Raw genomic sequence first — 72,089 nt, 5'->3', positions numbered from 1 at the left:
ATAAAAGGAAGCAACAATTACTTTTCCTTAATATCTCTTAATATCAATGGACTCAATTCCCCAATAAAAAGACATAGACTAACAGACTGGCTACACAAACAGGACCCAACATTCTGCTGCTTACAGGAAACCCATCTCAGGGAAAAAGACAGACACTACCTCAGAGTGAAAGGCTGGAAAACAATTTTCCAAGCAAATGGACTGAAGAAACAAGCTGGAGTAGCCATTTTAATATCGGATAAAATCGACTTCCAACCCAAAGTTATCAAAAAAGACAGGGAGGGACACTTCATACTCATCAAAGGTAAAATCCTCCAAGAGGAACTCTCAATTCTGAATATCTACGCACCAAATGCAAGGGCAGCCACATTCATTAGAGACACTTTAGTAAAACTCAAACATACATTGCACCTCACACAATAATAGTGGGAGACTTCAACACACCACTTTCTTCAAAGGACAGATCGTGGAAACAGAAACTAAACAGGGACACAGTGAAACTAACAGAAGTTATGAAACAAATGGACCTGACAGATATCTACAGAACATTTTATCCTAAAACAAAAGGATATACCTTCTTCTCAGCACCTCACGGGACCTTCTCCAAAATTGATCATATAATTGGTCACAAAACAGGCCTCAATAGATACAAAAATATTGAAATTGTCCCATGTATCCTATCAGACCACCATGGCCTAAGACTGATCTTCAATAACAACATAAATAATGGAAAGCCAACATTCACGTGGAAACTGAACAACACTCTTCTCAATGATACCTTGGTCAAGGAAGGAAAAAAGAAAGAAATTAAAGACTTTTTAGAGTTTAATGAAAATGAAGCCACAACGTACCCAAACCTTTGGGACACAATGAAAGCATTTCTAAGAGGGAAACTCATAGCTCTGAGTGCCTCCAAGAAGAAACGGGGGACAGCACATACTAGCAGCTTGACAACACATCTAAAAGCCCTAGAAAAAAAGGAAGCAAATTCACCCAAGAGGAGTAGACGGCAGGAAATAATCAAACTCAGGGGTGAAATCAACCAAGTGGAAACAAGAAGAAATATTCAAAGAATTAACCAAACGAGGAGTTGGTTCTTTGAGAAAATCAACAAGATAGATAAACCCTTAGCTAGACTCACTAAAGGGCACAGGGACAAAATCCTAATTAACAAAATCAGAAATGAAAAGGGAGACATAACAACAGATCCTGAAGAAATCCAAAACACCATCAGATCCTTCTACAAAAGGCTATACTCAACAAAACTGGAAAACCTGGACGAAATGGACAAATTTCTGGACAGATACCAGGTACCAAAGTTGAATCAGGATCAAGTTGATCATCTAAACAGTCCCATATCACCTAAAGAAATAGAAGCAGTTATTAATAGTCTCCCAACCAAAAAAAGCCCAGGACCAGATGGGTTTAGTGCAGAGTTCTATCAGACCTTCAAAGAAGATCTAATTCCAGTTCTGCACAAACTATTTCACAAAATAGAAGTAGAAGGTACTCTACCCAACTCATTTTATGAAGCCACTATTACTCTAATACCTAAACCACAGAAAGACCCAACAAAGAGAGAACTTCAGACCAATTTCTCTTATGAATATCGATGCAAAAATCCTCAATAAAATTCTCGCTAACCAAATCCAAGAACACATTAAAGCAATCATCCATCCTGACCAAGTAGGTTTTATTCCAGGGATGCAGGGATGGTTTAATATACGAAAATCCATCAATGTAATCCATTATATAAACAAACTCAAAGACAAAAACCACATGATCATCTCGTTAGATGCAGAAAACGCATTTGACAAGATCCAACACCCATTCATGATAAAAGTTTTGGAAAGATCAGGAATTCAAGGCCCATACCTAAACATGATAAAAGCAATCTACAGCAAACCAGTAGCCAACATCAAAGTAAATGGAGAGAAGCTGGAAGCAATCCCACTAAAATCAGGGACTAGACAAGGCTGCCCACTTTCTCCCTACCTGCCCACTTTCTCCCTACCTTTTCAACATAGTACTTGAAGTATTAGCCAGAGCAATTCGACAACAAAAGGAGATCAAGGGGATACAAATTGGAAAAGAGGAAGTCAAAATATCACTTTTTGCAGATGATATGATAGTATATATAAGTGACCCTAAAAATTCTACCAGAGAACACCTAAACCTGATAAACAGCTTCGGTGAAGTAGCTGGATATAAAATTAACTCAAACAAGTCAATGGCCTTTCTCTACACAAAGAATAAACAGGCTGAGAAAGAAATTAGGGAAACAACACCCTTCTCAATAGTCACAAATAATATAAAATATCTTGGCGTGACTCTAACTAAGGAAGTGAAAGATCTGTATGATAAAAACTTCAAATCTCTGAAGAAAGAAATTAAGGAAGATCTCAGAAGATGGAAAGATCTCCCATGCTCATGGATTGGCAGGATCAACATTGTAAAAATGGCTATCTTGCCAAAAGCAATCTACAGATTCAATGCAATCCCCATCAAAATTCCAACTCAATTCTCAAACGAATTGGAAGGAGCAATTTGCAAATTTGTCTGGAATAACAAAAAACCTAGGATAGCAAAAAGTCTTCTCAAGGATAAAAGAACTTCTGGCGGAATCACCATGCCAGACCTAACGCTTTACTGCAGAGCAATTGTGATAAAAACTGCATGGTACTGGTATAGAGACAGACAAGTAGACCAATGGAATAGAATTGAAGACCCAGAAATGAACCCACACACCTATGGTCACTTGATCTTCGACAAGGGAGCTAAAACCATCCAGTGGAAGAAAGACAGCTTTTTCAACAATTAGTGCTGGCACAACTGGTTGATATCGTGTAGAAGAATGCGAATCGATCCATACTTATCTCCTTGTACTAAGGTCAAATCTAAGTGGATTAAGGAACTTCACATAAAACCAGAGACACTGAAACTTATAGAGGAGAAAGTGGGGAAAAGCCTTGAAGATATGGGCACAGGGGAAAAATTCCTGAACAGAACAGCAATGGCTTGTGCTGTAAGATCAAGAATTGACACATGGGACCTAATGAAACTCCAAAGTTTCTGCAAGGCAAAAGACACCGTCAATAAGACAAAAAGACCACCAACAGATTGGGAAAGGATCTTTACCTATCCTAAATCAGATAGGGGACTAATATCCAACATATATAAAGAACTCAAGAAGGTGGACTTCAGAAAATCAAATAACCCCATTAAAAAATGGGGCTCAGAACTGAACAAAGAATTCTCACCTGAGGAATACCGAATGGCAGAGAAGCACCTGAAAAAATGTTCAACATCCTTAATCATCAGGGAAATGCAAATCAAAACAACCCTGAGATTCCACCTCACACCAGTCAGAATGGCTAAGATCAAAAATTTAGGTGAAAGCAGATGTTGGCGTGGATGTGGAGAAAGAGGAACACTCCTCCATTGTTGGTGGGAGTGCAGGCTTGTACAACCACTCTGGAAATCAGTCTGGCGGTTCCTCAGAAAATTGGACATAGTACTACCGGAGGATCCAGCAATACCTCTCCTGGGCATATATCCAGAAGAAGCCCCAACTGGTAAGAAGGACACATGCTCCACTATGTTCATAGCAGCCTTATTTATAATAGCCAGAAACTGGAAAGAACCCAGATGCCCCTCAACAGAGGAATGGATACAGAAAATGTGGTACATCTACACAATGGAGTACTACTCAGCTATTAAAAAGAATGAATTTATGAAATTCCTAGCCAAATGGATGGACCTGGAGGGCATCATCCTGAGTGAGGTAACACATTCACAAAGAAACTCACACAATATGTACTCACTGATAAGTGGATACTAGCCCCAAACCTAGGATACCCAAGATATAAGATATAATTTGCTAAACACATAAAACTCAAGAAGAATGAAGACTGAAGTGTGGACACTCTGCCCCTCCTTAGATTTGGGAACAAAACACCCATGGAAGGAGTTACAGAGACAAAGTTTGGAGCTGAGATGAAAGGATGGACCATGTAGAGACTGCCATATCCAGGGATCCACCCCATAATCAGCATCCAAACGCTGACACCATTGCATACACTAGCAAGATTTTATCGAAAGGACCCAGATGTAGCTGTCTCTTGTGAGACTATGCCGGGGCCTAGCAAACACAGAAGTGGATGCTCACAGTCAGCTAATGGATGGATCATAGGGCTCCCAATGGAGGAGCTAGAGAAAGTAGCCAAGGAGCTAAAGGGATCTGCAACCCTATAGGTGGAACAACATTATGAACTAACCAGTACCCCGGAGCTCTTGACTCTAGCTGCATATATATCAAAAGATGGCCTAGTCGGCCATCACTGGAAAGAGAGGCCCATTGGACTTGCAAACTTTATATGCCCCAGTACAGGGGAACACCAGGGCCAAAAAGGGGGAGTGGGTGGGTAGGGGAGTGGGGGTGGGTGGATATGGGGGACTTTTGGTATAGCATTGGAAATGTAAATGAGCTAAATACCTAATAAAAAATGGGAAAAAAAGACTTATGAATTTTATAAGTCAATTATGTATCACAATAGTTCTCTGAAATTATTGATAATTTCTATAATTTTTCTAGTCAAATTTTGGGAACATTGGGTAAAAGGTAATATGATCTTCAATTGAAAATAATTTTACTTATTATTTTTCTATTTGTATCCCTTCTCTTGCCTTATTGCTCCAGCTAATGCTTCAATCACATTATGGATAAGCAGTAGGGATAGTGAGCATTCCTTTCCCATTTTGATTTTAATGGTGCTTATTAATGTTTTTTATTAATTTAGGAAGATATTGGCCATAGTTTTGACATACATAACCTTTATTATGTTGGAATATATTTCCTACAGTCCTACTTGTTCTTTGGCTTTTATTAAAAAGACATGTTGAGGCCATCATGGGCGCGAACTCAGTGGGCCCTAGCACACCCAGGATCTTGGAATCACTGGTGAGTGGAACGCAACATCTGTTCCAAAAAACCCAGAGGGTCTTGTGCCAGCAGGAACAAGGACAAAGGAAACCTGCTCAACCAGCTGCTGGGGTTTGTTCCCATTGGCGCCAGCCCCATCTGATCTTGGACGCATACTCAGCAGGCCATAGCACACCCAGTATCTTGGGATTACTAACACCAGTCTGCTCAGGAGAGCACATAAGCAGCAGAAGCAACAGAGCTTCTTGGACAGGGTCCCTTCGGGCCTTCATCCTCAGCCAGGAGGCAGAGCTGAGACCCAGACCCCTGGGTACCTTCCCCATCAGAGGAGAGTTGGCCTACGGGGAGTACTCTGACCTCAGAATTCAGGAGGTGAATCTGGGCTGCAGAATTCTGTGCACCTTTCCTGCAAGAGGAAAGCTTGCCTGCAGAGAGTGCTCTGACCACTGGGATTCAGGAAAGTTAGTCTCTCAGGAGTGCTGACAGAGGCTAAAGAATCACAGGAGGAACAAGCTCCAGACAGAGATAGCTACAACATCTAACACAAGAGATTACCAGTTGGTGAAAGAAAAACCTAAGAATCTTAATAACAGGAGCCAAGACCACTCAGCATCATCAGAACCCAGTACACCCACCACAGTGTGTTTTGGATATCCCAACACACCTGAAAAGCAAGACTCTCATTTAAAATCATATCTCATGATGGTGGTAGAAAATTTTAAGAATGGCATTAATAACTCACTTAAAGAAATATAGGAGAACACTGCTAAACAGGTAAAAACCCTTAAAGAGGAAGGACAAAAACCCCTCAAGGAATTACAGGAGAACACTGCTAAACAGGTAGAAGCCCTTAAAGAGGAAACACAAAAATCCCTCAAGGAATTACAGGAGAACATGGCTAAACAGGTAGAAGTCCTTAAAGAACTACAGGCAAACACTGCTAAACAGGTAGAAGTCCTTAAAGAAGAAACACAAAAATCCCTTAAAGAATTACAGGAAAACACAACCAAAGAGGGGATGGAATTGAACAAAGCCATCCAAGATATAAAAATGGAAGTAGAAGCAATGAAGAAAACCCAAAGGGAAACAACTCTGGAGATAGAAACCCTAGGAAAGAAATCAGGAAGCATAGATGTGAACATCAGCAACAGAATACAAGAGATGGAAGAGAGAATCTCAGGTGCAGAAGATTCCATACGGAAGATGGACACAACAATCAAAGAAAATGCAAAATGCAAAAAGATCTTAACTCAAAACATCCAGGAAATCCAGGACAAAATGAGAAGACCACACCTATGGATAAGAGGAGTAGATGAGAATGAAGATTTTCAACTTAAAGGGCCAGCAAATATCTTCAACAAAATTATAGAAGAAAACTTCCCAAACCTAAAGAATGACATGCCCATGAACATACAAGAAGCCTACAGAACTCCAAATAGACTGAACCAGAAAATAAATTCCTCCCAACACATAATAATTAGAACAACAAATGCACTAAATAAAGAGAGAATATTAAAAGCAGTAAGGGAAAAAGGACAAGTAACATATAATTGCAGGCCTATTAGAATTACTCCAGACTTCTTACAAGAGACTATGAAGGCTAGAAGATCCTGGACAGATGTTACACAGACACCAAGAGAACACAAATGCCAGCCAAGGCTAATATAACCAGCAAAACTCTCAATTACCATACATAGAGAAACAAAGGATTCCATGACAAAACCAAATTCACACAATACCTTTTCGTGAATCCAGTCCTTCAAAGGATAATAAAGGGAAAACACCAAAACAATGATGGAAATTATGCCCTAGAAAAAGCAAGAAAATAACCCTTCAACAAAACTAAAAGAAGACAGCCACAAAAACAGAATGCCAACTCTAACAACAAAAATGACAGGAAGCAACAATTACTTTTCCTTAATATCTCTTAATATCAATGGATTCAATTCCCCAATAAAAAGACATAGACTAACAGACTGGCTACATAAACAGGACCAACATTTTGCTGCTTACAGGAAACCCACCTCATGGAAAAAGACAGACACTACCTCAGAGTGAAAGGCTGGAAAACAATTTTCCAAGCAAATGGTCCAAAGAAACAAGCTGGAGTATCCATTTTAATATCTAAAAAAAATCAACTTCCAACCCAAAGTTATCAAAAAAGTCAAGGAGGGGCACTTCATATGCATTAAAGGTAAAATCTTCCAAGATGAACTCTCAATTTTGAATATCTATGCTCCAAATGCAAGGGCATCCACATTCATTAAACAATAGTATAGTAAAGCTCAAAACACATATTGCACCTCATACAATAATATTGGGAGACTTCAACACCCAACTGTCATCAATGGACAGATCCTGGAAACAGAATCTAAACAGAGACACATTGAACCTAGCAGAAGTTAGGAAACAAAAGGATTTAACAGATATCTACAGAATATTTTATCTTAAAACAAAAGTATATACCTTCTTCTCAGCACCTCATGGTACCTTCTCCAAAACTGACCATATAATTGGTCACAAAACAGGCCTCAACAGATGTAAAACTATTGAGATTATCCCATGCATCCTATCAGATCACCAGGGACTAAGGCTGATCTTCAATAAAAATAATAATAAATATTAGAAAGTCAACATTCACGTGGAAGCTGAACAACACTCTACTCAATGATATCTTGATCAGGGAAGAAATAAAGAAAGAAATTAAAGACTTTTTAGAGTTTAATGAAAATGAAGCCACAACATACCCAAACTTATGTGACACAATGAAAGCATTCGTAAGAGGAAAACTCATAGCCCTGAGTGCCTCCAAAAAGAAACTAGAGAGAATCATACACTAACAGCTTGACAACACACCTAAAAGTTCTAGAACAAAAGGAAGCAAATTCACCCAAGAGGAGTAGACAGCAAGAAATAATCACACTCAGGGTTGAAATCAACCAAGTGGAAACAAAAAGAACTGTTCAGAGAATCAACCAAACCAGGAGCTGGTTCTTTGAGAATATCAACAAGATAGATAAACCCTTAGCCAGACTAACTAACGGTCACAGGGACAGTATCCTAATGAACAAAATCAGAAATGAAAAGTACCCAAGGAGCTAAGAGGTTCGGCAACTCTATAGGAGGATCAACAATATGAAGTAACCACTACCCCCACAGAACTGAGTCTCTAGGTGTATATGTAGCAGAGGATGGCCTAGTCGGCAATCAACAGGAGGAGAGGCCCTTGGGAAGATTATATGCTCCAGTATAGGGGGTGGTTAACATGTAGAGATTCCACCTCAGACCAGTCAGAATGGCTAAGATCAAAAACTCAGGTGACAGCAGATGCTGGCATGGATGTGGAGAAAGAGGAACACTCTTCCATTGCTGGTGGGATTGCAAGCTTGTACAAACACTTTGGAAATCAGTTTAGCGGTTCATCAGTTAATTGCACATAGTACTACCGGAGGATTCAGCAATACCTTTCCTGTGCATTGGAGAAAACAGAAAACTCTGAGATGGAAGCTCTGCTGCTGGCTCTTGTGTTTGCTTGGATTTGTTCTAGAAGTGGGTCGAATGGACAGCTCAATGAAACCCAGGTATCATGAAATAATAAGTATAATATATAAAAAATTCTTATTTCATTATTCATTTATCTCAAATGCTGAGCAACACCTCAATATCATTTACTAAATATTTATGTACTAGAGAAATCACTCATTCAGGGAGCAAGTCAGGGGAAATGCAACACTCTAAATAGAATATGATTTAATATTTAGTTTCATATGACTTAATATTTAATATTTTTATTTTAGACATTTTACATTTAGACTTTCACACACACATATATATGTATGTATGCATATATATATATGTATATGTATATAAACAGCATGCAAACTGCAATTACAAACATTAAAATATACCAGATAAAATGTTAGCCTTATTATATGCCCATTGTAGTATTATGATTTCAAAATAAAATAGGATATAATTACATGTCTTCATATTAATCACTCATGTAAAAATAATATTAAATGTCAGCATCTCGTCACCTGTGTCTATTTATCCCTCTGTTTTCCTCAAAGAGATTTATATAAATGTCAGATTCTGTAAACCGTTGGTTCACACTCATGTCTGCATTGAAAACAAATATTATTTACTGTCAATTTTATATTTTCTCATTTCTATTTAGAGCAGATTTTAGGTGATAAAACCCAGAGACCAAATGAAATATTTTGTTTTCTGTGATATTTGTTAACTCAGTCTTAAATATGTCAAAAGTCTTTCACCGTTATGCTTTAAATGTAGATTTGGACAATTGTGTCACCTTTTGTTTGTACACTTCAGGGAACAGAAAATTTACTCTGTATTTAGGAATTGTATTATTGATTGTATGTCACACTATACAATAAATGGAATATGTTCAATTGCATTTAGTAATTTTTATTTTTTTTCCTGCAATACATTTTGATTGTATTCATTCCTCTCAACTCTCAGATCTTCCCCCACCTCCCTACCTACACAAATTCATGTTCTTTCTCTAACAAAAATATGGAATATAAGTTTTTTTTGTTTTTTATTTTTTTTTTTTTTTGAGACAGGGTTTCTCTGTGTAGCCCTAGCTGTCCTGGAACTCAATCTATAGACCAGACTGGCCTCGAACTCAGAAATTCACCTGCCTCTGCCTGCCAAGTGCTGGGATTAAAGGCATGTGCCACCACTGCCCAGCTAGAATATAAGTTTTTTTTTAAAGATTTTTTTATTTATTATATGTAAGTACACTGTAGCTGTCTTCAGACACTCCAGAAGAGGGAGCCAGATCTTGTTACAGATGGTTGTGAGCCACCATGTGGTTGCTGGGATTTGAACTCCGGACCTTCGGAAGAGCAGTCGGGTGCTCTTACCCACTGAGCCATCTCACCAGCCCTAGAATATAAGTTTTAAGGAGCAGAATTGTATACTTCTCATTAAAAATCAAAAATTTCCCCTCTCAAGCTAAAGTATTTGTTGGAGATGAAAGAAAACATCCATTTATTTTCCTAATGGCATCTTCATTCTCAGATCTCAGGTGATTGGTACACCATTGCCATAGCAGCCACAGATCTTGATGTGATCACCGATGATGGATTGTTGAAACTGTTTTTCCGTCATCTTGAGTGTACTGAACAATGCAAAGAAATCATCCTGACATTCTATGGTGAGTAAGCTAACCTTGCTGCAATCTAAAGGTTCAGACATTTTGATATGATAGGAGGTATTGACACATTTCCCAGACTGACAGTTTCATGACACTGTCACTTACCACAATATATACATAATTCCAAAATAGAAAATAATGCTGAGGTATTGTTCCACATTTCAAATAAAATACATTTAATATGAATATTTATGAATGGTAATATAAACAATATTAATATTACTAAAATATTTAATATTTATAATGTATGTTTCCTATACATTTAAATTATTTAAAACAGCATGCATATTATAATGACAAATGATATTCGGTATACTGGATAGAATGTATGTCATATTGTATATATGATTACAATATAAATTATGACTTACATTTATATATGATTACAATATAAAATGAGTTGTATACTACATGTATATTAAAATGAACATGTTATGTGTGTACTTACAATATTGTATTTTATATAATATCATATTTCACATTAATATCAAATTTTGTGGCTCTATACTACAGAAAATATCAGGCTAGAAAAAATTGCTCAGTGAATAAAGTACTTTTAAATTTATTTATAACATTGTGTTATTTTATGATAACATACACATGTCACTATGTAAAAATTATTATATTTATATGTCATATATCATACTTTATATTTTAATTATACCTATATATTATTGTTTGTTGTTAAAGATTTGTGTTTTATGGTATTCCTGTTTGTGTGAAAGTGTGGATCTCTGCATCTATATGTGTTTCTTGTGCTTTTTCTTTGTCTCTTGTGTTTTTTTTTTTTCTGTTTCTTTGCTTTGCCCTCATCTGGTTTGCTTTTATTTATTTATTTCTTGTCTTTAGTATGCATTCTCATTTTCTAATGAAAGAAAGTGTGAGAATTTGGATGGGTGGAAAGGTTGGGAGGATATGGAGATATAGGAAGGGAAACCATAATCAGAACATAGTATATGGAAATATTCTTTTAATTAATAAAACGATGGGTTTTAGTTATATCAAGTGTCTGGAAATTAGTTTTAAATAGTTTTTCATAGTTTTAATTGTTAATTCCAGTCATAGAAGTGGGAAGTATTTCAGATGGAAAAATAGCATTTGTATCACTAAGCAGCTTGTGACCAAGACCATTTCAGATCTTGTGGGTAAGACTGTCAATCACCCATAGCTGGAATGGTTGACAATTAATGGCTCCTGGGGGAGGAATAATTATATTACTTTAAGAATATAGTCACTTGTGGGTTTACATTCATGCACATATGTTCAATGATAACTGGACATAATTGGTTACTTCTTTAAAATGAAAGGAGGAAAGGGAGAGAGAATCTGGGATTTGGAAGGACTGGACTAGATGAAGGTGGATCCAAGTATGCTCTTGCATGTATGGAATTCTCATATGTACAGCAGTGACTGGAAGTATATAAACTTCAATAGCAATAAATTCAGGACATATAGAGAAATAGGAAAGCAGAAACAGGGGGCTATATAAGATCACATTTTATTTTATGTGTGTATGGGATTCTACAAAGAAAAGTTAAAGTGAAATATAAAAGTACTTAAAATAAATTCATAGATCAGCATACAATTAGGACTAGGGTAAATAAAGATCCCATATCCCCTAAAGAAATAGAAGCAGTTATTAATAGTCTCCCAGCCAAAAAAAGCCCAGGACCAGATGGGTTTAGTGCAGAGTTCTATCAGACCTTCAAAGAAGATCTAATTCCAGTTCTGCACAAACTATTTCACAAGATAGAAGTAGAAGGTACTCTACCCAACTCATTTTATGAAGCCACTATTACTCTGATACCTAAACCACAGAAAGATCCAACAAAGATAGAGAACTTCAGACCAATTTCTCTTATGAATATCGATGCAAAAATCCTTAATAAAATTCTCGCTAACCGAATCCAAGAACACATTAAAGAAATCATCCATCCTGACCAAGTAGGTTTTATTCCAGGGATGCAGGGATGGTTTAATATACGAAAATCCATCAATGTAATCCATTATATAAACAAACTCAAAGACAAAAACCACATGATCATCTCGTTAGATGCAGAAAAAGCATTTGACAAGATCCAACACCCATTCATGATAAAAGTTTTGGAAAGATCAGGAATTCAAGGCCCATACCTAAACATAATAAAAGCAATCTACAGCAAACCAGTAGCCAACATCAAAGTAAATGGAGAGAAGCTGGAAGCAATCCCACTAAAATCAGGGACTAGACAAGGTTGCCCACTTTCTCCCTACCTTTTCAACATAGTACTTGAAGTATTAGCCAGAGCAATTCGACAACAAAAGGAGATCAAGGGGATACAAATTGGAAAAGAGGAAGTCAAAATAACACTTTTTGCAGATGATATGATAGTATATATAAGTGACCCTAAAAATTCCACCAGAGAACTCCTAAACCTGATAAACAGCTTCGGTGAAGTAGCTGGATATAAAATTAACTCAAACAAGTCAATGGCCTTTCTCTACACAAAGAATAAACAGGCTGAGAAAGAAATTAGGGAAACAACACCCTTCTCAATAGTCACAAATAATATAAAATATCTCGGCGTGACTCTAACTAAGGAAGTAAAAGATCTGTATGATAAAAACTTCAAGTCTCTGAAGAAAGAAATTAAAGAAGATCTCAGAAGATGGAAAGATCTCCCATGCTCATGGATTGGCAGGATCAACATTGTAAAAATGGCTATCTTGCCAAAAGCAATCTACAGATTCAATGCAATCCCCATCAAAATTCCAACTCAATTCTTCAACGAATTAGAAGGAGCAATTTGCAAATTCATCTGGAATAACAAAAAACCTAGGATAGCAAAAACTCTTCTCAAGGATAAAAGAACCTCTGGTGGAATCACCATGCCTGACCTAAAGCTTTACTACAGGGCAATTGTGATAAAAACTGCATGGTACTGGTATAGAGACAGACAAGTAGACCAATGGAATAGAATTGAAGACCCAGAAATGAACCCACACACCTATGGTCACTTGATCTTCGACAAGGGAGCTAAAACCATCCAGTGGAAGAAAGACAGCATTTTCAACAATTGGTGCTGGCACAACTGGTTGTTATCATGTAGAAGAATGCGAATCGATCCATACTTATCTCCTTGTACTAAGGTCAAATCTAAGTGGATCAAGGAACTTCACATAAAACCAGAGACACTGAAACTTATAGAGGAGAAAGTGGGGAAAAGCCTTGAAGATATGGGTACAGGGGAAAAATTCCTGAACAGAACAGCAATGGCTTGCTCTGTAAGATCGAGAATTGACAAATGGGACCTAATGAAACTCCAAAGTTTCTGCAAGGCAAAAGACACCGTCAATAAGACAAAAAGACCACCAACAGATTGGGAAAGGATCTTTACCTATCCTAAATCAGATAGGGGACTAATATCCAACATATATAAAGAACTCAAGAAGGTGGACTTCAGAAAATCAAATAACCCCATTAAAAAATGGGGCTCAGAACTGAACAAAGAATTCTCACCTGAGGAATACCGAATGGCAGAGAAGCACCTGAAAAAATGCTCAACATCCTTAATCATCAGGGAAATGCAAATCAAAACAACCCTGAGATTCCACCTCACACCAGTCAGAATGGCTAAGATCAAAAATTCAGGTGACAGCAGATGCTGGCGTGGATGTGGAGAAAGAGGAACACTCCTCCATTGTTGGTGGGATTGCAGGCTTGTACAACCACTATGGAAATCAGTCTGGCGGTTCCTCAGAAAACTGGATATAGTACTACCGGAGGATCCAGCAATACCTCTCCTGGGCATATATCCAGAAGATGCCCCAACTGGTAAGAAGGACACATGCTCCACTATGTTCATAGCAGCCTTATTTATAATAGCCAGAAGCTGGAAGGAACCCAGATGCCCCTCAACAGAGGAATGGATACAGAAAATGTGGTACATCTACACAATGGAGTACTACTCAGCTATTAAAAATAATGAATTTATGAAATTCCTAGCCAAATGGATGGACCTGGAGGGCATCATCCTGAGTGAGGTAACACATTCACAAAGGAACTCACACAATATGTACTCACTGATAAGTGGATATTAGCCCAAAACCTAAGATACCCAAGATATAAGATACAATTTCCTAAACACATGAAACTCAAGAAAAATGAAGACTGAAGTGTGAACACTATGCCCCTCCTTAGAAGTGGGAACAAAACACCCTTGGAAGGAGTTACAGAGACAAAGTTTGGAGCTGAGATGAAAGGATGGACCATGTAGACACTAGCATATCCGGGGATCCATCCCATAATCAGCTTCCAAATGCTGACACCATTGCATACACTAGCAAGATTATGCTGAAAGGACCCTGATATAGCTGTCTCTTGTCAGAGTATGCCTGGGCCTAGCAAACATAGAAGTGGATGCTCACAGTCGGCTATTGGATGGATCACATGGCCCCCAATGAAGGAGCTAGAGAAAGTACCAAAGAAGCTAAAGGGATCTGCAACCCTATATGTGGAACAACATTATGAACTAACCAGTACCCCGGAGCTCTTGACTCTAGCTGCATATGCATCAAAAGATGGCCTAGTCGGCCATCACTGGAAAGAGAGGCCCATTGGACACGCAAACTTTATATGCCCCAGTACAGGGGAACGCCAGGGCCATAAAAGGGGAGTGGGTGGGTAGGGGAGAGGGGGTGGGTGGCTATGGGGGACTTTTGGTATAGCATTGCAAATGTAAATGAGCGAAATATCTAATAAAAAATGGAAAAAAAAAAAGAAAGATAAGATTGCACTAAAGATCATTGTGACTTCAATGAATGTTGGCCACCATGTGCAAAATGGGTTTAGATGATTTTAACTAACCTAACTGGAAGTATAAATCAAAAAAGTTAATGCTGAAAAAATTTACTCATAATAAACGTTATTTGAGGTTTAGCAGCAGGGAAGTTAGCATGGATTCTGTGTGAAGAGAAAAGAATGATATTGTTTATTTTCTGTACAATAACTTGTTCTCAGTTAATAATAAATTAGAGATTATACATCAAGAAGAATTCTAGAAACATGTCATTGAATAATACATGTGAAAATGAATCTGTTTCCCATTTTATAAATATAATTAGAATCTATATGAAGGCTTTAATATCCCATTCCTTGCTTCTTTCAAAGTGTTCATTATTTAAGATGGCACTATTGAAATCTGAGTAGAAAAAAATGGCATAAAATATATCATTACAACCCAGTAACAACAAAGACACATATGAATTATAGATTTCATATATAACTGATTTTGTATTCCTCAGATCTATATCTGATATGTAAATACAATTATCTGCTTGTACATTTACTGTGCAGGTCTATATGCCCATCCCCACCTAGAATCACTGATGTCTATATAAATTTTTGCTGAATAAATATAAGTTGAATTAACAGAAGTCAAATTATGCATTAGACAATGGTAGATTCAGTGGGGTATAGTAGCACATGCCTTTAATCTCAGCACACATGAGGCAGAGGCTGGTGTCTCTGTGTTTGAAGCCGGCTTGGTCTACAGAGTTCCAGGATAGCCAGGTCTGTTAAACAGATAAACCATGTCATAGAAAAAAAGAAAGAATGAAAGAGCAAAGGAAGGAAGGAGAGAAGGAAGGAAGGAAGGAAGGAAGGAAGGAAGGAAGGAAGGAAGGAAGGAAGGAAGGAAGGAAGGAAGGAGAAGAAGGAAGGAAGGAAGGAAGGAAGGAAGGAAGGAAGGAAGGAAGGAAGGAAGGAAGGAAGGAGAAAAACAAACAAATAATGATGAATTCAGTGACCTAGAAACAGAAGTGTTTATAGAAGATAGTTAGATAGATAGATAGATAGATAGATAGATAGATAGATAGATAGATAGATAGATAGATATAGATGCTTTAAAAAAAAGACTACACATATCAAAGTAATCTGCAGCTACTACCAGGTAAAGTATATTGATATCGTTGCTTGAACCATTGCACATAAACAATCCTCAGTGACAAAGTCAACTGTTGTGGTTTCTATGGCACAGTGAGTCAGTGTCCAGTGATCTGAGAAGGAAGATGTTCGTTATGCCCATCATTACACTATTCAGGTCACACAGGACCATGATAAGGGATATACATATCTGTCTCTTTTTGTTTTAGGGTAGATGAAGAATGTGAAAAGTTTGAAGCTAACGCACAGACCTACCAATCAGATGGGTTTACTTTTACCTGTGAGTATATGTGATCTTTCTGGAATATTTAAATTCCTTGTTACTGGTATCATCCCATAGCCTGAGCCTGGAAGAATTTCTTCTTGCAGCTTTCCACCAGGCCTTACACCTCTCACTGGGTCTGTGAAGAAGTCAGGATCTCATCACACATGTTACATTAAATTGCCAAAATAAATGAACAAAACTCTCAGGTCTTATTGTGAGATGTTCACATATAAAACAACTGAGAATATATTTTATGTAGAGTAATTTAAGTCTCACTTACATAATAATTATTGCGACTATTCAATAAATAGTCAAGTTGGTCAATAAAAAATAAATATGTAGGGCAAGAGTGATGGTCAGCAGTTAAGGGAGGTTGCTGCTCTTCCAAAATTTCCCTATTCTGGTCACAGTAGTCACATTTGATGGTGCACAACATTCTGTAACTCTGGTTTTTGGAGATCCAATGTTTTCTACTGGACTCGAAGAACACCCTGGTCACATGCAAAAGAAAAACAAAAACAAGACAAAAAACACCACAAGTGCACCTTTACACATAGATGAAAATAAAATCAATTTTTAAAAAAGATAAAATATTCAAGTGTTTGGAAAGACATTTGATAAAAAGAGTTTGGCAAGTACATTATAATTAGCAGACATCAGAAGTTAATAATGGCAGTGATTAAAATGACAGATTGAAATATTCATACCAAAGTGTACTTAATTTAAAATTCAATCCCAATGAGAAGAAAACTGTATAGGTTTTTGTTTGTAATAATTGGCAATAATTTGCAGTAATCAGTTTTCTAAAATGGAATGACCAAGTGCTTAAGTAACTTACTTTGTAGAAAAGTGTACAATATATTATTCTCATCTCAGTTTGAAAAATATCTATTTTTAACTTAAATGCAACTGAGGGGATTATTAATGAATCAGTGACACTGAAGAAGGAAGGGGACGCATTTCTGGGGTCCTTGAATTGAGCCTGCTAAAATGAAATGGAATAGTGTTAAAATGTTTGAATTCTGACATCTACCTTTTTACACTACAGATCCAGGTGAGTGTTACTTTAGGATTTCATATATATCAAGTGCAAGTATGATACTTATTAGTTACTGTTTGAAGGATGGTTTGCATTGGAAATCCGCACTCATTTTGCTTGGTAAGTATCATGACTCCTTCTTATTATGATGACGATTATTATTATTACTCTTTCTTATGCCTGCATATGGGTCTGCATACCACATGTGTGCTTGGTGTACACAGACACCAGAAGAGAGCATCAGATACCCTGCAACTGGAATGACAAATGGTTGTGAGCCACCACGTGAGTGATGGGAATTGAGCCCAGTTTCCCTGAAGAGCAGCCAGTGCTCTTAACCTCAGGACCATTTTTCCAGCCCCACCTAGATCTTTTTCTATAATACAGAACATGGCTACATTATGTCTGCTTTTGATTTAAAAGAAAAATTTATGCATAGGTTGTTTATATAAAATGTATTTATTCATAGATGTGTCTACATAGGAGATTCAATATTCCCCTTGACTGAATCAAGGATGCAAAAACATTTTATCAAAAATAAAGATTTATGTCCACCAGGGACTTCCATCAGAAAGATTTCCTTAAATTGGACACATACAACGTGGTGATACAAGACATTCCATGGTGCCCTTATTGAAGTATCAGAGTTCACTCATTGGTAGATGGCTTAGGGAACCTCATAATCCAAAAATAAAAATTTTAGTTTAGATGCTTTAAAGGAAAATCATGTTAGGTATAAGAAATATGAAGGGGGAGGATTTTTTTATTGTCTTGTTTCTGGAAAGTTGACATTATTTACTCCCCCCTCATTCCATCAGGGGTCTGGAGTAGGCAGGAATGGATATGATGATAATAATATAGGTTGAGTAGGAAGAAAAAGTCATTATTTTGGAAACCTTCTGAAATCTTAAATGCAACTAACTTGAATTCCAAAGTGGTTATGTTTAGAGAATACTACTACCCAGGGAGCTATTAGAGGAGGACAGGGAATGTGCTCAAGTCACAGGAGCATATCCTATGTGCTTAGAATGTATTCAATTGTGAACTCAATAGGTTTACAACTGTGAATGATGTTTTTGTGAACTCAATAGGTTTACAACTGTGAATGATGAAATGATGTTCCATGTTTTTAGTCCTTGTCAAGTCACCATGAAAGACAGAGGTGGGAGTGAGGAGAGGATTGGACACACAGTAAGATAACATGGAGGATACATTCTACTCTGAAGAACATTCCACATGATTCTCTTCATTTTTTCCACACAATGAAGGGAAAGGAAATGGTGTGAGTGAAATTTACAGATGAGTGTACTAGGAGGATACTTCCAAAGGAGAATGTAAGATATGTGCTTGAGAAAGGTAATAAGGCAATGACCATAGAGGATACCCTAGATGTCCCCTGAGACTTTATATGAAATAAAAAATTTAAAACCATATTATATTTGATTCAAATTTACTACTCAACAATTTTTGAAGTTATAATCCTTAAAACAATGTTGTTTCCCACCCTGTTTTGCAGATATTTGTCCTAAATAAGGACATGCATACCTTGGGTGAGTAGAAACATAATGACAGATCCCATTCTTACTAAAAATCAATGCTTTTTTATTTTTATCGCTTCTTGGCCTTTTGGCTGAGATCAAGTGTATTTTTTATTTGTTACTTTTATGAAAAAAAAAATCGATGGGTGGATGTGATGTGGGTGCAGTGCTGTTGGAAAACAGAAGATGGCACCAGATCCCACAGACTCACATGGAGCTGAGACATAAGTCTTGTGCAAGATCAGAGATGACTCTTTTTTTTTTCTTTCCATTTTTTATTAGGTATTTAGCTCATTTACATTTCCAATGCTATACCAAAAGTCCCCCATACCCACCCACCCCCACTCCCCTACCCGCCCACTCCCCCTTTTTGGCCCTGGCGTTCCCCTGTTCTGGGGCATATAAAGTTTGTGTGTCCAATGGGCATCTCTTTCCAGTGATGGCCGACTAGGCCATCTTTTGATACATATGCAGCTAGAGTCAAGAGCTCCGGGGTACTGGTTAGTTCATAATGTTGATCCACCTATAGGGTTGCAGATCCCTTTAGCTCCTTGGGTACTTTCTCTAGCTCCTCCATTGGGAGCCCTGTGATCCATCCATTAGCTGACTGTGGGCATCCACTTCTGTGTTTGCTAGGCCCCGGCATAGTCTCACAAGAGACAGCTACATCTGGGTCCTTTCGATAAAATCTTGCTAGTGTATGCAATGGTGTCAGCGTTTGGATGCTGATTATGGGGTGGATCCCTGGATAAGGCAGTCTCTACATGGTCCATCCTTTCATCTCAGCTCCAAACTTTGTCTCTGTAACTCCTTCCAAGGGTGTTTTGTTCCCATTTCTAAGGAGGGGCATAGTGTCCACACTTCAGTCTTCATTCTTCTTGAGTTTCATGTGTTTAGGAAATTGTATCTTATATCTTGGGTATCCTAGGTTTTGGGCTAATATCCACTTATCAGTGAGTACATATTGTGTGAGTTCCTTTGTGAATGTGTTACCTCACTCAGGATGATGCCCTCCAGGTCCATCCATTTGGCTAGGAATTTCATAAATTCATTCTTTTTAATAGCTGAGTAGTACTCCATTGTGTAGATGTACCACATTTTCTGTATCCATTCCTCTGTTGAGGGGCATCTGGGTTCTTTCCAGCTTCTGGCTATTATAAATAAGGCTGCTATGAACATAGTGGAGCATGTGTCCTTCTTACCGGTTGGGACATCTTCTGGATATATGCCCAGGAGAGGTATTGCTGGATCCTCCAGTAGTACTATGTCCAATTTTCTGAGGAATCGCCAGACGGATTTCCAGAGTGGTTGTACAAGCCTGCAATCCCACCAACAATGGAGGAGTGTTCCTCTTTCTCCACATCCTCGCCAGCATCTGCTGTCACCTGAATTTTTGATCTTAGACATTCTGACTGGTGTGAGGTGGAATCTCAGGGTTGTTTTGATTTGCATTTCCCTGATGATTAAGGATGTTGAACATTTTTTCAGGTGCTTCTCTGCCATTCGGTATTCCTCAGGTGAGAATTCTTTGTTCAGTTCTGAGCCCCATTTTTTAATGGGGTTATTTGATTTTCTGAAGTCTACCTTCTTGAGTTCTTTATATATGTTGGATATTAGTCCCCTATCTGATTTAGGATAGGTAAAGATCCTTTCCCAATCTGTTGGTGGTCTCTTTGTCTTATTGACGGTGTCTTTTGCCTTGCAGAAACTTTGGAGTTTCATTAGGTCCCATTTGTCAATTCTCGATCTTACAGCACAAGCCATTGCTGTTCTGTTCAGGAATTTTTCCCCTGTGCCCATATCTTCAAGGCTTTTCCCCACTTTCTCCTCTATAAGTTTCAGTGTCTCTGGTTTTATGTGAAGTTCTTTGATCCATTTAGATTTGACCTTAGTACAAGGAGATAAGTATGGATCGATTCGCATTCTTCGACTCTTATCCATTGAGTCTATCAGCCATCATACTATCCTTCTCTACTTAATTTGCTCCCTTGAGATCTCAAGATAAAGAGTCAATATTTTAATTTTGGAAACAAAGAAATCCGTGAGATATGAAATAATGAAGTTTAGCGTGAATTCTGGGCAGCCAAATAGTTTGCAGCTTTTGGTGATGCACATATTTATGCATTTTTCTCTGTGGTATAAATCTCAGTATTTACCTTGGATATATGAAATCTCAGGATTTGTTCAGAGGTTTACAAAATTAATATAATTTTATGAAATTCTTCAAAATAATATCCATACATGGCATCCATGTACACAGATGGAATCCCATGAAGCAACTTTGTCATGGACAAAGGTCCACTTTGTAATGGATAGGGTCTACTAAGATCCAACACAACTCAGACACTGAATCAATACAGAAAACAAAAATTTATTGTAATCAAACTGCTACTGATCAATCAGCAACATTGAACAGACTTGGGAGCTGAACTATAGTCCCCAGCCAAAATGTTTACAGGGCTTTAGGCCTGAAAGACACAAATATCTATGTCAAGTCACAGTTAAATTTTTCCATCAATTGAGATTCAGGTATAGGGGACTTTTCTAGAAACATTTCTTTGTGGTACATTTATCCTGTCCTCATTGGTTAGTTTACTTAACTGTGGCAGAGTGACTTGCCCAGCATTCATGTCTCAACTTGTCAACCAAGGTGTCGGTCACCCTGGGAGATCTTAGAAACTTAAACTTTGTTTGAACCCTATTCAAAATGGAAGATTTATTCAAAATGGCTCTTTATTACAAATTTCCCTCTGATACATTGCTCATCAAAGGAATCAATTATAAAGTTATTTAATGGCATATAATATTTATATATAGAACTGAGTTTCATAATGACATTCTTTATACATGTATATCATACATTTTAATCATATTTCCCCCCTTTATCTACCTCTTATTCTAACCTGTTGCTTTCCTCATCCCAACAGCCGAGTCTTCATTCTACTTTCACACACACACACACACACACACACACACACATATATGTGTGTGTATGTGTGTATGCATATATGTATTGTATATAAATTTTATTATAGAGTATAGAGCATATTATATATTACATTCACTATATTATACATTGTCTTGTGCATTATATTATATATATATGAACTTTCTGGTGACACAATCAATTTAATTAGGACTGCTTGCATAAGCATGTGTACAGACTTATTTACAGGAGCATGGACACAACATCAGCATCTAGATCACTAAAAATCATCTCAGGCTCCCCCTAACAACCATGACTTGCCTGTAAAGTCTCAGAAATGTTTGGGGCCTTGTGAGTGAGTCTCCTGAACCACCCAGCAACTTTTATTATCTATAATCCCTCAGAAGAAGGGGGACCACATGAACCCTGCCAATTCCACCAATTTGGTTCAGGTCTTCCTTCATTGAAAACTTAAGGACATTATGCTACTAAGAAGAACTCAACTAAATTAAACATTTTCATTCTCATCTCCACAGATATTATAAAGAATATTTGAAATTGTAACTTCTCAATGGCAATTGATTCATCTCTGTGAAGTCTAATTATTCTGCTCCCCATCCTATGAAGACCTAAGTCCCAATTTATTGCTTCTTTTCTTTCCTGCATTTATCCCTTGTATGACGTTACTAACTTACTGATTAAATTGATACTGTATGCATACACACATATCAGAAGCATGCTCTTAAAGTTTCCAATGCTTAAAAATGTTTCACTATGCACAACTCTTAAAAAATATACTCATCTATTATCAAGCAGGATAAATGTACTTAAAAGAATAGTTAAAGAGTTGTACAGATGTCTTAGTCGGTGCTCACTAAAACCTGTCTATTGCCTCTAGCTTCTGGGGTAGGATGTGTCTCATGAGCACTCCCCTACCTAGCTATAATTGCATGGTCAGGCCTCGCACACATAACCACATCTGCTTTGAGTTCATGAGCACACATCACCACATCTGCTTTGAATTCATATCAATGGGCACTGCAGAAATTAAAAAAAAAAAACCATTAGGTCTTACTTCAAAAGCCTGTACTTCACAAAATTGGAAAATCTAAATGAAATGGATGATTTTCTATATACATACCACTTACCAAAGTTAAATCAAGGTCAGGTAAACAACTTAAAAAGTCCTATAACTCCTAAGTAAATAGACAAAGTCATTAAAATATTCCCAACCAAAAAAACAAAAAGCCCAGGGCCAGATTGTTTTAGTGCAGAATTCTACCAGACTTTCAAACAAGAGCTAATACCAATATGCCTCAAACTATTCCACAAAAATAGGAACATAAGGAACACTACCTAATTCATTGTATGAGGCCAAAATCACCCTGATACCTAAACCACACAAAGACTCAACAAACAAAAGACTCTCAGACCAATTTCCCTTATGAACATTGATGCAAAAACACTCAATAAAATATTAGCAAACTGAATCAGAGAAAGCATCAAAAACATCATTCAACATGATCAAGTAACATTCATTCAAAGGGTTGTAGGGATTTTTCAATGTATGAAAATAAATCAACATAATTCACAATATAAACAAACTAAAAAAAAAAACTAATCATCTCATTATGTACTAAAAAAGGCTTTGACAAAATCCAATCTCTTTCATGTTAAAAGCCTTGGAGAGATCAGGATACGAGCACATATCTAAATACAATAAAAGCAATGTACAGCAAGCCAATAGTCAAAGTCAAATAGAGAAAAACTTAAAGCAATTTTACTAAAATCAGGGACAAGACACAGCTGACCACTCTCTCCACATATATTCAACATTGTACTTGAACTTCTAGCTAGAGAAATAGGAAAATTAAAACAGATCAAGGGGATACAAATTGGAAAGGAAGAAGTCAAAGTATCACTCTTTACAGATGGTGTGATAGTACTCATAAGTGAACCCAAGAATTATACCAGAGAACTCCTACATCTGATAAACACTTTCAGCAAAGCGGCTGGATACAAAATTAACTCAAAGAAATCGGTAGCCCTCTTTTATACAAATTATAAGTGGGTCGAGAAAGAAGTTAGGAAGAAAATACCTTTCACAATAGCCACAAATAATATAAAATAGCTAATAGTAATTCTAACCAAGCAGGTGAAAGATCTGTATGACAAGAATTTCAAGTATCTGAAAAAGAAATTAAAGAAGATATCAGAAGCTAGATCCCACATGCTTATGGATCAATTGAACTAACAATGTGAAAATTGCATCTCTCCCTGCCCTTATGGATCATCAGACAATACTGGTCCATGTGGTCAAAGGGAACAGAGATGAGAGACGAGAGGTTAACATGCCCTGTGAGTACATACAGTAAATAAGATACATCAGAACCAGATGCAGGGAGGCAGACAAACTTTACCTGGGGTGATTCAAGAACTATATAATTTGGGGATGCTAGAAAAATCCAAGATGGCCAGAGGTCATTGACTGAAGACTTAGGGTACTGAAATAATTCACTAGCATGGGAAAGTATTTCACGAATCTCAGATGCTAGCTGAATGAGTTCTTATCAAGAGAAATAAAGGGATATGGACTCCACAGGAAAACCAACAGAGTCAACTGACACAGACCCTTGAGGGCTCCCAGAGACTGAACTACCAACCAAAGAGTAAGCATGAGCTGTACCTATGACCCTACACACATATGTAGCAGATGTTCAACATGGTCTTTATGTAGGTCTCCCAACAACTAGAGTGGGGATTGTCCTTGATTCTGTTGCCTGCTTGTGGATCCTGTTTCCCTGAGTAGGCCACCTTGTCTGTCCTCAGTGGGAGAGGATCCACCTAGTCCTGCAGTAACTTGATGTACCAGAGTAAGGTGATACCCAAAGAACACACACCCCTTCTCAGAGGAGAAACGGAAGGGGAGGGGAGCTGTGTGAGGGTGAGACTAGGAAGAGAGAGAGGCTGAGATTGGGATATAAAGTGAATAAATAAATTAACAGAAAAATAAATTGGAGAGGAAAAAGTCAAAGTATTGCTAGATGGTTGGATAGTATGCATAATCTCTACAAAAATTCTACCAGGGAACTCCTACAGTTGATAAACATCCTTCAGCAATGTAGCTGGATACAAAATTAACTAAAAAAAATCAGTATCTTTTCTTTATACAAATTTGAAATGGGCTGAGAAAGAATTGGGGAGACAATACACTTTACAATAGCCACAACTAATATAAGATAACTTGGTGTAATTCTAACCAAGCAAGTGGAAGACCCCTATGACAAGAACTTCAAGTCTCTGAAGAAGGGAAATGTGGTACATTTATTAAATGGGATACTCCTCCAGAAGGGGAAATAACATAGACTTGGGAAATGTTTTGGAATAGTAGGACATAGGACTGAGTGAGCCAGAGGGGTCAAGGACACCACAATAAGACTCACACGGTCAACTAACTCGGGCCTATGGTAGCTCACAGAGACTAAATCACCAACCAAAGAGCATGCATATGCTGGAAGTAGGCCCCCCTACACATTTGGAGCAGATGTATAGCTTGGTCTTCATGTAGGTCCCCTAGGAATTGGAGCAAGGATTGTCTTTGACTCTGTTGCCTGCCTTTGAAACCGCTCCTCTTGGCTGGCCTTCCTTGAAGGGCTACACTGGGAATGGATGCACTAAGTACTTCTGCAACTTGAAGCACCAGGACTGGTTGAGGAGAAAGGATGAGGTAATGGGGGAAGGGGTTTGTGAGGGTAGTACTAGGAGAAGGGGAGGTTGTAATTGGGGTGTAAAGTAAATAAATAGATAGATAGATGATAGATAGATGATAGATAGATAGATAGATAGATAGATAGATGATAGATAGGTAGATAGATAGATAGATAGATAGATAGATAGATAGATAGATAGATAGATATAAGAAAGAAAATTCAAATACTAGAATCCATATTGTGATCTAACCATGTAAAATTCTTTCTTCCTACTTGATATTATAAGGTATTCTTTACCCAAAGAAAAATATTATTTCAAGTCTGGTTTCTAATACCATGAAATATAAAATGTGATTGCAGCATTGGGAAGGTAAATCAAATTTCATACAGGAGAAGACATTTTTCCTGTCTGATACTTGAAATAGTGTTTTCATGATATTTTTCATGAATTTCACTGCTGCAAAGATATATTTACTCTTGTGTTTTTAAACATTATCATAATGAATAAAGGACCTTGGTTTTCAAGGCATATACACCTCCTTCATGGAGTATATACCACTGCAATCCTTAGGCATTTCACACAATGTAACAAATACAATATTGGCCCTTAATTAACTACACAAGCATGAAGCATCAGGGATGAATTAATCTCAAATACACACCCAGTATCCCATCAAAATTATTTGGACAATAACACATCAAACTTATTTCCCTAAAGGTTTACTTTTTTTCTAACTCCATAAGCTCATCCATCAGTCATTGTTTTAATATACCCGATATTAAGTCAATATCTTAAATGTAATGAGATATAAATTTTTTTTCTGACAAACAAGAAGGGAAGGATTATGGATTTCTATTTTGTTGCTCATAAGGAAACATGGGTGACATAATGTGCTAGTTGAGCCATTCAAACAACATGGACTTCAGATTTTGATTTTCGCACTGAGTGGATGATACAACAAGAGGTAAAATTGGAAGATGCACTACCTAAAACAAAGAGATACAAACCAAATCTTTAATGGTTTTTAGACACATCTTTGACCATGAAAATATGGCAAAGGAAAGTTGTCTTTAAATGTCTTCATTATTATCTGAACTCAAAAATTAATTCACATCACAGTGTTCACACTGTGAACACTAAGTCACACATAGTCTCATCTTGTCTTCAGGAGACTTTTCTGGGAATTATCATTATTTTGATAGGGGAATTTAGAAGAGATAGTTGGGTTTTACAAAGTGACAGACAACTGACCAACAGATTCTCTATGCTGGGTTCCAAATGACACTTCTTCCATTTCTTGCCATCAAATGCAGTAAGTGAAACTAATCCCACTAAAGAAATGTAAAGACTATGTAAATTGAACAAGAAATAAAAAACTCCCATAAAATTATTATAAATATCTATAAAGTAAGTAATAGCATTCTTTTTGTATAAAATAAGCTGAGACCAGAGAGGTTTATAGATTCTTGATTCCAACACCTGATTTACAAAAAACTGCATATATATATGTGTGTGTGTGTGTGTGTGTGTGTGTGTGTGTGTGTATACATATATATATATATACATATACATATATATATACATATATATATAAAACAAAATCCCTTAAAGCATTGATGAACTTCAATAACCTTTTCTCTATTTGTACATTTTAATTTTTCTCTTATTTTTTAAAAGTAGAACATAATTTCTTTTTTCTTTAGTTTTAAGAATGGTGACAATAAATTACATAATAATAAAGAGATAAGAAAGAAAACACATCAGTCAGCACAATTTGAGTTTGCTTACTAAGACTGTTTCTCTCAACAGATGCAGAGTCCCATAGCAAAACCTTAGGCAGAGCTTGGGGAGTCCTGCAGAGGATGGGGAGGAAGGATCACCTAACCAGAGGAGTCAGGGACACCAAAAGGACAAGGCTCACAGAATGAACTGACATGGAGGCTGTCAGAGATCAGGGAGCCAGTAGGGGTCTAATAGGCCTTGGGTGTATATGTTATGGCTGAGTGTAGCTTATGTTCTTCTAGGGTTCCTAACAATGGAAGTAGGACCTATCTCTGACTCTTTTGCCTTCTTATGGGATCCTTTCACTCCTTTTGGGTTGCCTAGCAGAGCCTTGACGTGATGGTATATGCCTGATCTTATTGTAACTTGTTATACCGTGTTTGGTTTAAATTGCTGGGAGGCCTGCTGTTTTTGGAGAGGACATGGAAGGGATGGATATATGAAAGAGGGGAGGTAAGAGAGACACAGAGGGAAGGGGAGGAAGGAGAAACTGCAGCTAGGATGTAATATATAACAGAAGAGTTAATTAATTAATTAAATTTTAAAAAAGCCTGTGGTGGTTTTAATAAGCTCAGCCCAGGCAGTGGCACTATTAGGAGGTGTGGCCTTGTTGGTGTAGGTGAGGCTTCCTTGGAAGTAGTGTGTCACTGTGGGGGTGAGCTTTGAGACTCTTCTCCTAGCTGCTTGAAAACAGTCTGCTCCTGGATTCCTTTCAATGAGGATTTAGGGCTCTCAGCTCCTCCAGCACCATGTCTTCCTGGATGCTGCCATGCTTCCCACCTGGATGATAATGGACTGAATCTCTGAACCTGTAAGCCAGCCCCAAATAAATATTGTGCTTCCTAAAATTTGACTTGGTCATCATGTCTCTTCATAGCAATGGAAACCCTAACTAAAACAGAGCCTCTCTGGCTCTTAAGCCATGCTGGCTATAAAGCCTCACATATTACATGACATATTATTATAGAAACTTTGTATCACACCCTGAATATCATATTTACAATATTGTAGGTAATATTTTCCTCTCTAATTATGACATGTAAATGAATTACGTAATTATACTCAAAAGAATTTCTTCTGACATTATTGACTACCTTAGGTTTTGTTGCATTTTTATGTGTTTATTATTTTATTTGTTTTGTTTTGAAACACATTCAAACTATGTTAGCAACGGTTATCCTCAAACTCAATATATAGATCAGGGGGGCCTCAAACTCACAGAAAACAATATGACTCTGCTTCCCAAGACACAGAATTAACAGTATGGATCACCATGCTCAATTAATCACAGGTTAATGTATTTTAGTTTTTAATTATGTAGATATTCAGGTATCTGCATATGAGCAATGTTACCAGGTGAGTTCAGTACCTGACGAGGGCAGAAGAGGGAGCAGATTCCTCTGGACCTAAAATTACACATGATTGTGCATTGCAATATAGTTGCTAGGAACTGAACCCAGGTCGAAAGGAAAGCTAGGACTCTGACCCAGTGAGTCATCCTAAGCCAGATTATTTTTTAATAGGTACAGTGCACATTTTCTTTGTTGTGTATGATGGCTAGAATATGCTTGCCCTATGGAAATTGGCAGTATGAGGAGGTGTGTCAATGTTGGGGTAGGTGTGACCTTGTTGGAACATGTGTGACACTGTGTGAGTGGGTTTTGAGGCTCCTATGCCCAAGCTCTGCCAAATGAGGAAGAGAGCCTCCTGCTGGCTGCCTGCAGAAGAAAGACTCTCCTGGCTGCCTTTGGATCATGATGTAGAACTCTCAGCTCCTTCCCCAGCACCATGTCTGCCTGCAGACTGCTATGCTTCCTGCCATGATGATAATCATGAACCTCTGAACCTGTAAGGTGGCCACAATGAAATGTTTGCCTTTAATAGAGTTGCCTTGGTCATGGTGTCTCTTCACAAATATATACCCCCTAATTCAGACATTGTGTATTACATCACATTGATTGAAGACAGAATGTGTACATGAAAAATCAATTTATTTTATCAACAAAAGAATCAGTACCATGGTAGGAGTATGGGAAACAAATCCATGAAGCAGAGATTCTGGCTTCATAGGAAAGATGAAAAGAAAAACTAAGAAAAGGATGAGCTCTCTTCATTGTCATGATTCTGATTTCATGAAAGAGGTGATGTGGGAAATACTTCTGATCTTGCTGTCATCTGTGAAGCTTCAAAAGTAAAAAACAAGACAAACAAATGAAACAGTAAGATGTGCATGAGCTGGTGCTTCTGACATGAGCTTTCTGAGATTGTAAATGAAAAACAAAAATTAATCGACACGGAATATGGTGAAAGGTTTGATTTTAAAAATGACACATGTCACAGGGTTAGACCTAGGTTTGTTCTTGGTTGACTTCCATAACTCTCTTCCGGCATTTAAACTGAGAGTTTTTGGTCTAAATGTAATCTACCATAACACCTATGTGCAAGGTTGTGTCTAAGGAGACTTTACAAAGTTCATGTACATTTACAGTATTTCCACATTCATGCTACACTCTTGGCTGTCACAAATATCACTTATTTTCAATAGTCAAGTTTCATTAAATTCTTACCTATTACCTTTAAGATAAAAGAAATCAACACTTTGGTATAGGAGAGTTGCTTATTCCCATGTTATAAATATTAACAGCAACATAAACGATAGCTTTGCCACCTTGGATTATATATGTAATTAGAATTATAAAGAGATTTCCTCTACTAAAGGCATAACTAATAGACTAAAGAATGAATTTTTAGCAGATTAAAATATTAACAGGCTCTGCTGCCCTGTTGTACTCACCCATATTGTGTCTTTATTGGTTACAAGTGTCTGTGAGAGACAGAAAGGAAGGAAATAACCACAAACAAAAGACATAGTTAGAGCTCCTTAATATCTCCAGTGACTTTAAATAATTTTAAAAATCTGATTTAGACGACTGAAATGATGATTATCCTGGATATCTTCAGGTGCATTAGTTTGCTGTGTGAAGCACAATGTTGTTACCTGTGGGCGCCAAGTGCTGGATATTCTCCTTTGGAATATTGTATTCCTTGACCAGCTTCCCAAGCTCCTGCTTCTGTGCTTTGCTCAGGGTCTCTCCTTTTCCTACATCACATAAAGCAGAAAGGAAGAAAAAGTGTAGCTTACAGTACTGGGTGGCTCAGAACAGATGGAGTTATAATGGGTTGTGTGATATTGATGCATGGAAACATCTTACTTTGTGGGCCCTCCCTCACCCCATCAGTCTCATTCTGATCAACCTAAGATCTCTAAAGTAAAAAGAACACATTTAATGAAGCTGAACTATGATAGTCCACACCCTAATGAATAATATCGTTATTTGTGGTGGAATTGTTATTGTTGTTATTGCCATCATCACTATTAATACTCCTACTACTACTATTATAATTATTCGTACTTTCCATATGACCGTATATTTATTTCCAAAAAGGCCTGTACATAATCCTGGTGTTTGAAATACTTGAACTAAATGTTTGTCCATGCTGACTTCTACCTTACTTCTGTGTAGATTCTGGAGTCCGTGCCTTGGATAATTGATAATTATCAAAATAAGCAGTGAAATCAGGCTGAACAGGCTCATGAACCTGAATCAATTACGACTCCAACACCACCCCACCTCACCACTTACCCAACCTCACTACCAGATTCCAGTACCCAGTACCCAGCCTCCAGTCCCCTGCCTCCAGGCCCAAGCCCCCAAATTGCCTCTGCTTCCTCCATTGCCCCTCACAACTTTGGTAAACAAAGCAAGATTGTTGGGTTTATATATATATATATATATATATATATATATATATATATATATATTATCATGACACAAAGCAAGGTCATCTGGAAAGAGGTAACCTCAATTAAGAAAGTGCTACCCTCAGACTGCTCTGTGAGAAACCTTGTAGACTCATTTTCTAGATTGACAGTTGATATGGAAGTGTCCACCCCACTGTAGGAAACTCAGCAGCACAGTTTTCTTTGTTAGTGTTTGATGGTAGGGTGCCTAGACTATGGGTAGTGCCACCTCTGGGGAGATGGTCCTGGGTGCTAAGAGAAAGCATGCTGAACAAGACCTGGGGAGCAAGCCAGTAAGCAGCACTCCTCCATGCCCTGTGCATCAGTTCCTGCCTTCAAGTTCTTGGCTGTTTGGTACAGAGACAGATGGGTCAATAATTGGAATAGGATTGAAGACCCCAAAATACCCCCAACACACACACACATGGACACTTGATTGTTGACTAAGAAGACACTACCATATAGTAGAAAAAAGAGAGCATCTTCAGCAAATCGTGCTGGCCTACCTGGTGGTCTGTATGAAGAAGAATACAAATTGATACATATTTCTCACCCTGTACAAAGCACAAGTCCAGGTGGATCAAAATCCTCCACATAAAATCATATATACTGAATCTAATAGAAGAAAAAGTAGGAAATAGCTTGGAAGGTATTGGCACAGGAAAAAATTTTCTGAACCAATGGCTCAGCTCTAAGATCAACAATTGACAAGTGGAACCTCATAAAACTGAAAAGTGTCTTCAAGACAAAGGACACTGTTAGTAGGAAAAACAGCAACCTACAGATTGGGAAAGAATCTTCACAAACCACACATCCAATAGAGGGCTAATATCCAAAACATACAAAGAACTCATATATTAGACTCCAGAAAACCAGACAACCTAGCCAAAAACTGGGGTACAAACTAAGCAAATAATTCTTAACTACGGAGACTTGAATGGCTGAGAAGCAATGACTTCTTTTTGAAAATGAACTGTGTTATAGGAGCTTAAGCCAAATCAACCCTTTCTTCCCCAAGTTGCTTTTGGTCATGGTGCTTATCATATCGATAGAAACCCTACAAGAGGGACCACTCTCACCAGCAACTAAAATCACATTTGTCTCCTGTCCGCTCTCATCCACATTAACGTTGTGAAAGAAAAGGGCGCCATCTTCCTTCATTACAACTTCGAAGTAATTTCTACCAGAGTCTGCAATTAAAAGAGAATCAGCTTAGAAATCAGTAGAATCATTGGAGGTTTCACTATTATTTTACATATGAAATCTATGATATTTTTATTTCTTTTTCAATTATTTGACAAATGTCATTTACAATGGTTTAAAATTGTAAATGAGAATTACTAAGTGGTAGAGACACTCTTGCATTAATTAAAATATTTTTTTGAATTTAAAAAGAATGTCCATAATTAGACGGGAATGCTGGCACACGCCTTTGATCCCAGCACTTGGGAGGCAGAGGCAGGTAGATTTCTGAGTTCAAGGCCAGCCTGGTCTACAAAGTGGGTTTTAGGACAGCCAGGGTTATATAGAGAAACCCTGTCTCAAAAAATGAAAAAAAAAGTTCATAATTACCTTATGTCTCCACAGCCTATTTAAAAAGTGAACACAACGCTAATATTAAAATACCACACTGAAGCAGGGATGGTGACTCAAACATCAAATCCCAGCAATCAGGAGGATCTCTGGGGCTAGCCTTGTCGCAGAACTAGTTATAGGACAGCCAGGGCTATGCAGAGTAACTCTGTATCAAAAAAAATTTTAAAAACAACCACAAATGTGTCTATGTATGTCTGTGTGTGTGTGTGTGTGTGTGTGTGTGTAGCAAATGTATAGTTTTCCATATATTAAACCCTTAAGAAATCAGTCCTGTAGCTTTATGGGACTGCCTTCTAAATGTCATTTATACTTAAATAATAGGCACAAAAATGTCTCTAATAATACTTTTGTATGAATGTGTATAATACACCTTAACTGATAACATAAATGTCTGGAAGTTTAGTTAGGATTTTGGAAGTTGCATCAAAAATTATCAGATGAAATTGTTCAAGGATCCTGGCCCTTTAGTTGTGCGGCCTTGTCAAACCTTGCAAAATTTCTCTCTGTCTCTCTGTCTTTCTGTCCCTCCCCCCCTCTCTCAATTAGATTATGCATCCCATTAATTGATTACATACTCACAGTCAGTAGTGTACCGCCCATCTTCTTGTTTTTCTCCCACAACAGTGTGTGTCTGACACTTGCCATTCATCCTTCAGAAATAAAAATCAAAAACTTGCTTCTGAATTTACTCTTTCAGGTTGCTCATATTTCCTTATTGTGTGGTAGTATTAACTGTCTTTGGGAAGTGTTTAATTTGTTTAAATAAACCCACATCTGAAGACTGACACCAACACTCTGGGGTTATGATTGACATGGAAAGTAAATCCAGGCTTCCAGGGGAAGACACTGTCCTCATTTTCTACCCACATTTCCTGTTCATGACTAGTTTCAACCAGAATTACCCAACCCTGTAAAACTGTAGAACACATTGCATTCAGTGTTCCTTAAATCAAGGACACAACTCAGAATAAATATGCCCAGGAGATCAATTCCATTTTTTCACATGGCCCAAGTGTCAGTGAAAATTTCACAGACATTCATGTGCCCAGTTTCTCAGTCCTGTCCATGTGCATCAGGTGAATGTCACTTACTGGACATGGAATTTGATTTTGAGTGTCCCACAGTCGTCATTGCACTCCATATGCTCAAAGTACGCTCTCAGGTCTCCATTCATCTTTACTTTCTCCACCTTGTCCGCAGCTATGTAAAGGGTGCGCCAGTCCCCATTAACCTAAATAGGACAGACACCATTGCAAAAGTTGGTTAGTCAATCTGTTCCCTTTTATTCAGCAACATTTGTCCTAATTACTACATGACAACAATTCCATAAGTCAACAAATGAACTTGGACCAAGTAAAATGCAGATGTCTCTCTGCTAGAGAGTAGATTAGGAGATTGTGTCATCACTCATTCACACTAGAATATGGAACACAGGATACAGTTCACACTTTGTCAATCAATAACAATGCAAAGTCCAATCTGTAATTTTCTCTTCTTAACCTTCTTTCATACTAGACAGAAGTCATTGAAAACATGCAAAGAGTTGAAAATACACTAGGACTGCATTACAGATAGGATTCAGATAATGTATATATGCTATATATACCACATATAATATGTAATGCCATACCATTTATAGTATATGATATATATGCTCAAACCAACTACAGAGTGTACATAAACACCCCAGACCCTTTATCCCCAAATGCACACACCTCTGAGGGACTGATATCAAGAGATTCATGATGTGCACAGGATACACCTAATGCAAGCGCAATTAGCAGGAACTTCACCATGGTAGAGCCTGGATTCTCTCCTTCCGAAGGAGTTCAGAGACCAAGGGCAGGTGATGGGGAGACCCAGAACCATCTCCACCTTATATAGTATTGATTATTGGCCTGAGATTGGCATGGATTGCCTGTGGTAAAATTCCAGCATATCCTGGTGGTGGAAACATCTGTGATGACAATTCTGTTTTTCTGCTACTTTTGAAATAAGATTAACTTGAGTAAAGCCATGAAATTGACCTTTTAGACTTCTGTGGACTTGGGCTAGCTGTCAGAAAACACAAATATCCATGTCCCTAAAGTCCAAGTTTCTCATTTGGAACACTTTAAAGAAATGAACTTATTTGACTCAGGCTATTTTAATGATGACAAATTTTCCATCAATCAGACCCTTTGATCACAGGTTACCATATGGATATTAACAATTTTTTATACAATTGAATATCAATGGACATATATTTCTAGAACATTCTAGAGTGTTCTAGAATGTTCTACAACATTCTGGGGCATTCTTGTAAAAACCTTTGTGAAGAAGTGTACTGTTTTCCTTTCTGGGCAGGAATTTGCAATTTAGATTCATGATTTTAAATATTTTTATAATTTGATATTTTCATCAAGATGTGAAGATTTTTAATGATGTAAAATTCCCATTGTTTTGTGGGTACATTTGTTGATACTATGTCCTGGTAATCAGCATTGCTTTTGCTAACATTACTTTATATATTCAATAATATATACACACACCTTTGTTTCTGATTGCTATAAGTGTATTTTTTGACAACTGTGTCTCTAAATCATTTATGCAATGAAAAGTCAGCTGCTAATTTTCTCATGTTTGTGTCTGAGAAATTCTCAACGTTTTCTCCATTGAGAACTTTGACCTGTGGATGGATTTGCAAATATTCACCGAAATGCATGACTCAAAACTAGTTGTCAATGTTCCAAGGCTTTAAATAAGAAATATTCACCCATCCCATGTTCAGAAAGGTTCTTGATGTATGTTCTTCTTTTTTAGTATACCCCATACAAATGTGATCCTTATTATATTTTTACATATTTTTCTTGATTCATTCCTTCTTCTCTGTGTTTGATTATTCAAGAGATAACTCAGTTCCACTGGAACAAGATTGGGCTGACCTACAAACATATTTATTTTCATCCATTCATTTCTTGTGAAATCTCTACTTTCCTTCAGAATTCTAATGTGATTTGGAATACAGATAATGTTGGGAAAATGTAATGAAAATCAACCAGAAAAAGCTGTCATTTAATACTTCCAAAGTGGATAATTACTTAAGACTGTATGTGCACTCATTAAAGTCCTTCTCATTTCTCCTCCAGACCCAGTAACAACAACACATTAATCCTATTTATTGAGTATCCTTCTGGAAAATTACCTACAATTTTGCACAAACTCAGGTTCATTCTTCCACATTTCCAACAGTTTTATTAAAATATAAGCTTTCCTTCCTTATTTATTAAGTGAAGTGAGTTTCTCTCCCTTCTACCTGATTACAGAGAAAGGTGATACAACACAGCCTAAACTGGAGTCTTGGAAAGATAAAAACAAATTCTGCCTCATGTCAAAACATACATTTATTCCTAAGGAACTTAAAGATTATCTCTGTCTGTTTGAACTTTAATATTGAAGCATGTACACAAACACACACACACATGCACACACACATACATACACACACATACACACATGTTTCTTATGTTCTTGTGTATTTATTCATAAATATTTTATATATGGATATGGGTTTTTATATATTTTCTATCTGTGGATATATATTTATGTGTAATGTAAGTATAGCTATATTTTACATTCAGATTTATATATTCCAATTTATACATGTATGATACATATATACATGTGTGATACATACATATTTGTTTCCATTTTCAGTAATTTACCAATTAAATTCCTAATCCACACATTTTGTCTACCTCAGAAAAGTGAAGAAAGAATGGAAAATGTAGGTGCTTCAAAGGACAGAGTTAAAACATACAAAATACTGACACAACGGATGCTGTTATTGAAGTCATGGCCAAGCTTAGAACTCTTTGATGTCTGACCTTTGAGTAGAACTTGGCTAAAAGTCTGTCTCCTTTCTTCTTCTTTTTTAATTGGATATTTTATTTATTTACATTTCAAATGTTATCCCCTTTCCTGGCTTCACCTCTGGAAAACCCCTATCCCATCTTCCTCCATCTCTTTCTGAGGGTGCTCCTACCCACCCATTCCCACCTCACCACACTGACATTCCCTGACACTGGAGCATTGAGTCATTTACAACTCAAATGCTATCCTAAATGTCCCTTATATCCTCCCCCCACCCAGTAGCCTTATTTATAATAGCCAGAACCTGGAAAGTGCCCTGATGTCCAAGGGCCTCCCTGCCATTGATGCCAAACAAAGCCATCCTCTGCTACATATGCTGCTGGAGCCATGGATCCCTCTATGTGTACTCTGTGGTTGGTGGTTTAGTCCCTGGGAGCTCTGGGGTTACTGGTTATCTCATATTGTTGTTCCTCCTATGGGGCTGTTCATCCCTTCAACTCCTTCAAGTACCTTCTCTAACTGCTGTATTGTGGTCCCCATGCTCAATCCAATGGTTGGCTGCAAACGTGTGCCTCTGAATTTGTAAGGCTCTGTCAGAGCCCCTCAGGAGACAACCATATCAGGCTCCTGTAAGCAAGCACTTCTTGGCATCCCCAATAGGGTCTGGGTTTGGTGTCTGTATGTGATGGATCCCCAGGTCGGGCAGTCTATGGATGGTCTTTCCTTCAGACTCTGATCCACACTTTGTTCCCATACTTCTTTTAGACAGGTTCAATTCTGGGTTAAAAATTTGGATATGAGTGGGTGACTACGTCCCCCAACCTGGGGTCTTGCTTAACTTCTGGATATGGTCTCTACATGTTCATCCTCCCCTTTTTTGGGCATTTCAGCTAATGGCATCCAAGTTGGGACCTGGGAGCCTCTTAATTTACTGGCATCTGGGACTTCCTGATGGCTATCCCTGTTTCCCATCATTCATTGCTACACACCTCTGTTCAAATTCCTGACCCTCTGTAAAATCGTCCCTGTCTCCTAGCACACTTGTTCTTACACCCCAGTCCCTCTCCTTCTCCTCTCTTCCTTCCAAGTCCCTCCTATCCTCTACCTTCCAAGAATATTTTGTTCTCCCTTCTAAGATGGTCTGAAGCATCCATACTTTAGTCTTCTTCTTGAGCTTCATATGGTCTGTGAATTGTATCTTGGGTATTCCGAGATTTTGGGTTAATATCCACTTACCATTGAGTGCATACTATATGTTTTCTTTTGTGACTGGGTTACCTCAATAAGGATGATACTTTTTTGTTCCATTCATTTGCCTAAGAATTTCATGAAGTCTTTGTTTTTAATAGCTGAGTAGTTCTCCATTGTGTAAATGGACCATATTTTCTCTATTTGTCTGTAGAAGGACATCAGGGCACTTTCCAGGTTCTGCCTATTATAAATAAGGCTACTTGGTGGGGGGAGGATATAAGGGACTTTTAGGATAGCATTTGAGTTGTAAATGAAGAAAATATCTAATAAAAATTATTATAAATAAATAAATAAATCTATTATAAATATAGTGGAGTATGTGTCCTTGTTATATGTTGGAGCATCTTTTGGGTGTATGTTCAGGAGTGGTATAGCTAGATCCTCATGTCCAATTTTGTGAAGAACCACCAGACCAGTTATACCACCAGATTAGTTATACCTCCTTATAATTCCACCAACAACAGATGAGTGTTCCTCTTTCTCCACATCTTTGCCAGCATCTGCTGCCACCTGAGTTCTTGATCTTAGTCATTCTGACTGGTCTGTAGTGGAATCTCAGGGTTGTTTTGATTTGCATTTTCCTGATAACTAAAGATGGTGAACATTTGTTTAGGTGCTTCTTGTCCATTCAATATTCCTTAGTTGAGAATTCTCTCTTCATGTCTGTACTCCATTTAAAATAGGGTTATTTGGTCCTCTGGAGTCTAACTTTAGAATTATTTGTATATTTCGGATATTAGCACTCTATCGAATGTAGGATTGGTAAAGAACTTTTCCCAGTCTGTTGGTTTCTATTTTGTCCCATTGACAGTCTCCTTTCCCTTACAAAAGCTTTGTAATTTTAGGAGGTCTCATTTATTGATTGTTGTTTTTAGATCATAAGCCATTGCTGTTCTGCTCAGGAAATTTTCCCCTGTGCACATGTGTTTGAGGCTCTTACCCACTTTCTCTTCTATTAGTTGCATTATATATGGTTCTATGTGGAGGTCCTTGGTCCACTTGGAGTTGATCTTTGTACAAGGATATAAGAATGGATGGATTTGCATTCTTCTACATACTGACTGCCAGTTGAACCAGCACCATTTGTTGAAAATGCTGTCTTTTTTCCACTGGATGGTTTTAGCTCATTGTCAAAGACCAGGGGAATATAGGTGTGTTGGTTCACTTCTGGGTCTTCAATTCTATTCTATTGATCTACCTGCCTTAGTCTGTACCAATAACATGCAGTTTTTATCTCTATTGCTTTGTAGTACAACTTGAGGTCAGGGATGATGATTTCCACTGAAGTTCTTTTATTGTTGAGAATATTTTTTGCTATCCTGGGTTTTTGCTTATTCCAAATAAATTTGAAAATTGCTCTTTTTAAGTCTATGAAGAAGTGTCTCCTTTTCAGTAGCCTGCTGACATTCCCTACTCAAGAAACAACAAATGTTTATTGTTTTTTCTATTCTTTGATTTTGTCCCCCATTATATTTTACACAATGTTTGGGTTTATTTGCTTCCCTCTTTGTTTTCTTTCCTTTCTATTGATTTAATAATCTATGGATTCTTCTGTGCATTCAGTTTCGAGGAAAAACAGTGAGGAAATGAGGCACTAGAAATTCTGAGGCTTTCATAGTAGTGAGGGATGGATCTGCTAATTGTCCCATTTATTGGTGGAAGATTTCTGTCATTCTCAGAATCAGGGTTTCTGTGTTAGAAATTTCATGGCCTTGGGAGAGGTGTGGTGACTAATGTAAAAACTCAAATAAAATTTCAGTTAAAACGTTAAAAAGAAAAGAAACTATACAACCTTGCCTTTTTCAGATCATAGAGGGAAAATGTTCAACTTTTTCTCATTTAATATGTTTAAGGTTGAAATAGCATATGTTAATTGTATTAATTATACATCATTATAGATTTCATTGTGATAAATAATAATCGGGTTTATTTCAAAGTGCAGCCCTATTCACTGACACTTAAACGATTTTTAATATTTTAGATTTTAATGAGCTAACAAATTAGCAGTATTCTTGATCAATTTTCAAACACTTAATTTTGATTAACACTCTCATATCTTCTTGTGTGCCCTCCAACTCCACTCCCCAACCCAGCTAAACCATTCACTGTCCAACACTGGCATTTCTTTATTACATCATGTTTACATAGTACTGATACTCCTTTATGCTCTATTTTATTTTAAGACTTTTGAAGATATTTTATTTTAGTTTTGCAAACATATCCACACACTTTCTTCCTCCTATATATGCACATATATGTTGCAAGCTAGGTTTTGTCTACTGGTTGGTAATTTTCATGATTAGCTGATTTCTTAAAATTAATAATATGAACTTTATGTATCAGTTGAGATAATTACCATGGGTATTGCCCATAGTCCTACTGCTTTTGCACCTGGTTTTGTCATCAAGTGGTGTGGAGCTGACCTCAACCAAATCAGTTTAGTAGAATTTCTTCATCTTTGGAATCTTAAAATAAGTTAAGAAAAAGTATGCTTGCTTCTTTTTCAAATGATTGCTAGGGTTCGGTATCAAAATAACTTGGTCTTAAATCTGCTTTTGGAGGAAAATATTTTATTACTGACTCAATAAATAGTTAACTGAAAAATAGTTAATGTTGTCCTGTGTAATTTTATCTTAAGGTGTCTACTGCTAGGATGAAACACCACGACCAAATGCAACTTGGGGAGCAAAGGGTTTATTTGGCTTAAAAATCCACATCATAGCCCATCAATTAAGGAAGTCAGGACAGGAACTCAAACAGGGCAGGAATCCAGAGGCAGGCACTATTGCAAAGGCCATGGAGGGGTGCTGCTTACTGAGTAGCTCAGCCTGTTTTCTTATACAACTCAGGACCACCAGCATGCGGTGGCTCCATGAACAACAGGCTTTGCTCTCCTTCATTTATATCTAATCTTTAAAATGTCCTATAAGCTTGTCTACAGCCTAATCTTATGGAGGCATTTTCTCAATTGAGATCCTTTCTCTCAGATGACTTTAGTTTGCGTCAAGTGGCATAAAACTCACCAGCACACTTCATTTAATTCAGTCTTAGTGAAATGCATGTTAGTAGCAATAAATCCATTTTCTGCAGACTCTCGGACCTGTGTCACTGAAGTTTTCTTAATAAAACAAATTTGTGTCAGTTTCTGTGTTGTTAATGTATGTTTATCTGATTTCCTTTCTTGATTTTATTAATTTATTTATCTTTCCTTCTCTCAGGCACTTTCTCTTCTCTCCCTTCTCTTTACCTCATCAAACAATTTCTTGCTTTGATCTTTAAATGTGTGTGTGTGTGTGTGTGTGTGTGTGTGTGTGCTCTTTGGACTGTGTTTTTGTTATGCCTGTACTGAAAAGAGGCGTGGAGCTCAAACACGTGGTTAAAAATAACGTGGATCTCAATGTCAGTGACAGGAAAAAAAAACCCATATGATTCCAAAAACCTTCAGTCCTCATATGTTTCATGCAACAAATTTGGAAAAAGGGTGATTTAGTGACAGAATTCATACCAACTCTTCAAGTGAGTAACTGTCCAAAATTAGATCTTGTCAAGTGTCAAATTTAAATATTGAGTCATCTTTGGGAAATATTGAGAAGTGGAGTAATAAAGGTTTTAAGAAAATAAGAGTGAACCTATCTGCATTTCAATATGATAGCTACTCACTTCTGGCAGAGTGAGAATAAATTTTAAAGGGTATGGCCTTTAGTAGGTCACACACCTGTAAGTATGTACTGTACACAAATACAACTCCAAGCATAATTTAAAATTTTTTTTTAAAAAAATGAGAAAGTGGAGGAATAAAAAAACAGCTGGAAGGAATTAGCGGGAGAAATGGGGATCAATATTATCAAAATTCATTTTGTATATGTATGAAATTTTCAAACACTTAATAAGATTATTATATGCATTAAAATAACTTTAAGCATGTTCAGTGTGGATAAGTCAATATGTAAATGAGGGACTGAAAAAGTAACAGAAAACAAAAATTCTGCATAGAAATACTTAATATCTGGAAAGAACACAGATGTCCCTCAACAGAGGAATGGATACAGAAAATGTAGTACATTTACACAATGGAGTAGTACTCAGCTATTAAAAACAATGAATTTATGAAATTCTTAGGCAAATAGATGTATCTGAAGGATATCATCCTGAGTGAGGTAACCCAATCACAAAAGAAGTCACTTGATATGCACTCACTGATAAGTGGATATTAGCCCAGAAACCTAGAATACCCAAGATGCAACTTCCAAAACACAAGAAAATCTAGAAGGAAGACCAACTCATGGATACTTCATTCCTCCCTAGAATAGGGAATAAAATATCCATGAAAGGACTTGCAGAGACAAAGTTTGAAGCTGAGACAAAAGGATGGACCATCCAGAGACTGCCCCACCCGGGGATTAATCCCATAATCAGCCACCAAATGCAGACACTATTGCATATGCCAGCAAGATTTTGCTGAAAGGACCCTGATATAGCTGTCTCCTGTGAGGATTTGCCAGTGCCTGGCAAATACAGAAGTGGATGTTCACAGTCATTTATAGCACGGAACACAGGGCTCCCAATGGAGGAGCTACAGAAAGTACCCAAGGAGCTAAAGGGATCTGCAACCCTATAGGTGGAACAACATTATGAACTAACCAGTACCCCGGAGCTCTTGTGTCTAGCTGCATATGTAGCAGAAGATGGTCTAATTGGCCATCACTGGGAAGAGAGGCCCCTTGGTCTAGCAAACTTTATATGCCCCAGTACAGGGGAAAGCCAGGGCCAAGAAGTGGGAGTGAGTGGGTAGAGGAGCAGGGCGGGGGGAGGGTATAGGGGACTTTTGGGAGAGCATTTGAAATGTAAATGAAGAAAATATCTAATTAAAATTTTTTTAAAAGAAAGGCTTCATATAGACTCTGCTCTTCTATTTACTAAATACTCAAATAGCCCACTTTACATAAGCTTTATTTAAAACCAAAACCAGTCATCAAACACAAGATCAAACACACTCTATCCTTGTCTGTGGAAAATGAAGATTGTCACCTGAGTTTGACATCGGACATTCTTCACACATTTGCTAGGGCATGTGCATGCCTTCGCTCACAGGAACATATACACATATGCGCGCACACAGGAATTTTTTTAAAACACACATTTTTCTGGAGAATAATTTATTCGTTTGTTTGTTATTTGGTTGGTTTTCTGGAGGCAAGATGTCACTAAGTAGCTCTGGCTGTCCTGGCACTCACTATGTAGAACAGACTAGACTTGAACTCACACAGATCAACCTCCCTCTGCTTCTACAGTGCCAGGATTAAAATGTATGCATCCCCATGCCTGATTAAGACCATTGTATTTTCAAAACAAACTTCACATTCCTGTGGGAAATGCTCACAAGTATAGCTATAAATGCAGATAAATAGAGTCATTATTTTTCTGTATCAACATTGGCTCTGGAACAAATGTTTAAAGAGCTGATCCAAAAATTAGATCTCAGGAGGAGGAGTATTGTTATTTTCTAAAATGTTCAGATTTCTGCTTTACTTTTCAACTGTATGCTGAAGTATCTTTTTTTCACAGCATTAAAATACCTTTATTTGTAATTAGATTTTAAAATACTGTCAAAAATTATGCCAGGAAACAGGAAGGACACAGCTTACCCTAGAGGGAAAAACAATAAATCCAAGACAGATGATTTCCTCTACAAGGGTTTTTCTTGGCAAACAGATATATAAGCAGAACCAGGGCACTCACAGTAGATAGCAACTGCACAGACAGGTTGGGAGTTTACAAAACCAAAACTTGCATTGTTGAGGAAAGGGAAATGACACAGAGGAGCATATTGACTGGAGAATACCCATTGTCTGAATTTTTTTTCTCTCTTTTCTGTTGTGACATTTACTACTTAGTAACACAGTAAGCTAAACAACCAGTGCCATGGTAGGCTTGAGTCAGCTCTTTCAGGTTCATGTCCATCAAAGATCTACATCTCTCCCCTGGTAGCTTAAGAGAAGCCATGGTGGTTGGTATTTCCTACTGCCAGACAGCTGGTTGTTAAGTGAATATTTTGAAGTCCTAAAAATTGTGTTGAATTTTATAGCATTATCCATCACTTTGCATTATTTACTTTTTTCAAAAAAATTGACAATCTCATGACTGCACATAATATATTTTGATCAATTCCACTACATCCTCTTTAATAGGACAATAGGAGGTGCTGTTTGGGTTCCTATAGAGGACTGATCTCACAGGAGGAAGTATGCCACTTTGAGGAATTGGATTTGAGGTCTCAATGCAATGCTTGTCTACTTTTCTCTGTTTACCACTTTTGGATCAAGATGTAATCTCTTAGCTTCTGGATCGAGACAGTGCCATGATAAAGATGGAAACTCATACCTCCGAAACAGTGACCTTGAAGAAAAACTTCCTTCTGTATGTTGCATTTTCTACTCTAACAAATTTACTTTTGTAGTGCTCCAATGAGTAACTGACATATCAATTAAAAGTGGGGTTAGGGGAGACATACTGACTTGAATAATTTTTGCACTATAGTGTAGGTTTTGACAATTTCTACAGTGTTTTATATTTCAGAACTGTGTTCCTGAGATGTGCGATATCTCAGGGGGTAATGATGACTGAGTTTTGTGACCTACTTAGTAGGAGAAGAAAGAACCAGTATCCACCAGCTATCTTCTGACCTCCACACACATGCCAAGGTATGGGCATACCCAGTCCCATGTACAAAATAAATGATAAAGTTTTAACATGTATTATGCACAAATCCAAAATTAATAAGGACACTTACTACGTGTATAACTGAAACCCAAAGTAATTGTAAAATCAAGTATTTCATATTTCTCTTTCATGTGCAGATGGATAACAGAAGTCAAAACTGTCTTTCTGGCTGTTTTAATATAACATATAATTCTATGCAAAAAATACTGATACTATCTTTTAAAAAGAAAAAAACTGTATATGCATACATTATTTCATATTAAACACTATTAAGAAGAAATGAGTGCAAACATTGTATTTCAAATTTCAGATTAATGGATTCTGACATGTGGAAGGGTTACATTTCCCAAATGTCTCATCAGCACAGGTTCCTGAAAACTGGGGAAACCCAGGACTAATGAGATGGATTTTCACATAGAGGTGGATACTGCCAAGCCTGGGTACCTGAGCCCACACACCCATGAACTCAAAATAATTTTTAAAAAGAAGAAATTTAAAATTTAACTATATATATTATGATTATCCAATAAGCTTTCTAGATGTTTCTTTGGTTATATGTCATAATTGTCGTGATTGACAAGCTGTTAAATTTGAGTGATGTTTGTAAAGAAATAACAATAAATTATATCTATAGAAGCAAGACTTCATCTTTAGGATCAAGACTGTATGCTCCATGTTATCACAGCTGTTTAACCAGACAAAGGCTAGAACCTCCAGTTCCACAAACAAATGTGAATTCTACTGTGTCCAGTTTACTGCCATGTTTTTGGTCATGTGAACAATGTGGTTTGTGCCAACATTAGAGCAGAGTTCACAAGTGCATTTTGCCTCCCCAGTATTGCTGATGAATCCATGGTTCAGGTTCAAGGGTGTTGAAAACTTGATTGAAAATGGTCAGACTTGATATTCTTCCAGTATATCTGATTGGAGGAACTGATAATAGATATCAGATTTAAACCTCTACCATTCCAGTTAAGATAATATGATAGCATCTTGTTCTTCATCTTCCTTTTTCTTAATAGGGACATAAAACCAATGAATAAAAATATACCTGAAACATGGGATAGGCACTGGGCATTGGAAATGACAATAAAAGTAAATTTTCCATCCCTAGTAAAGTTCTCCAGGAACCTATTTGTATACTAAATGACACAATGTCAATGTCAGTGCACAACTGCCAACTGGGATGCAGAACACTGCTCACGCCAACCATCCTGAAAGCCAACTATAAAAAGCAGAGAGATACTCTGCACCTTTTCAGTGAGGTCCAGATACCCACAGAGCAGAGACAGTCGCTCACACATGATGAGGGTCATCATCCTCCTGCTCACACTGCATGTGCTAGGCGTCTCCAGTGTGATGAGTCTCAAAAAGAAGGTAGCAGACCTGTGTGGAAGGGGGCTGTATGTGGTGGGCATGTTGGGCAGAGACAAACAGACAGAGAGAGGCTTGGGAGGGGGCTTTGTGCAGGTGGGTGGCGACAGCAGGAGACAGGGAGGCAGATGCAGAAAGACTTTAAAGGGGGAAACGAATGTTCTGGAACTTGGTATTTGCTAAGTCTGGTAATAGAGAATAACAAATGTGTTGGGGGGACATAGTTGAGTCTCATAAATGCTTTTCTGAGAGAAAAAGCAGAAGGACAAATACCAAGAGATAGAAACAGAGATAAATGAGAGAGTTCCTGGAGAATTTAACTAGGGATGGACAACTACCCTCTGGAAGTTGCTACTCTTTACATCAGGAATGGAGAGAGACAAAGAAAGAGAGAGTGATCTAAAGGGTGGTTTTCTGAGATAGAGTCACAAAGAAAGGCCAAGAGACAAAGACAGAGAGAATAATGTCTCTGAAGATAGGTTTTTGGTGTGTCTTTGTGTGACAGAGAGAAATGGGAATGGGGAAGAATGTTCTGGAAGTATTCTCTACATCTCAGCATGGAAAGCAGCAGGGAGAGAGAATAGTCTAAATGGTGGTTTTCTGATAGATAGAGACTGAGGACTGAGAGACCAGAGACCTGGAGAACCCGGAGAGAGACATAGAGAGAACATCCATCAGTCTGGAACCAAGGGTGTATCTGACTTTCCCAGAAAATCCAAACACCTACATCACTTCCTATGTTTTCACTCTAGTCCCTCACAAAGCCATGATGACGAATACAATGAAATAATTTTTTTCTCTTTTTTTTATTAGGTATTTTCCTCATTTACATTTCCAATGCTATCCCAAAAGACCCCCATACCCACCCACCCCCAATCCCCTACCCACACACTCCCCCTTTTTGGCCCTGGCCTTCCCCTGTACTGGGGCATATAAAGTTTGCAAGTCCAATGGGCCTCTCTTTCCAGTGATGGCTGACTAGGCCATCTTTTGATACATATGCAGCTAGAGTCAAGAGCTCCGGGGTATTGGTTAGTTCATATTGTTGTTCCACCTATAGGGTTGCAGTTCCCTTTAGCTCCTTGGATACTTTCTCTAGCTCCTCCATTAGGGGCTGTGTGACCCATCCAATAGCTGATTGTGAGCATCAACTTATGTGTTTGCTAGGCCCCAGCATAGTCTCACAAGAGACAGCTATATCTGGGTCCTTTCAGCAAAATCTTGCTAGTGTATGCAATGGTGTCAGCGTTTGGAAGCTGATTATGGGATGGATCCCTGGATACGGCAATCACAAGATGGCCCATCCTTTCGTCACAGCTCCAAATTTTGTCTCTGTAACTCCTTCCATGGGTGTTTTGTTCCCATTTCTAAGAAGGGGCAAAGTGTCCACACTTTGATCTTCCTTCTTCTTGAGTTTCATGCATTTAGCAAATTGTATCTTATATCTTGGGTATCCTAAGTTTCTGGGCTAATATCCACTTATCAGTGAGTACATATTGTGCGAGTTCCTTTGTGATTGTGTTACCTCACTCAGGATGATGCCCTCCAGGTCCATCCATTTGCTTAGGAATTTCATAAATTCATTCTTTTAATAGCTGAGTAGCACTTCATTGTGATAATGTACCACATTTTCTGTATCCATTCCTCTGTTGAGGGGCATCTGGGTTCTTTCCAGCTTCTGGCTATTATAAATAAGGCTGTTATGAACATAGTGGAGCATGAGTCCTTCTTACGGGTTGGGACATCTTCTGGATATATGTCCAGGAGAGGTATTGCTGGATCTTCCGGTAGTACTATGTCCAATTTTCTGAGGAACCGCCAGACTGATTTCCAGAGTGGTTGTACAAGCTTGCAATCCCACCAAAAATGGAGGAGTGTTCCTCTTTCTCCACATCCTCGCCAGCATCTGCTGTCACCTGAATTTTTGATCTTAGCCATTCTGACTGGTGTGAGGTGGAATCTCAGGGTTGTTTTGATTTGCATTTCCCTGATGATTAAGGATGTTGAACATTTTTCAGGTGCTTCTCTGCCATTCGGTATTCCTCAGGTGAGAATTCTTTGTTCAGCTCTGAGCCCCATTTTTTAATGGGCTATTTGATTTTCTGGAGTCCACCTTCTTGAGTTCTTTATATATATATTGGATATTAGTCCCCTATCCGATTTGGAATAGGTAAATATCCTTTCCCAATCTGTTGGTGGTCTTTTTTTATTTTTTTTATTAGGTATTTTCCTCGTTTACATTTTCAATGCTATCCCAAAAGTCCGCCATACCCACCCCCCCAATCCCCTACCCACCCACCCCCCTTTTTGGCCCTGGCGTTCCCCTGTACTGGGGCATATAAAGTTTGCAACTCCAATGGGCCTCTCTTTCCAGTGATAGCCGACTAGGCCATCTTTTAATACATATGCAGCTAGAGTCAAGAGCTCCGGGGTACTGGTTAGTTCATATTGTTGTTCCACCTATAGGGTTGCAGTTCCCTTTAGCTCCTTGGGTAATTTCACTAGCTCCTCCACTGGGGGCCGTGTGACCCATCCAATAGTTGACCGTGAGCATCCACTTATGTGTTTGCTAGGCCCCAGCATAGTCTCACAAGAGACAGCTATATCTGGGTCCTTTCAGCAAAATCTTGCTAGTGTATGCAATGGTGTCAGCGTTTGGAAGCTGATTATGGGATGGATCCCTGCATATGGCAATCACAGATAGTCCATCCTTTTGTCACAGCTCCACATTTTGTCTCTGTAACTCCTTCCATGGGTGTTTTGTTCCCATTTCTAAGAAGGGGCAAAGTGTCTACACTTTGGTCTTCATTCTTCTTGAATTTCATGCGTTTAGCAAATTGTATCTTATATCTTGGGTATCCTAAGTTTCTGGGCTAATATCCACTTATCAGTGAGTACATATTGTGCGAGTTCCTTTGTGATTGTGTTACCTCACTCAGGATGATGCCCTCCAGGTCCATCCATTTGACTAGGAATTTCATAAATTCATTTTTTAATAGCTGAATAGTATTCCATTGTGTAAATGTGCCACATTTTCAGTATCCATTCCTCTGTTGAGGGGCATCTGGTTTCTTTCCAGCTTCTGGCTATTATAAATAAGGCTGCTATGAACACAGTGGAGCATGTGTCCTTCTTGCCGGTTGGGACATCTTCTGGATATATGCCCAGGAGAGGTATTGCAGGATCCTCCAGTAGTACTATGTCCAATTTTCTGAGGAACCGCCAGACTGATTTCCAGAGTGGTTTACAAGCTTGCAATTCCACCAACAATGGAAGAGTGTTCCTCTTTCTCCACATCCTTGCCAGCATCTGCTGTCACCTGAATTTTTGATCTTAGCCATTCTGACTGGTGTGAGGTGGAATCTCAGGGTTGTTTTGATTTGCATTTCCCTGATGATTAAGGATGTTGAACATTTTTCAGGTGCTTCTCAGCCATTCGGTATTCCTCAGGTGAGAATTCTTTGTTCGCCTCTGAGCCCCATTTTTTAATGGGGTTATTTGATTTTCTGGAGTCCACCTTCTTGAGTTCTTTATATATGTTGGATATTAGTCCCCTATCCGATTTGGGAATGGTAAATATCCTTTCCCAATCTGTTGGTGGTCTTTTTGTCTTATTGACAGTGTCTTTTGCCTTGCAGAAGCTTTGCAATTTTATGAGGTCCCATTTATCGATTCTCGATCTTACAGCACAAGCCATTGCTGTTCTATTCAGGAATTTTTCCCCTGTACCCATATCTTCGAGGCTTTTCCCTGTTTTCTCCTCTATAAGTTTCCGTGTCTCTGGTTTTATTTGGAGTTCCTTAATCCACTTAGATTTGACCTTAGTACAAGGAGATAGGAATGGATCAATTTGCATTTTTCTACATGATAACTGCCAGCTGTGCCAGCACCATTTGTTGAAAATGCTGTCTTTTTTCCACTGGATGGTTTTAGCTCCCTTGTCAAAGATCAAGTGACCACAGGTGTGTGGGTTCATCTCTGGGTCTTCAATTCTGTTCCATTGGTCTACTTGTCTGTCACTATACCAGTACCATGCAGGTTTTATCACAATTGCTCTTTAGTACAGCTTTAGATCAGGCATGGTGATTCCATCAGAGGTTCTTTTATCCTTGAGAAGAGTTTTTGCTATCCTAGGTTTTTTGTTATTCCAGATGAATCTGCCAATTGCCCTTTCTAATTCGTTGAAGAATTGAGTTGGAATTTTGATGGGGATTGCATTGAATCTGTAGATTGCTTTTGGCAAGATAGCCATTTTTACTATATTGATCCTGCAAATCCATGAGCATGGGAGATCTTTCCATCTTCTGAGATCTTCTTTAATTTCTTTCTTCAGAGACTTGAAGTTCTTATCATACAGATCTTTCACTTTCTTAAGGGGTGAATTGCACTGACATTATGCTTACAGTGGCAGTTGTCTACTTTGGCCTGTTATCCAAAACATTAAAAGTAAGAACTAAAAAAGATCTGCAGAGAAAGCAAGATGACTTTATTCAAGGCAAAACTAGAGTACAGATTACAGACAGACACACTGCCAAAGATGGGCAGCTGCCCACTTGAGTGACTGGACTCAAGGTCTCCAAGCTATCATGTATGTCTCTATCAGGAGTCCCAAGGAGACCAATAAGCTCGTTACTAAGGTGCCAGATTTATTTTGATTAACAGATTAAAACATTTATTTCTCTAACTGTGTATGCCCCTTCTAGTAATACATCTGATTTTAATCATGCATAGGCCAAATTACACAAAGTCATAATGTGGCCATCTGAAGAACATGTTTTTGTCTTACTATGTAAACACCCCAAACCAGTTCAGGCAAAAATAGTGCTTCTGTTCTCCATACAAGGATACACTGAGAATATAGTTGAATGGAAACTGTCTGGACTTGATCATTATTAGGGTTGTGGGAAGTCAGAGACAGGTGTATGACTAGCTGGATACAGGGTTGGGGACTATGAAGGGTTCTTTTGTGTACTCTACAGCCTTGTTCACAGATGAGTGTGTGAGTATTCTAATACAGGTGGGGAGGAGGAAGAAGGGGTTGTTATATGGAGAACTCTATAGCATTGCTCAGAGAGGGGTGTGTGAGTAACCAGACACAGTTGGCTTGGGGAGGGGTCTAAAATCATGATTGGGTTCATTGAATAGAGTATGCATGAACATAAAAAAAGTTAAGCTGCCTAATGCCTTTTTATATAATCAAGTTGTGAATTATCCTTATCCAAGTGGTTTGGAATTCCCAGTTACTACACTATCCCCTACTTTTAAATGCATTTTTTCAATTGCTGCTTTTTTTCCAGATTGACGGGCCTTGGCAAACAATTTACTTAGCTGCCAGTACCATGGAAAAGATAAATGAAGGCTCACCATTGAGAACCTACTTCCGTCACATTTTGTGTGGGAGGAGATGCAACCAAGTCTACCTCTATTTTTTTATTAAGTAAGATATATATAGACAGAACAATCCATGTGATGGTGTGTGGGTAGAGAAATGAAATGTTTTCAGTCAACACTCATATCAGTGAACACACACAGCACTAAGTGAGGATCCTTGTATCACTTTGCTCTCTGTGGCCCTGAAAAGAACATATGATAGCTGTACTTTTAATTTAGAAAGAGTTAATTTATTTATTTTATAGCAAGCCAAAGTAAAATAAATAATATCAAGAGATGGGTGGTGATTATATGTAGATGATTTATACATAGATAATAGATATAAAATTAGATAGATGATACATATATGACTATGTAGGTGATAGATACATAATTAATAGATATAAAAGTAGATAAATGATACATATACACAAATGTAGGTGTTAGATAATAGACAATTAGCTAGACATGTGATAGATATATACATAGATATGTAGGTAGACAGATAATAGATGATAGATAGATAGATAGATAGATAGATAGATAGATAGATAGATAGATAGATAGAAAATATATATAGATAAATAATAGATGGATACATGCATGTATATACATAAATATATACATAGGTAGATTTAGATAGTATATAGATATATGAAAGAGACAGGCCTGGGTGTAAAGTACAATTGGAAAACATATTCAAAATCAGCTCCTTGTTGAAGTCAAACATTACAAGACAATTTACCAAAATAACAATTACTTAATTTTCTATTTATCACTGCTCAAAAGCCCAGGTGGTAGAGAAGATATATCAAAATAAATTTTGGGATAGTTTCAGTGCTTTTAAACTATATTGATATGAGTGATATTATCCATCGAGGATATATTTCTATCTGGGAGGAACAAAGTTTTTGTTAATTATGTGCTGATATTTGAACCTTTTCATAAATTAGCTATTTATAAATTCAGGTTTCTGAGAGTCTCTGTACATTGTTCTTGCTTTGAACTCAATATGGAGTAAAAAATAAACTTTTTAATTTTTATTTATTATATACACATATAATAAATAAATTAATAAACATATTGTATTTTTTCTGGACAGTGTTTCTCTGTGTAGCCCTGGCTACCCTGAAACTCACACTGTAGACCAGGCTGGTCTCAAAATCAGAGCCTCTACCTTCTGGGATTAGAGGTGTGTGTCATCACTACCTGGCTAATTTATATATTTTTAAAGACAGGTTCTCCTTATATAACCCTGGCTGTCCTGGAATTCTCTATGTACACCAGACTGGACTTGAACTCACAGAGATCTACCTGCCTCTACCTCTCAGGTGCTGGGTTCAAAAGTGTGTACCACCACAAGCAGTCTTTTTATGTTTTTATTTATTTTTGTTTTTAATTAATTTTTTTTAGAATGATAGTGAACCTATCCTCCTGAATCAGTCTGTTATGGATTCCACCATGCTTGACTTGATATTTAACATACCTAAAATTATTTAAAAGAGTAGTAGTTCAAAATCAAGTAGGTGTATACACTAGAATGTTGAAGAGATAATTTTATTTTTAAATACGTTTTTAAACTAAAACATAATTACATCATTTCCCCCTTCCATTTTCTCCCTCCAATCCTTCCCATGTTCCCTCCTCCCTTGGTCTTTTTCAAATCCTAGACTCCTTTTTCTTTAATTGTTCTCGTGTGTGTGTGTGTGTGTGTGTGTGTGTGTGTGTGCGCGCGCGCGTTCTTATTATACAACCTGTTCATTCCATATAATGTTACTTGTATATATATGATTTTTACAGTAACCATTTGATATTCAAAAAACTAACTGAGAGGGAGCACTTTTCTTCAGGGAAGACTACAAAATATCCTAAAATTCAATGGAGCCAGAAAAGATCCTGTGGCAGCTAAAACAATCCTGAGCAAATAGAACAGTGCTGGAAGGATTGCCATTCCAGATATGAGTGATTTTTTTTTACATGCAGAGAATGGACCCCCAAGGCCTTCAACAGGCTTTGTGTAACCACACCCTGCTATTAAACAGTTATTTCCATTTTTTGTTTGTTTTTGGTGGTGTGCTTTTAATGACTGAGTCATCTCTCCAGGCCAGTTATTCTCATGTTTTTAGAGCCATAAAGACAAATCTAAGCTGTGGCTGTCACTATTAGTCACATGGGTCTCTTCTGAGTGAATACAAATCTGAATGCATGACTATGCCTACAACTCTATGGATCTGTTGATGCACATCGCAACTTAAATCTTCTCAGAATACAATTGTAGGCTGAATTTAAATCCATTTAAATGCACAATTCAATTGCTGCTACAGAATCTATAAGATTGATGACATTTATGAGAGGGACAAAAAGTAAATACATGATCCCAATGTAAATATGGATGCTAGACTATAATGTATGTAGGGCACTGAATGTGCTCTGCACCAGGTGGCCTTTCACCCTTTAAACCCAATTCTACAGACATTTCTCATCTCAGATTGGGGTAGAATTTTTGCTCAATATTTTGGATTTTTTTCACTTATCAAAAGTTGTTATTGGGTGCTGGGGATACAGCTGTGTTGGGAGTGATTTAACAGCATGAACCACAGACCCCAGGGCTCCATACTCTGCACAAAGTTCAGTATTACATTCCCATCATCCCAGCACTTGGTGAGTAGAGGCAGGAAGATCAGGGGTTCAAGGACATTCATTGGTCAGAGGTCAGGATAGGCAACAGATCACACAGAGGAGCTAAATCTGCCCTAACAGAGACAACTGCAAACAACTAACAGGGTGATTGATGACTTTTAAGGATGTTATTAATTATATTTAAGGAAAATGCCCTACAACTACATGTGCTTATAAGAGATCTACAGAGGAAAATGTGGTTTGCAATAAACTATCCTGTCATTTATGTGGAATCAGGACCCTGGAGTAATATACAATACGACATTTGTTTTTCAGGAAAGGGACTAAGTGCCAACTGTATAAAGTCATAGGAAGGAAAAAACAAGAAGTTTACTATGCACAGTGTGAGTAAGCAATGCCGGAATGAATGCACGACCTTAATTGTTTCTTTTTTCAAAATTCACTGTCTTGGTTGAATTTTGCACACCTTGATATCTACATTCCAATGTAATTGTCTCTACAAATTACAGATGCAATCTTGAGGAAAGCCTCCTCATTTTCTTCCTAGTCATTTTGGAACTAATAAGAGATTTAATTTGTTTGTTTAGTCTTTAATGACTTTTAAAAACTTTTTTATTTATATGGTGTATACCTCTACCAAGCACACTTCCCTGGTTTAGCTTTACGGGTAAACTAAATCACAGACAAGAGTCTGAGAATGGTTAAAAGAATTAAAAGGTGATTTGAGCACTTTAAAAAATAACGATGCAAAATAGGAACTAGGATTTTATCAACTATGAAAATGACTCCCAGCAATTCTGAAACATGTGTCTTGTACAAGGAATGATTAATTGTCTAAATTTTATAATTTTATTGGGGAAAATGATTTACAATATATAAAATTAAGCATCATGAATAGTCTTAGCTCTTTAGTTCTGAAAGGCAAGGTATATGACATACTGAGATCCATTTATAAATAATTCAGGTATCAATTTAATTTGTCATGAATCAAGTGGTAAAGATACTTTCATTATTTTCTATTCTACCATAAAGAGTCTATTTAACGCAATACATTAAACTGATAAACTAAACATGTCATGGACTCTAGGTTGGTTTATAGATAAGTTTATAGAAGAGTTTATTGTACTTAAATAGAGGAGCCGAATCAACTCACAAGTATATATCCCTCCAAAAAGCCCCACACACACCTCCTAGTGTGTTATGTAATTTAGTTGGAGGCCAGCCTGATCTAAACAACAAGTTTCAGGCCAGCCAAGGATACATAGTAAGACCCGTCTCAGAAGGAAAAGGAGTTACCACTGACATAAAAAGGAACAGTCATCATATCAATGAGGAGGATCTTGAGTCAACCCCTTCCCCTCTTTAAGAAGTCTTGCTAGTGAAGCAGTGAGTGTATTGGAGTCACATACAAGAACATTTGGAAATATGGCTGCATTCCTGAAAAGCCCAACTCAGCTTGGATGACACTCCTGAAAGTTTTATCCTTGGAGCTTTAGCAAGGCTTACAGACAGCTAAGCTAGTCAGAGTCTCTTCTAGAGGGCTTGTTCACTGTTTCCCATAACGTTGTGGAGGGGCCTACTGAAAGCTGTTGGTCTCAAAATCATCCTGAGATTTGTGGGGTTTTTACTTCTTGAATCTCATGAGCTACTAAGACAGAATGTTCCAGTTTGGAGAAAATCACTATGTGGCACCCTCCCTTTTTTCTGACATGCCTCTGAGGAAAATTGGTAAAGTTAGATAATTGCACCACTAAATGTAGATCAGCTCCATGAAAATGTTGAGATATATATATATATATATATATATGTATATAAAATCAGAGAGTTTTCCTCAATATGTGTATATATGTGTATATAATTCCACCATTAAATGTATTAAATGTATTAGGATCCATGAAAATGCCTATATATGTGCACACACACTATATATATATATATATATATATATATATATATATATATAATCTTTCCTCAATATATGTACTATAAACAATTCCACCATTAAATTTAATAGGATCAATGAAATGTATGCACATATTGCATATACATATAATCATACAGCTATTCTCAGCAAGTAAGAGGACTGCAGTATGTCAGCTTCTATACATTCACACATCTTGGTATCAAGAACATAGCTATTCCAAACCAATATAGGTTCTACATATTTGTAGGTAACTGTGGGATGTTAGATATATTTTATATCTTACAACAGAATTATAAACTTGCTTTATAATTCCCTGTTTGTCTTGACTAGTTTCAACACATGGAGCAGAATATTGTAGGTTAGGGACTGTATACTCCATATATACATTCATAACTGTGCAGGTAGAATGAGTCTGAGCAAGCATTTTGTTGACTTTATATGTATTTATACAAATGTCTTACCTATCTCAGATGAAGGGAGCATAGCATTCATGTTAAAGATGGTAAATGAGAAGATATTGTTGTTTCATTATTTTAACAAGAACAGAAGAAATGATGTCACACGAGTGGCTGGAGTTTTGGGTAAGTGTCACACATAGAACTTGTAATGTGAGAGTGTGATTCAAGGATATGAATGTATGCATATCTCTGTACCCAAAGATCACAATGTGTTTGTGTATCTGATTCTGTATGTCAGGTTGATAAATCACTGAAGCTGTCATAGTTAGCTTTGAAGATCAACTTGGAACAACCCAGAATGCCCTGGGAAGGGTCTCAGTAGGGAGATTAAGCAACAGAAATATTTTATTAGTGTGCTGGGTACTAATGTTGTGACATATTCCCTATACACCGTGAAACGCAGCAAAAGGCAAACAACTGAATAAGGAGGAGATGACGGAGTTCATGAACTTAGTGGAAGAAATGGGCATTGAGGAAGAGAATGTACAGCGTATCATGGACACGGGTATAGTAGCAACCTACGTGTGTAACTTCTTACTTTGTATTTTTATAATAAATGTTATTTTTTTATTATTGAGGGTGTTGGGAAGTTGGCTCAGTGGGAAAAGTGCACACAAGCATGAGGGCCCAAGTTTGGATCCCAGCACCCATTTAGAAAGCCAAGAATAACAGAGCTGGAAAGGGGAGGGGACAAGAGGAGCTCTCTAGTAATAAATCTATCTGAAAGGTCATATTTCAAAACTAACAATGTGTAGAATGATTAAAGGAGGTGTTAAAAAGTCAGCCTCTTACCTATGCATGCGTGGGCATACACATGTCATTCACACGACTATGAACACACCAATAAACCATGCAGATAGAAACACACACACACAAAATCTACCTGAAATGAAACTCAGTTCCTAGGTCCCTCTGTCCAGATACTCTAGTCAAAACCTAGCTTTATATCTGCATTTTTATGAAAACTGTTCATATGTACTAATGTTATTACTAATATTATGTTGAAGTACTTTATTACTTTAAAATAATACTGTTGTTTTAAAATAATACTTTACTTTAAATGTTAGTATGTTAAAAATAATATATTTCCGTGTTTACTCTCCTTTAGACAACTGTCCAAGCAAGATCAAACCTTAGTGACTCAACAAGATCAGGATTAGGTGAGTCAAAGCACATTAATTTTATATCTTGAAGTTTTAATTTTAATTTTATTTTAATATTTAAGTTATTAATATTTAATATTTAAAGTAAATAATATTTTATTTGTTCTTTATCCTTTTCATATATTTATATAATGTATATTTATCTTTCATACTTCCACACACCTCATCCAAGCAACACATCTCCCTCTATACTTCATGGCTTTTAAATTTTATTATTATTTATTATTATTATTACCTCAATGAATCCAATTGGTGCTATTTCTGAATAGGGTATGTCAATTCCTGGAGGCATGAGTAATGTAATATACCAGGGCTATTATGTAATATAAAAAAATGGACTGCAGGGAGCTGGTGGCACATGCATTTAACCTAGCGCTCAAGAGGCAGAAGCAAGCATATGTCTGCGTTTTAGATAACCCTAGTCTACAGAGTGAGTTCCAGGACAGCAAGGGCTACTCAGAGAAACCCTGTCTCATAAAACCAAAAAGTATATTTTTTAAAGGCAGAAGAGGAAAGGAGGGAGGGAGGGAGGGAAAGAGGCAGACAGACAGACAGGCAGGCAGGCAGGCAAAAAGAAGGAAAAAGAAAAATATGGACCCTCCCTCTCCCAGAAACTATCAACTGGCAATAGCTCTTTGGTGGGGGGGGGGGGTCCTGAATCCCTCTCTGCTCAATTCTAGAATGTTAATTAGCTTGATCTGACCAGGGTCTTGTGCAGAACACCACAGTTGCTGTGAGTTCATGATTGTAACAGATCTGTCATGTTCAGAAAACAGAATTTTATGGCTCTACTCCCCATCCAGATGATAATTGATGGCTAAGCATCCACAGTCACTTGTCCTCATCCTTTGACCAGCTACAAATTTCTGCACAAACCACTCCCCACTGTAAAAAGTTGAGCAGAAGTCAAACATGGAGGCACACACCCTTAATCCCAACACTTGGGAGGCACGGGTAGATGAATCTCTGTGAGTATCAAGCCAGCCTGATCTACATACTGAGCTCCAGAAGATCCAGGTACATAGTCTCTATCTAAACAAACAAACACAAAGTTAAAAAGTTGATTTGACCAAAATTGAGAGAAGCATAAATCTATGAGTATTTTTAAGACCGTGGCTTGGAAACATGACAGTTCATCACCACTGGTCTCCTTCATAGGCTCCATGAGCTCCATTGTCACAGGCTTTTGACTCGAATTACAATAGAAACCCACCCTTACCCCTGTTCTTCCATAGATATGAAGTTCCTTCCATGGAGCTGGCATGAAATTTAATCAGAGAGTGCTTGGCTCCCCAATACAGCCTTTATTGCACCAGTGGACGCAAGGATGATTTTATAGTGTGTTGGGGAAGCATGGTGACATCACTGACATCTTATCCCACATACACAGCCTATTAAGTACATCTAAGCACTGTGAACGAGTTTCCTAGTCCATTTGACATCGATTTCTTGATGCCCTACAGCCACAGCATTTGGTGTCTTCAGCAATAGTGCCCTACCATTTAGATATGGTGTATAGTCAAGAGATATGGCAATAGCCAAGTTATTTTGGTTATTCCAAGGCTTCCTTCCATTAATAAATATCATGGTGGTACCCCCATGACTAAAAATTAGATTTTCACTGAATAAACCATGTCTTCTGGGAACAGCATTATACCATTGCAGGGATCCTCTGCTGAAACTTTTTTAATACTATATTTTTACTTAGCTTACAAACTAGTGGATTTCTGTAAGACTTCATTTACCTTCAGTTTCAGTTGACCCTCCCCTACCCTGTTCTTCCCTATGCCCAAACACATCCACACCTACTCCTCTAGCCCACAGCTCTCACTTTCTAATCTTCCCTGTCACCAGTGCCCAATTATATCGCCTGTATTATTATATTTTAATCACACAACCATAGGTTTCCATATGAGGTTTTAATAACCCTTCATTCTGGTTAAACCTTCCACCACACCCTGATTTCCCCATTCCACAACCAACTCCATGATTAAGCCTTCCTGCCCCAAGTATTCTTCTTTATACTTCATTTTAATGGCATTACATTTGATGGACCCACTTCCTTGATGGACCCAATTCAAACCAGTTTCTAATTACCTGGATTCCTTACATACTCCATATTATGCATACAAAATAAAAGATTCAAGTCTAATGTCCACATGTGAGATAGAATGTGCAGTTTGTCTTTCTGAGCCTGAGTGGCCTCATTAAGTATAATAATTTCCAGTTCCTTCTATTTACTTGGAAATTTCATATTTTCATTGTTCTCTATGGCTGAGTAATATTCCATCTTATACATTACATTTTCCTTATCCATTCATTAGTTGATGAACAGTTGGGTCAACTTCGTTTCTTAGCTATTATGAACTTAACCTCAGTGAGCATGGACATTCAAAGGTCTCTGTAACAGAATATAAACCCCTTTGTGTACATATCTAGAAATGGAGGAACTAGAGAAAGCACCCAAGGAACTAAAGGGAACTGCAACCCTATAGGTGGAACAACAATATGAACTAAGCAGTACCCCGGAGCTCTTGTCTCTAGCTGCATATCTATCAAAAGATGGCCTAGTCGGCCATCACTGCAAAGAGAGGCCCATTGGACTTGCAAACTTTATATGCCCCAGTACAGGGGAATGCCAGGGCCAAAAAGGGGGGATGGGTGGGTAGGGGAGTGGGGGGGGGTTGGGGACTTTTTGTATAGCATTGGAAATGTAAATGAGCTAAATACCTAATAAAAAATGGAAAAAAAAAGAAATGGTGTAACTGAGTCACATGGGAAGTCTTTTTCTAATCTTTGGATTTGTTTATTTGATGTTCATAGTTTTTGGGTTTTGGTTGGTTTTGTTCTAAGTTCTTTGTATATTGTAGACACTAATCCTCCATCACATGTGTAGTTGGCAAAGATCTCCATTCCCCGAGATACCTGTGCATTTAATTGACAGCTTCCTTTGCCGTAGTTTTTAATTCCATGATATCTGACAAGTGTTTGTCTTACTTTCTTGCTACAAGAATCCTATTCAAAGAATCCATACCTGTGTCTATGGTTAACACACACTCCATGCTTTCTTCTCTATCAGCTTCAGGTTACCATGTCTTATGACACGGTCTTTGAATCATTTGGAGTTGAGGTTTTTTTCAAGGTGACAGGGAAGAGCCCAGGTTCATTTCTCTGTATCCTGATGTCCACTTTTTCCTATTCGGTCTATTTATGGAATTATATATTTTTATGTTAGGTCATTTTTCAGTGGAGGCATTAACAATATCCAGAAGGGGACTATTTCTTACTAGTGTTGAGATGGTATTCTCCTATATGGGGCTGGTACTGAAGGCAGCAAGTTCTACCCCTAGTCTTCCTGTGAGATTCAACTACTATCTGGGACCTCGAGTGAGACTCTGTCTGTAGGATACATGGGGCTTGGTAAACTCCAATGTGAAACAAAAAATATATAATTTTAGTTTAGATTCATAGAAACTACATCCTCAAATAAACACATAAGTTCTAAAAAGTACCAATTTAGGTCTTGATATAAGATCATTTGTCATATAAAAATTTTCCATATAAGGAAAATTTCCATACAAAGTTCATGTATATTTCCAAATATACAAAATTCTGTAAAATGTTTTTGCATGATACATCTTGTCATTGTTTGCCTCTTTAATGGCTTGTATTTGTTTCATTTTCTACTCTCATCAAATATCATGTATTACTATCCTAAATATATGAAATAATTCTGTTCCAGCATTACAGATGACATCAGGAATTTTCCAGTATATTTTTCCTGGAACCTGAAACATCAATATGAAGATGAAGCAATCTTGTCTCTCAGATCATATTTTCCTATTTATTGCAAATTACAATTCCTGTCTCTGTACTTTCTCTTTCACTCATTGTTTCCCATGTTCTAATCGGTATTAGTGCATCTTTGAATGTTTAAATAAATTTATTTTACTTGCATACGTGTTGTTAAAAGGGGAAGCTAAAGTACAATGCACATAAATACCTATTTGACTTTTTTTAAAGGAGAGGAGGGTTGGAGGGGTGGCATGTGATTGCTCACGCCTGTAATTTCAGCACCGGGGAAAGAGGTAGAGACAGTTGAATCCTCTGATGTCACCAGTAGCCAGCCTAGACTACATGAAATATTGCAGGCCAGTGAGAGATCATCCCAGAAAACAAGGCAGGGACATGACAGGCAGCTCAGTGGTCAAGAGCACTAGCTGCTCTTCCACAGGACCTGGGTTATATTCCTAACACTCACATGACAACTCACAACTTTCTGTAATTCCAGTTCCCAGGGATTTGACATATATATGGACAACCATGCAAGCAAAACACCAATGCACATAAAATTTTAAAAAACTAATTCAATTAAGGCAGATGTGAATGAAGGATGCCACCTGACATAATCCTGTGGCACTCAACATTTACATGCACACACTTGTGTCCATGAACACAAGTGCAAAAATACAGAGAGAGAGAGAGAGAGAGAGAGAGAGAGAGAGAGAGAGAGAGAGAGAACATACACCAAAGAGTCTCATCATTCCTACATGTTACAAACTCCAATATTGTAATTTTGACTTTAGAAAGGAAGGTAAAATATTATATTGGTTGTTTAAAGTAAACATTTAAAAACTTTGTAGCAGAAAATGGCCTAGTTGGCCATCATTGGTAGGAGAGGCCCTTTGTCTTGCAAAGATTATATGCCCCAGTACAGGGGAATGCCAGGGCCAATAAGCAGAAGTGGGTGGGTTGGGAAGCAGGGTGGGGAAGTGTATAGGGAACTTTCAGGATAGCATTTGAAATGTAAATGAACAAAATATCTAATAAAAAAAAAGCTTTGTGTGCTAGTAGTTTGTCAACCTGACACAGGCCATAGTCATTTGGGAAAGGAGACACTCAAGAAAATACCTCCACCAGGTTCAACTGTGGAGCATTTCTTGACTGGTAGTCAATGTGAGGGCAGGTCCTACTCACTGTGGAAAACACTGCCAAGCAAACCATGAGGAACCAGACAGTAAGCAGAACTCTTCCATAGCCTCTGTATCAGTTTCTGCCTCCAAGTCTCTGCCTTGACTTCCCCAAGGTGATAAGCTACAAGTGGTCAGATGAAATAAACCCTTTTCTCCCTAAGATGCTTTTGGCCATGGAGTTCACAAAAGCAATAGAAACCCTAAGACACAGAGTAATGTTGAAGAGCTTAGATCACAAATCATATCTTAAAGTTGAAAGAAACCACCCCACACACTTGTATGCATATATACAAATTCACATGTGGACAAACATACATATATACTCAAACCATACATGTATGTATATTTAAAAATTTGAAATGTCACAGGAAGAATTATTTTGTAGTCTTTGAACTACTTTGATTTATTTACTTTAACCACTTGCCTGCTATTGTTGGGTTCAATGGTCATGCTTTCATAATGCCTTCTAAATATTAATTTGCATCTCTGGACCAGGATCATGCTCAACTTTTGTCAGAGAAGCTTGTTTTTGTGGTGAGATGAATGTTATGACACTGAAGTTTTTGCATCACGTTCTGACATATGTCTATCCACCTACCATTTGATCACCCACTACGTGTGTGTGTGTGTGTGTGTGTGTGTGTGTGTGTGTGTGTGTGTGTGTGTGTGATTTGAATGAGAACAGCCCCCGTAGGCTCATAGATTTGATTGCTTGATCACTAAGGAGTAGCACTATTTGAAAGGATAAGGAGATGTGGACTTGGAGGAAGTGAGTCACTGAGGATGAGCTTTGTGGTTTCAAGAGCCCAAGCCAGACCCTGCTTCCTCATCCTACTTGCTATGGACTCAGATGTAAAAATCTCCACTCCTTCAGCACCATGTCTGCCTGTGTGCTACCATGCCAAAAAATGGAATAAATCTCTGACACTGTGTGACCCTCCCTGCCCCGAGAATTGTTGACCTATATTGGTCCATGAGGAGCAGAGACAATGGGGAAAGAGCAGGGGCTTAGAAACCCTGTATGTATGGTAATAACGATACACAGGGACCAGCTTCAGAGAGACAGGTCAAGTTTACTTGTGGTGATTCAAGGGTGATATAGTTGTCTTAGTTAGGGTTTCTATTGCTGTGGGGAGAAACCATGGCCAAAAACACAAATGAGGAGGAAAAGGTTTATTGGGCTTACACTTCCACAGCACTAATTATCATTGAAGAAAGTCAAGGCAGAAACTCAAACCAGACAAGAACCCAGAGGCAATAGCTGATGCAGAAACCATGGAAGGGTAATGCTTACATATTACTCATGGCTTATTCAGCTTGCATTAGCTTTTTATTATTATTAATCATTCCATTAGTTTACATCTCAAATGATATCTCACTTTCAGGTTAACCCCTCCACCAATCCCCATGAATAATAACCCAATTCCTGGATACCCCTCCATTGACCCCCATCCCACATCCACCCTCCACCTTCCCCTTTGCTTGTATGAGATTTCTCCCCCATCCACTCACATTCTCTGAACCCACTGCTCCAGCATCCACCTACACTGGTGCATCACCCCTCCCATTGCTGTCAGGCAAGGCCATCCTCTGCTACATATGTATCTGGAGCCATGGATCCATCCAGGCACACTCCTTGGTTGGTTGTCTAGATTCTGGAAAAACTAGGTGATCAGGCCAGCCTAAGTTGTTATTCCATTGGGGTAGCAATTCCCTTCTGTTCCTCCAGTTCTTCTGCCAGCTCCCCCACCAGGTTCCCTGAGCTCAGTCTGATGGTTGGCTCTAAGCATCCACATCTGCATTGGTCAGTTGCTAGCCAGACTTCCCAAGGAACTGCCACACCAGGTTCCTGTCAGCAAGCACCTCTTGACCATGGCAACAGTGTTAGGTTTGGTGTCTGCAGACAGGGTGGATCTCCAGGTGGAGCTTTCCCCAAATGGCACTTCCTTCAGTCTCTGTTCAATTTTTTGTCCCTGTTCTTCTTTTGGATAGGAACATTTATGGGTTGAAAATTTGAGATGGGTGGGTAGCTTCATCCCTTGACCTGGAGCTGTGCCTATCTATTGGAGGTGGTCTCTTCAGGTTCTGTCTCCCCCTTCTCTGTGCATTTCTGCTAATGTCATCTCCTTTGGGTCCTGGTAGCCTCATGTTTCCCTGGTGTCTGTGACCCTCCAGTGACTGTCCCCAGTTCCTCATTTCTTACTGCTACATATTTTTTGTTCGATATCTTGACCTTCTGTATCTCTTTGACATCTCCTCCAGTTCCTGATACTTCCCTCCTTATTTCCTCACCCTCCTCTCTCCCTCCCAGGTCTTCCTCTAATAGAACAAAAAATGGGGAAGAGACTCAAATACTTGGGCACAGAAGAAAACTCCCTGAAGATAACACCAATGTGTTATGCTTTAAGATCAATTGACAAATGGGACCTCAGAAAATGAAAAAGCTTCTGTAAGGCAAAGGACACTGTCAATAGGACAAAACAGTCACCCACAGATTGGGAAAAAATCTTTACCAACCCTACATCTGATAGAGGGCTAATATCCAATATATACAAAGAACTTAGGAGTTAAACTCCAGAGAATCAAATAACTCTACTAAAAAATGAGATAAACAGAGAATTCATGACTAAAGAAACTTGAGTGGCCAAGAAGCTCCTAAAGAAATGTTCACCATTTGTAGTCATCAGGTAAATGCAAATGAAAACAACCCTGAGTTCCTACCCCACACCAGTCAGAATGGCTAAGATCAAAAACTCAAATGACAGCAGATGCTGGTGAGGATGTGGAATAAGATGAACACTCCTCCATTGATGGTGGGGTTGCAAGCTGGTACAACCACTCTGGAAATCAGACTGGTGGTTTCTCAGAAAATTGGACATAGTACTACCTGAGGACCTAGCTATACCACTCCAGGAAGTATACCCAGAAAATGCTCCAACATGTAATAAAGACACATGCTCCACTATGTTCATAGCAGTCATATTTATAATAGCCAGAAGCTGGAAACAACCTAGATGTCCCTCAACAGAGGAATAGATACAGAAAATGTGATATATTTACACAATGGAGTACTATGCATAGATTTAAAACAATGACTTCATGGAATTCACAGGCAAATGGATAGAACTAGAAAATATCATTCTGAGTGAGGTAATCAAGACACAAGGGAACACACATGGTATGTACTCACTAATAAGTGGATATTAACGCAAAAGCTCACAATTGCCATAATACAATCCATAGACCATATGGAGCATAGAAAGAAAGACCAGGATGTGGATGCTTCAGTCTTGCATTGAGGGGGGATCAGCTTGCATTCTTAAGAAACCCAAGACTATCAGCCCAAGGGTAACACCACTCAGAATGGGCTGGTCCCTCACCCATCAATCACTAATTAAAAAATTGCCCTACAGGCCTATTGAGGCACTTTCATTTTTTTCTTTTTTTATTAGATATTTTCTTCATTTACATTTCAAATGCTATCCACTATACCCTCCCCCCAACCCTGCTCCCCAACCTACCCACTCCTGCTTCCTGGTCCTGGCATTCCCCTGTACTGGGGCATATGATCCCCGCAAGACCAAGGGTTGAGGCACTTTCTTAATTGGGCTTCCTTTCTCTCATATGACTACCACTTGTGTCAAGATGACATAAAACTATGCAACACAGACAGTATATACATATGTATTATCTATCATCTAGAAATTCATCATCTATGCATTCATCATATATCTATCCATCATCTATCAATACATCATTTGTTTATCCATCATTTATCTATGTATCATCTATTGTCGCTCTGTTCACCCTCTACCCATCTATCTATTAAAAAATTAACTTGATCAGGGCCATAGTGACACAAACTTTTAATCCCAGAATTTGGGAGGCAGAATACGGCTAGCCTGATCTACATACAGAGTAAGCTCCAGGATAGCCAGAGCTACACAGGAAAAGGTTGTCTCAAAACAACAAAAAATAAATTAATGTGTATAATGATCAAGGAAGACACTTAACATAAATTTCATCATCTATGGGAATCCATGAACCTGCACACATAAAAACGTATGTTTACTGAATATACATACACCTGGAGTATTTAATTTCTGAAGTACACTAGTGAAATGTCCCATCTATCCACACAACTCTAGGGATCTGGGTTAAATTCCTGGGACACAAGTAAATGAGGGAGGGGGGAGAACAGAGTCTCCAAAAGTGTCCCCTGAAGTCCATACATGTGCTGGCTATGGTGTATACACCCACTCCTAGACATGCACAATAATAAATAACTTTCCTAAATACAGAAGAATCTAATTACCTCAAAAAGAGATCTTTATTACAGATTTGTTCAAATGCTAGACTATAAAAGTTTACTCAGATAGCATGTAACTTTTTGATATCCTGTTGTTCTTTTCTCAACATACCAGAGATGAACATAAAAAAGAGGTATGTTTTCCTCTTTTTTGAATATATATTTAATTGGTTGTATTGATGACACAAGATTCCAATACACCTGATCATGTATGACATATTAGTTTCTTTTGGCCAACTACTTGGCATAAACAGTTTGAGAAAGGAAGTGCTGATTCACTCATGATTTAAGATAGTGTACAGCCCATCATAGTGGGACAGAAACTGGGGCATGTAGGCCTACTCTGTGACACACCATTAAGAAATATCACTGACTGTCCCTACTGCAAAAGCCATTACTCCTCCATAGTGCCTCAGTTAGGAGTAGACCTATAAGTGACATCCATAACTATGCATATATATTAATCATCTCTTTATTGATTATTTCATCTATGCATGCATCCAACCATGCATCTATCTATCTATCTAATCTATTACCTATCTATCTATCAATCTATCAATCTACCCATCATCTATTATCAATTGATCTATCTTATAGTGATATATCATTTCATTCTCTATAATCTACCCACTTATAATCTATCACATATTCTTCCATCATCTATATCAATCCATCATCTGTCTATCATCTAATCAGTCTTTTTTTCACCTGTCATCTACCAATATGTTTCCTTTACTACTATCATGTTCTATATTGTGACACAGCCTCACTAAGAAGCCCAGAAACTTACTTTACAACACTAGCTGGACTTGAGTTCCATGATCCCACATTCTCAGACTTACAAGTATATGTGATTACATAGATAAATAGATAGGTTTATAGGTAGGTAGGTAGGTAGGTAGGTAGGTAGGTAGGTAGGTAGATAGATAGATAGATAGATAGATAGATAGATAGATAGATAGATAGATAGATAAATAGAAAGAAATATATGTGATAGATTCATAATTGATAGATGATTGATAGATCAATTGAGAGACAGATAAGTACATATATAAGAAGATAGATGGATAGAGAGATATCAATACAGAATGTATAGATAGAAATAGATACATATAGATGATATAGATAGATTAATTAGATTGATAAACACAGAATATACATAGATGCTTATATAGATGGTAGTAGATGTATAGATAACAGGTGGAGAGTTAGATGATAGATTTTATGTTAGACAAGCATATGATATCTATAAACATATGTGTCTATGTTATGTAGATAGGTAATAGATTAATGATACACAAATAAATGGTTGATATATGGATGAGTGAATGGATAGATATATCCATAAGTATATTTCAGTATATATTAAACTGAAATATTTCTATTGATATATGAACATATATACTTTTTATAAGTATACTAATATGTTTGTAAATATTTAGATATCTGATGTATATACATGTCTATCTTATATATAGATGTCATCTTCCTATCTATACCTCATATATCAATAATCTGTCATCTACCTATGTTATAACTCATTAACCCAGTTAATCATACACAAATTCAACTAAAATAAATTCTTCCTCTTTTTATTGGATATTTTATTTATTTACATTTCAAAAGTTATCCCTCTTCCTGGTTTTGCCTCTGAAAACCCCTATCCCATCTGCCCTCCCCCTGCATCTATGAGGGTACTCCCCAACCCACCCACCCTCCCACTCCCACCTCACCACCTTGGCATTCTCCTACACTGGTGCACCTAGCCTTCACAGGACCAAGGGCCTCTCCTCCCATGATGCCAGATAAGGCCATCCTCTCCTACATATGCAGCTGGAGCCTTGCAAACCCCTTCAATTCCTTCAGTCCTTTCCCTAATTCCTCCATTGGGGTCCCTGTGCTCAGTCTAATCAATGATTGGCTGCTAGAATCCATATCTGTATTTGTCAGACTCTGTCAGAGCCTCTCAGGAGACAGCCATACCAGGGTCCTGTGAGCAAGCACTTCTTGGCATAGGCTGGGTTTGGTGTCTATATATGGGATGGATACCCATCTCTAGATGGTCTTTACTTCAGCCTCTGCTCCACACTTTGTCCCCATATTCCCTTTAGACAGGAGAAATTCTGGGTTAAAATTTTAGAGATAAGTGGGTGGCCATATCCCCCAACTAGGGGCCTTGCCTATCCTCTGGTTATGGCCTCTACAGGTCCTCCCTCCACTTTGTTGGGCATTTTAGCTACTCATCTCCACTGGGTCCTGGGAGTCTCTTGCTTTCCTGGCATCTGAGACATTAAGGTAGCTATTCCCAGTTCGCCATCCCCCATTGCTAGACACCTCTCTTCAATTTCCTGACCCTCTGTGTATCATACCCATCTCCTTCCATACCTGATCCTGTCCCCCTTTATTGTGTCTCCTTTCTCTCTTCCTCCTAAGTCCTTTGCACCCTCTACCTCCTGTATTTTGTTCCCCATTCTAAAGAGGACTAAAGTATCCACACTTGCTCTTCCTTCTTCTTGAGCCTCATATGGTCTGTGAGTTGTAGCATGGGTATTCTGAGCTTTTTACCTAATATCCACCTATCAGTGAGTACATATCATGTGACCATGTATGTTCTTTTGTGACTGAGTTACCTCACTCAGGATGATATTTTCTACTTCCATCCATTTACTTACGAATTTCATAAAGTCGTTGTTTTAATAGCTGAGTAGTACTCCATTGTGTAAATGTCCCACATTTTCTGTATCCATTCCTTTGTTGAAGGGCATCTGGGTTATTTCCAGCTTCTGGCTGTTATAAATATGTCTGCTATGAACATAGTGAAGCACGTGTCCATATAATATGTTGGAGCATCTTTTGGGTATATGCACAGGAGTGGTATAGCTGGGTCAGCAGGTAGCACTATCTCCAGTTTTCTGAGGAATAGCCAGACTGATTTCCAGAGTAGTTGTACCAGTTTGTAATTCCACCAGCGTTGGGAGAGTATTCCTCTTTATCCATATCCACACCAGCATCTGCTGTGACCTGAGGTTTTGTTCTTAGCCATTCTGCCTGGTGTGAGGTGGAATCTCAAGGTCATTTTGATTTGCATTTCCCAGATGATTAATGATGTTCAATATTTCTTAAGGTGTTTCTTGGCCATTCGAGACTACTCAGTTGATAATTTTCTCTTTATCTCACTACCCAATTTTAATAGGGTTATTTGATTCTCAGGACTCTAACTTCTTGAATCTTTGTATATATTGGATATTATTCCTCTATTGGATGTAGGATTGGTAAAGATCTTTCCCAATCTGTTGGTTGCCATTTTGACCTATTGACAGTGCCCTTTACCTTATGCTTTGCAATTTTATGAGGAGTGTAAAATATTATGGAGTGTAAAAATGTGAATTAAAAATAAAATTTAAAAAAGTCTAAATTTTTTAGTCTCTTTCTCTATTTCTTCCCTGCCCATGTTATCATTGAGTAGAGAGTTGTTCAGCTTCCATTCCTATGTGAGCTTTCTGTTGATTTTGTTGTTATTGAAGACCAGCCTTAGTCGGTGGTGATCTGATAGGATGCATAGGATTATTTCAATCTTCTTGTATCTATTGACACCTGTTTTGTGACCTATTATGTGGTCAATTTTGGGGAAGGTACTATGAGGTGCTGAGAAGAAGGTATATTCTTTTGTTTTAGGATGAAATGTTCTATAGATATCTGTTAAATCCATTTGGTTCATAACTTCTGTTAGTTTCACTATGTCTCTGTTTGGTTTCTGTTTTCATGATCTGTCAATTGCTAAAAGTGGGGTGTTGAAGTCTCCCAGTATTATTGTGTGAGTTTCAATGTGTGCTTTGAGCTTTAGCAAAGTTTCTTTTATGAATGTGGGTGCCCTTGCATTTGGAACATAGATGTTCAGAATTGAGGGTTCATTTTGGTAGATTTTTTCCTTTGATGTGTATGAATGTTATCTTTTTTGATAACTCTTGGTTGAAAGTCGATTTTATTTGCTATTAGCTTGTTTCTTTGGACCATTTTCTTGGAAAATTGTTTTCCAGCCTTTTACTCTGAGATAGTGTTTGTCTTTGTCACTGAAGTGCATTTCCAGTATACTGCAAAATGCTGGGTCTTGTTTACATATCCAGTCTGTTAGTCTATGTCTTGTTATTGGAGAAATGAGCCAATTGATGTTAAGAGATATTAAGGAAGAGTGGCTGTTGCTTATTGTTGTTTTTCTTGTTGGAGGTGGAATTATGTTTGTGTGTCTATCTTCTTTTGGGTTTGTTGAAAGAAGATTACTTTCTTGCTTTTCCTAGTTATAATTTCCCTACATGTGTTGGTGTTTTCCACAAATTATCCTTTGTAGGACTGAACTTGTGGAAAGATGTTGTGTAAATTTGGTTTTGTCATGGAATACTTGGGTTTCTCCATCTACCGTAATTGAGAGTTTTGCTGGGTATAGTAGCCTGGGCTGGCATTTGCATTCTCTTTGGGTCTGTATAACATCTGTCCATGATCTTCTGACTTTCATAGTATCTGGTGAGAAGTCTGGTGTAATTCTGATAGGTCTGTTTTTATATGTTACTTGACCTTTTTGCCTTACTGCTTTTAATATTCTTTCTTTGTTTTGTGCATTTGGTGTTTTGACTATAATGTAAGAGAAGGAATTTCTTTTCTGGTCCAGTCTATTTGGAGTTCTGTGGTCTTCTTGTATGTTCATGGACATCTCTTTCTTTAGGATAGGGAAGTTTCCTTGTATAATTTTGTTGAAGATATTTACTGGCACATTTAGTTAGGAATCTTCAGTCTCTTCTATACCTATTATCCTTAGGTGTGGTCTTCTCTTTGTGTCCTGGATTTCCTGGATGTTTTGGATTAGGAGCTTTTTACATTTTGCATTTTGCATTTTCTTTGACTGTTGCATAAATGTTTTCTATGCTATCTTCTGCCCCTGAGATTCTATCTCTTGTATTTTCTTGGTGATGCTTGCATCTATGACTCCTGATTTATTTCCTAGGTTTTCTATCTCCAGAGTTGTCTCCCTTTGTGATTTCTTTATTGTTTCTATTTCCATTTTTAGATCCTGGGTGGTTTTGTTCAATCCCTTCACCTCTTTGGTTATGTTTTCCTGCAATTCTTTAAGGGATTTTTGTGTTTCTTCTTAAAGGGCTTTTACCTGATTACCTCTGTTCTCCTGTATTTCTTTAAGTGAGTTATTTATGTCCTTCTTAAAGTCCTCTATCATCATCCTGAGATGTGATTTTAAATCATAATCTTGCTTTTCTGATGTGTTGGGGTATCCAGGGTTTCTGATGACTCCAAGTAGCCTTGGTTTCTGTTGCTTATGTTCTTATGCTTACCTCTTGCCAT

General features: G+C 37.8%; 2 protein-coding genes across 2 annotated transcripts; one reads left to right on the top strand and one right to left on the bottom strand.

Moving 5' to 3' along the window:
- Window positions 1-29,281: 29,281 nt before the first annotated feature.
- Window positions 29,282-34,557, bottom strand: Gm14744 (predicted gene 14744). Its single transcript, NM_001085544.1, has 7 exons — window positions 34,422-34,557; window positions 33,798-33,937; window positions 33,286-33,356; window positions 32,190-32,300; window positions 30,307-30,408; window positions 30,103-30,132; window positions 29,282-29,491 (listed from the first exon to the last, which is right to left on the bottom strand). The coding sequence occupies exons 1-6, from the start codon at window positions 34,500-34,502 to the stop codon at window positions 30,116-30,118; spliced, it is 522 nt and encodes a 173-aa protein (NP_001079013.1). The 5' UTR covers window positions 34,503-34,557; the 3' UTR covers window positions 29,282-29,491; window positions 30,103-30,115.
- An 11,257-nt stretch (window positions 34,558-45,814) lies between these two features.
- On the top strand, window positions 45,815-61,417 carry Pbsn (probasin). The gene is made up of 7 exons (NM_017471.2): window positions 45,815-45,906; window positions 51,201-51,340; window positions 54,229-54,296; window positions 56,308-56,418; window positions 56,699-56,800; window positions 57,404-57,455; window positions 61,201-61,417. Exons 1-6 carry the CDS (start codon window positions 45,832-45,834, stop codon window positions 57,430-57,432), a joined length of 525 nt encoding a protein of 174 aa, NP_059499.1. The 5' UTR covers window positions 45,815-45,831; the 3' UTR covers window positions 57,433-57,455; window positions 61,201-61,417.
- Window positions 61,418-72,089: the final 10,672 nt, after the last annotated feature.

The sequence above is a fragment of the Mus musculus genome, chromosome X, assembly GCF_000001635.26.
Source record: "Mus musculus strain C57BL/6J chromosome X, GRCm38.p6 C57BL/6J".
Lineage (NCBI taxonomy): Eukaryota > Metazoa > Chordata > Mammalia > Rodentia > Muridae > Mus > Mus musculus.
This window is presented reverse-complemented; position numbering and strand designations above follow the sequence as displayed.

What these genes read in the sequence shown, in the direction of transcription:
- Gm14744 (NM_001085544.1), bottom strand. Translation starts at nt 34,502, where the DNA reads ATGGTGAAGTTCCTGCTAATTGCGCTTGCATTAGGTGTATCCTGTGCA. An exon ending in TTGATATCAGTCCCTCAGAG is followed by an intron (nt 33,938 to 34,421) that starts GTGTGTGCATTT and finishes TGTCCTATTTAG; the next exon opens with GTTAATGGGGACTGGCGCAC. An exon ending in AAAATCAAATTCCATGTCCA is followed by an intron (nt 33,357 to 33,797) that starts GTAAGTGACATT and finishes TTATTTCTGAAG; the next exon opens with GATGAATGGCAAGTGTCAGA.
- Pbsn (NM_017471.2), top strand. Translation starts at nt 45,832, where the DNA reads ATGATGAGGGTCATCATCCTCCTGCTCACACTGCATGTGCTAGGCGTC. An exon ending in TACCTCTATTTTTTTATTAA is followed by an intron (nt 51,341 to 54,228) that starts GTAAGATATATA and finishes TTTGTTTTTCAG; the next exon opens with GAAAGGGACTAAGTGCCAAC. An exon ending in AGAAGTTTACTATGCACAGT is followed by an intron (nt 54,297 to 56,307) that starts GTGAGTAAGCAA and finishes TACCTATCTCAG; the next exon opens with ATGAAGGGAGCATAGCATTC.